The sequence below is a fragment of the Pan paniscus genome, chromosome 22 (genome assembly GCF_029289425.2).
Source record: "Pan paniscus chromosome 22, NHGRI_mPanPan1-v2.0_pri, whole genome shotgun sequence".
NCBI lineage: Eukaryota > Metazoa > Chordata > Mammalia > Primates > Hominidae > Pan > Pan paniscus.
The window spans coordinates 26,598,511-26,670,599 of NC_073271.2; the positions used below are offsets into that span (position 1 = coordinate 26,598,511).

The 72,089-nt window shown below is 35.8% G+C and overlaps 4 protein-coding genes across 4 annotated transcripts; all 4 read right to left on the minus strand.

Moving 5' to 3' along the window:
- Positions 1 to 26,063: 26,063 nt before the first annotated feature.
- Positions 26,064 to 28,188, minus strand: LOC103785199 (keratin-associated protein 19-1). The gene has a single exon (XM_034948022.4). It carries the CDS (start codon positions 26,677 to 26,679, stop codon positions 26,407 to 26,409), a length of 273 nt encoding a protein of 90 aa, XP_034803913.3. The 5' UTR covers positions 26,680 to 28,188; the 3' UTR covers positions 26,064 to 26,406.
- A 3,655-nt stretch (positions 28,189 to 31,843) lies between these two features.
- On the minus strand, positions 31,844 to 32,651 carry LOC100991027 (keratin-associated protein 19-3). Its single transcript, XM_003813206.5, has one exon. The coding sequence runs from the start codon at positions 32,336 to 32,338 to the stop codon at positions 32,093 to 32,095; it is 246 nt and encodes an 81-aa protein (XP_003813254.1). The 5' UTR covers positions 32,339 to 32,651; the 3' UTR covers positions 31,844 to 32,092.
- A 4,655-nt stretch (positions 32,652 to 37,306) lies between these two features.
- On the minus strand, positions 37,307 to 38,320 carry LOC106634213 (keratin-associated protein 19-4). The gene has a single exon (XM_014343136.4). It carries the CDS (start codon positions 37,496 to 37,498, stop codon positions 37,307 to 37,309), a length of 192 nt encoding a protein of 63 aa, XP_014198622.1. The 5' UTR covers positions 37,499 to 38,320.
- A 3,664-nt stretch (positions 38,321 to 41,984) lies between these two features.
- LOC100991714 (keratin-associated protein 19-5) lies at positions 41,985 to 44,135 on the minus strand. Its single transcript, XM_034947961.3, has one exon. It carries the CDS (start codon positions 42,433 to 42,435, stop codon positions 42,217 to 42,219), a length of 219 nt encoding a protein of 72 aa, XP_034803852.1. The 5' UTR covers positions 42,436 to 44,135; the 3' UTR covers positions 41,985 to 42,216.
- Between the last annotated feature and the right edge of the window lie 27,954 nt (positions 44,136 to 72,089).

Genomic DNA, 72,089 nt, shown 5'->3' on the forward strand with positions numbered 1-72,089 from the left:
TTAGAGTCTGCCCTAAAGGAGATTAATTGAAATTAGGAAAATACATTGATGCAAGTTTAAATCAATGTTTTAAAAAATAACACATCATATATCAACTTACATTTTGGGATCCAGAAAGAATATCAATCAAGTAGATATTCAAGTTTGAATTCTTCCTATGATCTTAACAAAGTTTAATCTTTATATAGTGCTTTACAGTCAATTTTTTAAAAAATTTATTTCATTTTTTTGACACAGTCTCACTCTATCACTCAAGTTTATGGCACAATTACAACTCACTGAGGCCTCAAACTCCTGGGCTCAACCAATCCTCCTACTTCAGCCTCCTGAGTAGCTGAGACAACAGTCATGTGCCACCACCCCCAGCTAGTATTTTTATTTTCAATTTAATTTTTTGTTGTTGTTGAGATGGAGTCTCACTATGTTGCCTAGTTGGTCTCAAACTTCTGGGCTCAAGTGATCCTCCTGCTTCAGACTCCCAAAGTGCTGGGATTAAAGATATCCATCACAGTTCTTTACAGTTTATATGGTTATTTCATTCGCACAAATTATCTTATGAATGCTATCTATTATGTCATAAAAATAGTTACTCTTTTTGCAAAGATATTGAATTATGACATTTTTCATATGTCATAATTAGGGAATTATGACATATATTCCCTACCAAGTAGGGAATTGGTAAGTTACTAATATTTAGAAGTGAAAAATGTCCCTAAGTGTACCAACGCATTGGATGAAAAGTTCCTTAAATATAGCAGTTGGTTCTAGATCCTTATGAATCAATACAGTAGCAAGATGATCAGCTTTTCCACACAGTGAGATGTCACAAACTAGATCATGACTCAAAGATGAAAATTCATGAGATTTTCTGCCCAGAGCATGAAATTTACCATTGCTGGAATTGTAAATCTGATGTAACTTCTGTGGCAAGAATGGGAGAGGGAGAAAAATCTTGGCTGGCTCTACTGGGACTGAACACAGCACTGGTAGACAGTGGCCTTGCAGAAAGAATTGTGGCAGTCATTGTGGAATTGGGAACTACCTCAAAAGGTACTAGGAAGAGAATAGAGGAAGTGGCTTGGACAGGAAGACTGAAGGAGAGATGCTGAGGCCAAGGAAGCCTCAAGGACTTAGATAAAGTTTCCAGAATAACAACCATCAGGCCAGGTATTGGAAAATATGGTTTTGGTGAATTCTCCTTTAGAAAGTGGTCTGGGGTCAGGTGAGGTGGCTCACGCCTGTAATCCCAGCACTTTGGGAGGCCGAAATGGGAGGATCACTTGAGGCCACGAGTTCAAGAAAAACCTAGGCCACATAGTGAGATCCTGTCTGTATAAAAAACATTAAAGATTAACTGGGAGTAGTGGTGCACACCTGTAGTTTCCGCTACTCAGGAGGCTGAGGTAGGAGGACTGCTTGAGCCTGGGAGGTTGAAGGCGCAGTGAGCCACGATTGCACAACTGCATTCCAACCTGGGTGACAGAGTGAGACCCCGTCCTCTCCCTCACCCCCAAAAGGAAAGAAAATGGTCTGAGACAAAATATATAACCCCATTCTTATCCTCTATGTCTTATAAGTGGATGTACATCTACACAAAATGATTTGAGTGAATCTATCACATTGACCAAATTACTGGCAGTGATATGTCACATGCATTAATATTTAGTTAACTTTTCCGGGAGTTGGTGATAAGGAATATCCACTTATATGTTATGAAACTTATACAATGTTTCATTTTTAGACAATAACTTTTATTTTATCAAAAGAATGACTCAACATAATTTTATTGATTAACTCCCAAAACATTGAAATAAAATATGTACCAGGGTTAAGCATCTTGTGCAACCAAAAGAAAATGTATGCCTAAAAAGTACTTCTTCAAAAATTCTCTGATATGATTTTATCACTATAAATTAATTGCCACTCACCTTTTCTGAAAATCTTTTAAAAATATTACGTGTTGTATTAGTCCATTTGCATTGCCATAAATACCTGAGACTGGGTAATTTACAAAGAAAAGAGGTTTACTTAGGCTCATCGTTCTGAAGGCTGCACAAGCATAACAGCAACATCTGCTCAGCTTCTGGTGAGGGAATCAGGGAGCTGACAATCATGGCAAAAGGCGAAGTGGGAGCAGGCATTGCACATGGCAGGAAAATGAGCATGAGAGAAGGGAGGAAGAAAGTGAGAAGAGGAAATACCAGACTACTTTAAACAACCTCACCTGAACTCATTACTATGGAAAGACAACAAACCATTCATAAGGGATCCTCCCCCATGACCTCAACACCTCCCACCAGGCCCCACCTCTAACCTTGGGAATCACATTTTAACATGAGATTTGGAGGGGACAAACATCCAAACCATATCATTCTGTCCCTAACCTCCCAAATTGCCTGTCCTCCTTACATTGCAAAACACAATCATCTGTTTCCAATAGTCCCCAAAGTCTCAACTCCTTCTAGCGTCAACTCAGCAAAAAGTCCAAAGTCTAAAGTCTTATCTGAGACTCAAATTTCTTCCACCTATAAGCCTGTAAGATCAAAAACAAGTTATTTACTTCCAAGATAAAATGGTGGTATAGGCAATGGGTGAACATTCCCATTCCAAAAGGGAGAAATCAGCCAAAAGAAAGAGACAACAGGCCCCATGCAAGTCTGTAACCCAGAAGGGCAGACATTAAATCTTAAAGTTCCAGAATAATCTTCTTTGGCTCCAGGTCCTGGGCACACTGGTGTGAGGAACAGACTCCCAAGGCCTTGGGCAGCTCTGTCTTCACGGCTTTGCAGGGTATGTAGCCAGCGTGGCTGCTGACAGGTTAGGGCTGAGTGCTTATGGCTTTTTCAGACATGGGATGCAAGATGCCCATGGATCTACAATTCTGGGGGCAGGAGGGCTGTGGTCCCTTCCCCTCTGTGTTATTTTGTCTGTTTTGCTATAAAGAAATACCTGAGGCTGGGTACTTGATAAAGAAAAGAGGTTTATTTTGGCTTATGGTTCTATAGGCTGTACGAGCATAACACCAGCATCTGACCAGCTTCTGGTGAGGGCAGCAGGGAGCTTACAATCATGGCAGAAGGTGAAGTGGGAGCAGGCATCACACATGGCAGGAGAGTGAGCATGAGAGAAAGGAGCAAGAGAGCAAGAGGAGGAAGTATTAGGCTCCAACAACCAGCTCTCAACTGAACTCATTACTATGAGGAAGGCACCAAGCCATTCATGAGGGATCATCCCCCATGACCCCAACATCTCCCACAAGGCCCCCTATCCAACACTGGGAATCACATTCAACATGAGATTTGGAGGGAACAAATATCCAAACCATATCACATGTATTCAAAGGTGCTGTAGGAAGTCCCAAGAATTAACAATCTACACTACTTTTCATTAAGACACTTAGAATCAAATTAAGGAAATAGTAGATGTGCACATAGAACAATACAGCAAATGTGTCAGAGAGAAATTCTATCTCAATCAATCAACGTGTCAATAACTTTGAGCAACCATCATGTGTCAGGCACATTCTGCATAGTGAAAAAAGACAGAAAAGTTTCCGGACCTCAGAGAACTTACCAGTGGCATTATCAGATCTAGTCACTAAAGTAATAATAATCTAATGTGTTCATGCCAGTGTTGGTTTTAGTACACAGAACTGCTGACTTGGATAACAGGTTTGCCCTGGTCAAACTCATGTTACATCTCTGTCCCCCCTTTTTGTTTTTTTGAGATGGAGTCTCACTCTGTTGCCCAGGCTGGAGAGCAGTGGCGTGATCTCGGCTCACTGCAACATCTGCCTCCTGAGTTTAAGCGATTCTCCTGCCTCAGCCTCCCAAGTATCTGGGATTACAGGTGCACACCATCACGCCCAGCTAATTTTTGTGTTTTCAGTAGAGACGGGGTTTCACCATGTTGGTCAGGCTCGTCTTGAATTCCTGATCTCGTGATCTGCCCGCCTCGGGCTCCCAAAGTGCTGGGATTACAGGCATGAGCCACCATGCCCGGCCATCTCTGTCCCCTTCTTATCTGTGGTATTTCATCCTGACCTTTCTCTTTGACTCTACTAAATTTTAACTAAAAACAAAATAGGCTCTTGTAAAAATTAATAGCATCATAATTTAAAGTGAGTCTGGGAAATTCTTTTCACTCACTATACAAAGATATAGCCCAACCCCCCAAACCACGTAGATAATCCAAGTGAAAACATAGAGAACATATACTTTACAAGGGTCTGCTTTGTCCCCTGCTTAATACTTAATGCCTCTACAGAGCATGATTCCAGTCTGTGCCCTAATCGTATTGGCTGAATGCATAAAGAAATGAAGAGTTGGCACACTTCAGAAACTTTCCCAAGTCATGTTTACATTAAGAATGACTTGTGCCAGGCTAGGCTCGGTGGCTCACGCCTGTAATCCCAGCACTTTGGGAGGCTGAGGCGGGTGGATCATGAGGTCAGGAGATCGAGACCATCCTGGCTAACACAGTGAAACCCCGTCTATTTTTGTATTTTTTTTGTAAAAAATACAAAAAAAGAAAAAATTAGCCGGGCGTGGTGGCGGGCACCAGTAGTCCCAGCTACTCGGGAGGCTGAGGCAGGAGAATGGCGTGAACCCAGGAGGCGGAGCTTGCAGTGAGCTGAGATGGCACCACTGCATTCCAGCCTGGGCGACAGAGCGAGACTCCATCTCAAAAAAAAAAAAAAAAAAAAGAATGACTTGTGCCAGACACTGTGCTAAACGTATGTAGTATCTAGTTAAATCATTACAATGTAATCAGGTAAGTAATATTAGAACGTTCATTTTCTTAAAATTCCATATTTTCTTTACAAATATGAATTATGACAGAAAGTGATGTTGTTTTGTTTTTGTTCTTAATAGTGCTAAGCATCTGACTTATTTCTTGAAACCTGTTTTGCAATATTTGGGTCTTATTATAACCTAAGTTGTCAGTCTCTTTAAAACAAGGATCATGTCTTAAAAGATTCATTTTCCCCCATAGCATCCAGCATGGTGCCTTATGCTTAGTGAAATTCTAATGATTACTTGGTGAGTTGAAATCAATCAAATAATCAGTCAGTCAAGAAAAACAAAGCCACAATGGTTGAATCATTCAAAATATTAATAAAGAGAATAAACGAATTATCACTGCAGTCATATCTGTACTCTTGGTAATATACAACCTCATTTGGGGTTGGGCTTATATAAACAATTAGGTGAGGGAGTGCATGCAATGTGTATAAAAAACCTGTAAGAAACCGCTATATTCAGAAATACCTAAAACCACAGTCAAATAAAGACTACAACATATATTATAGCCAAAAATCAAGGGCTATTTAAAGAAACTCACATTGTATTTTTCAACACTTTTTATAGATACTATTTCTGCAACTGATATTTTTTAAAGAACTATTCTAATTTAAACTCAATACATTTGCAAGTCACTTTCCTTCCCGCTGCACCTTTTCCCCATTTTCTAAGACAGAAGGACACAAAATTATTGATGTAACCAGGTCTCCATGTAAGGCTATAGCCACAGCTGTAGCCAGAATATCCTTTCTTTTCAATAAAATAATTTGGAGAGAAACAGCCATGAATGTTTAAAAAATTCAAGAATAATCACAATAAAACCTATTAACTTTTAACAAATTAAAACTGGTGTAAAATTAAATACATGTCTGCCATAGGAACACAGAAAGAATGAAAAAGAAAAAATAGCTGCTAAAATCTGCTTCAGCCCCTTCTCTGCCTCCATTCTAGTTATCTGTTCCATTCCCATTTTCCTCCTCAATGACTCTTCTAGTCATCTGCAAATAACCCCTGTGTCTGATGTTTACTGTTCTTCATTATCGGACACTATTGGCCATCACCACTTCCACTCTACTGAAGTGCTCGTTCAGACTTCACCAGTGCCACCCTCGTTATTAAACGTAATAGTTTTTTTCATCACTCTGAAATTTATCTTTCCTTTCTAAACTGTGTGCTATTGGACTATCTCTCTGCTCCCTACTTAAAACCCTTTTCCCTTGAACTTCTTGTGAAGTGTTTATTTGACCAGGTATCGTCCTGGATCTTTCCACATCCATCTCACTATAGGTTCTCTGTTTCTATTTCCTTCTATCCAGTCTTCAAATGTGGACATCTCTCAGAATGGAATAGCAGGCTTTCATTTACTTAAAGAATATTCCCTTCCAAGATGATTCCATCTACTTTCCTGTTTTTCACTATCAATTTGGCAGGCAATTAAAAAATTTGCATTTGAAATTTTAACTGTTCTTCCAAGAAAAGTCCTAAATGTCAGGTAATTAAGTCATAAGCATCCCTTCCCACATGCGTTAGCCATCAATATCTCAAATTTTATATCTCAGGCTTGTTAAAATTGAACTTATGGTTACATCTCCTTATTGGAATTAATATAAATGATTATTTCAGTTACTATGACTGAGTATCTTGGTATCAGTCTGATATTTATCTTTTTGTTAATTTTCGCTACCAATCAGAATCAGATTATTCTATACTACTCCTAAAATGTACCACATAGCCACCCTATCTTTTCATTTAAATTCTACTACTTTAAATAGGCCTGTGTGACCTCTAGCTAGGTAATGTTCCAGTAATTTCCCTGTTTCTAATTTCTTTCCACATCAGCTTAGTCTCTGCATTGAATCATAAAAGGGAGTTGGATGACAAAAGAGTTGACTTCTTTTTTTTTGAGACAGAGTCTCACTCTGTCGCCCAGGCTGGAGTGCGGTGGCACCATCTTGGCTCACTGCAAGCTCCACCTCCCAGGTTCACGCCATCCTCCTGCCTCAGCCTCCTGAGTAGCTGGGACTACAGGTGCCCACCACCATGCCTGGCTAATTTTTTTTTTTTTTTTTTGTATTTTTAGTAGACACGGGGTTTCACCATGTTAGCCAGGATGGTCTCCATCTCTCCTGACCTCGTGATCCTCCCATCTCAGCCTCCCAAAGTGCTGGGATTACAGGCGTGAGCCACTGCGCCCTGCCAAGGGTTGCCTTCTTAAAAAGTCAAGGTATCACCATTCTTCCCCTTAAAGACATTCATTGGGTTGCCAATAATAATAGTAACAATAGTAAATATTTCTTGACAACTTAGTATTTGTTAAGACACATGATACACACTTTACTTCAGAAACCAAAAACTGTGGGTCAAAGTGGGCCTGCACCATTCATCGATTCACTCATCACTCATTTGTTCAGAGTATTTATGAAGCATCTTTGCATGTTAGTCACTGTTCTGTGTTTCTTCAACTGACATATGTTGATTGCTTCAGTATTTTTAAAAATTTGAATAGGTTTCAACATTTTTAAATGGAGAGATTAAAAGATATTTTGCTTAAAAAAAAAAAAAAAAAAACCCCGTGAGGCACAGTATGACTCTTTCAGGACAGCAATCTATTTAATCTGTAGATATTTTCTTTCACCCTGAGATATTGTTTCCATTTTACTGCAGGTCATCACTTTCTTGTGAACTGAGCACTAATGACATTATAATTTTTCAGTATGCTTGTACTACTTTCTATTGTAAACATTCATATTTATTAAGCCATAGTCTCTAATAAAACTAATAATAACATTACTCAAAGGGCTCTATATTTTTTAAAAATATGAATGAGAGAACAATTCTTTGTGAAGGAAGAGGATTTCTACCTATTGAATATACTAACCAAATGTGTCGCTGTGGAAAATGAATGCAACTTAAGATGCCATTTGAAATTGACATACTGAGACTTTGGGTGTGGCTCCCTTTTACTCATTGGCTATTATTGTTTAAGCATGCGGTTTGGGATTTGCATGCTCTTTCTTAATTCTCACAACTCTTCATATTAGGTACCAGAAACCAGAAAAAAAAAAAAAAAAACACAAAACATGTCCAAGGACCCATACCTAATAATCTTCAAGCCAGCACTCACGCTTAGCTCTGTTGAAGCCAAAGCCTGTGCTTTTTCATTAGAGTTCTTTCATATGATAATCTATGATTTGCTTCCAAGCTACTTTTGCTGATTCATTTCTTCCCGCACTCCAAAATGTTCATTGCTTTCTCCTTATGTAGTACTTTTACATACTTTACTTTTGTTTGTACCGTTGTTCTCTTTTTAAATGTTGAAACGTTAGACTCTATCCAAGCCTGTTCTTACCTTCCTTCTCCCAGAAGTGGCCTGCTGTTCTGTGAGAGTGGTGCTTGCATTATGATAACCATTTTTCTCTTTGTACCATGGGAACTCATCTATGTTTCCTATGACTTGAGTACAAACTTCATTAAGTCAGAAAGTCAGCTTGTGGCAGATTTTGTTTTTAACGTAATATAGCATCCAGCCCAATTTTTTTTTTATTACTTAGTAGGTACTCCATTAATGTTTATTGCATTCTACTTAATATAATTAGAGAGGGTTACCTATAGAAACAATGTTTCAAGTAATGATTTCTACAATATTGCTCTCCTTTCTAACTTTATGGCCATTAACAAATATGGAATTACTTGTTACATGACACAATAATCATTGTATGTGTAACCTTCTATTTCTTTAAGAAATAGTGAATGGGTTTTAATGGGATTAGTGACTGACATTATATTTGGGGTACATGCTTAGTACATGTTCAATGAAATGTGAATTATTGCATCAATAAATAAATATTGAAACTTACAGGTAATCATAACTAGTTTAACATTGATGGTGGGGGTCAAAAAGTGTTTGTACTTTTTTGCCAATCCTTCATTATTTGACTAAAGGAATGAGCATATGGTATACTCAAAGTGATGACTTTCTGAGATGTTCTACAATTGGCTTTTCCTTATGAAAGCAGTGTTGCTAAGCAACACTTGTGCATTGGTATATTTTTTTCCCAAACTTTCTATCACAAGGACAGCCCAGGATTTTTTCAATTGTAATCACCGGACTCTCTTGAGAAGTAAACCACAACATAGCCACCAAGCTATGCTTCATAGTTTGCATTGAATTTGATGGAAGATGAACACTCCACTTGACCCCCAAATACACAGGTGATTGCCAGCAGGGAGAGTTCCAAAGTGCAAATGGAGTATGATTTATGACACACCTCAGAAATTACACCAGTTGCTGGTTTTCATTATGTTGCCTAACTCTGATCTGCATGAGGTACCTGCCTTACAAAGGGTATGCACTGGAAGGCTCATGAAAAATCATGTGTTCTGTTATTGAGACACAACTTCTGTTTCCTTCAAGTTTAAACGTCAAAAATCACCTGGCTGACAAATCTCTTTCTCTAGAATATTGATGCACTGTACACTAAGACTCTGGCATGCTTCCTCAAGGAAGAATAAGAAAAGATTTTCATATTAAATGTTTCCATTTTCCATGTGCCCTGACATTATACTATCCCCTTTTCTTTTAGTTGGCTAAGGTGAAAAGGCTGCAGTAGTTGCTTCTGTTAACCAGGAGTTAAATTATAGTAGTTTTACAAATTCTACACTGTTTAATAACTTTAAGAAAGAATTTTTGTTAGTGAATTATTTTTCTCAAACTATTAAACCGTATTCTTTTCCATGTGTTCTTTTTGTTCTTTTTTTTTTTTTTTTTTTTTTTGAGACGGAGTCTTGCTCATTCGCCAGGCTGGAGTGCAGTGGCGCGATCTCGCCTCACTGCAAGCTCCGCCTCCCGGGTTCACGCCATTCTCCTGCCTCAGCCTCCCGAGTAGCTGGGACTACAGGCGCCCTTCACCAAGCCCGGCTAATTTTGTTTTGTATTTTTAGTAGAGACGGAGTTTCACCATGTTAGCCAAGATGCTGCCGATCTCCTGACCTCGTGATCTGCCCGCCTCGGCCTCCCAAAGTGCTGGGATTACAGGCGTGAGCCACCGCACCCGGCCCTGTATGTTCTTAAATATTTCTAATCTGTCATTTATTTTAATGCGAATTGTTCTTAGTAAGGTCCAAAAGATTCTTAGCAAACTAGCAGTGTAGCATAACACACAAAGCACGTGAGTCTTGGAAAACTGGGTCGTGAACATCTTAATTTGCAAGAGTTTCTACTTCAGTAGAAATGTCAGGCTTCATAGAACAAAGATTTTAGGCTTAGAAATAATGAAAGTTTTCGAAGAGTTTTATTCCAATCATAAAATGGCTCTCAGTTGGTCTATAAGTGATACTTAAAGTAGAAACTCCCAGCCTACTTCAAGTGTTTGGGCTCCAGAATAATATGATGAGAAACCAGAAGCAGTCTTAGAACACAGCCAGGAGCTCAACTAGGTGATGAGGAAGACAGTGAGTGAATGGAAAGGTTCTGAAAATGAGTTTCCGAAGTGGTAAGAGATGCCCCCTGGTGTACGGAAGGAATCACTGCAGCCTTTTTTTGCTTTGGTCAGCAACAACAAAAAATGACAAAGATATGTCTATAATCACATCCATATTGGATATTTATAGGGCTTGTTACACGGTGAAAAAGTTATACAGATTCTGTCTACAACCATGATTTTTTCCCCTTCAAACGTTGTCTTCTTTATAACTGTTTAACAAACACCTCATTTATGTTACCTCTACTGGTGAAATCATCCGCCCTCTAGCAATGCTGAGCCACTTTTAGCACAGAGAAAGTGGACTTTATGCATCAGAAGATATTGTAAATTAGGAAAGCATGTTCTGTGAAGGGCAGCCAATTCTGTGAAAGCATGTTCTGTGAAGGGCATGTTCTGTGAAGGGCTGCTAATTCCCTTTTTCAGAGTTTACCCTCCTTTTGGATTATCCTTTAACATTTTATCCTTCCAAAGCCTAGCTCATCTCCCATGAAATGCCTTATTCTCCACAGCAGCAGGATTGTAAAATTTACCTTCCTTAGGGTTTGTGGCATTATACAGCTCATGATGAAAGAGATAAAGGTATGAGGAAGATGAGAGAAAAGTGGCTTCCTTACTTGACTGCTCCCTCTTCACCATATTCCACTACATTGGGTTCCATTATTTTAACCCTGGATCTTATGAATTTGCCTTCAATAAAGTGACTTTGTTGTTAATTATCTACTCAGATTATGGCCTTTGTTTAACAACCAAACACAAAGTATTATTGGTATCCATACCATCTAAAATTAGGTATACTGAAAACAAATGCTATAGATAACTTCACAATTGCCTTATACTAGAGGCTCCCTGCATGTTCTAGTAAAAAAAAACTGATGATTTCAATCAAGATCCATTTTCTCTCTCTTTAATTCAGGGTCTTAGAACTCTGTTGAGTTTTACCAAACTTATACTCAGTCAGTGAATTACTCTAATTAACCAGTGAAGACAACAAACTCAATCTACCATCTCTCTCAGCCGTAACTCATCCAGATATCACTCCTGATGCATGCTTTCTGGCAATAACAAGAAGTAGTAAGAAGAGCAAACATGGATTTTAGATCAAGATTCTAATCCTAATTTTACAACCTATTGGCTGTGAGGTCTTGGAAAAGTTACTTAGCCTCTCTGATTCAGTTTCTTTATTCTACAATGGGAATCATAATGTTTTCAGAGTTTATGTAAGGCATTTAAAGTATGTGCTTAAATTAAGTAATCAATGGTTGTCCTATTTTGGTACACAATGTTTCTATTATTATACTTGTCACTTCTAAGTTTCTTAGCATATTTAATGCTAGTTAATCTCATTTCTCTTTTCTCCATCTATATTTTTCTCTCTATTAATTGTTTTGAACGACTCAATACTTTATAAAGTCACCCATGGACGTTTCAGTACCTTTTACTCAAACAGAAAAAGCAAAGAAGCGGAGAAGTGCACCAAGTGAGAACTGACAGAGTTATATAACATTTTCCTTAGATCTAAAAATTTATACAAATTATCTAGCCCTAATCATGGTACTTTGCAGTTTGATAAAAACCCTACTCGTCTAAAGAGGAGTTTATTAAACTTAACAGAAGCTGATTTTTAAACACCAAATCAAAGACAAATGTTGTGATTAACTTTCAGTGAGCAATTAGGTAAATATGAGAAACTAGTAAACTCCTTGTTTCCTATCCATTGTATGACAAGGGTAAAAGCAATTTAACAAAATATTTCTTTTGTTTCCTTTGTACTTCTCAGTTTGATGACTGAAGATTCAATTCTCTTCCTTTAGAGACTCAAAGAAAATACACAGGAGGGGATACATTTGAAATTATACCTTCAAAATGTCAGTGACACTAACTGATGAACACTTAAGCAGAAACAATCAACTTTAATACTTTTCAACACATATAAAAATATATTCCTGTTTTATTTCTTTCTTGATTTTAGGTTAGATTCTTAAAATCCTTTCAGCCACATTATCTGCATTCAACAAGGAATATATTCCTTTTAATATTGATACAGATGAAGATTGACACAAATATGTTAAATGGCCTGCAGGGATAGCCTTCACATATAAGGAAGAAAGTTTAAAGTCAGATGTAAATACACATGTGCATTTGTTCAAACGTCAACACTTTACTTGATATTTACAAAACCGAGGAATATTTTTGACACATTGTTTCTGTCCAATTTGTTAAAATAATATTTTGTTGATTTTATGTATTCTTCTATTTTCCATTTCTTCTATTTTTTTTAACTTTAGAAATATACCATACTCTAGGAAGAATTTAGGACGGCAAACATGTTATAAAGAAATTTCTGTTTGTTTTGAAAGTGCTTAATGGAAATTTTAGAGAAAAAAATGAGAAATTTGAGTAAAAGAGATAAGATAGTCACCTAAACGATGTATAATGAAGAAAGAAATTAGACAAATAAAAGAAAGTTGGGGAGTCTAAGGGTAATCCTGACAACTAGTATCTCATGAAAAAAGAGACAAGAAACTCAAGGAGTTTCATGAAGTGGAAAGGTTTTTGTGCTTCTTCCATATACATTGTGTGTGTGTGTGTGCGTTTTCAGATACATATAAATATAATACAAATGGAATATTCAGTGTCGAATTGCATGTTTAAACGGTGGACTTTTTACTACATTCAAATAAATTTGTCCCAGGTGATTAGATTTGAGGCCCACTAGAATAACAAATTACTAAGCATTATAATTCAAGCTCATCGTAAAGCATATGTTCACTTGTTTTACAGTAAATATCAATTCATGAAAGGAAGAAAAGTCTTAAAAATAAAAATCAGTTAACCCAAGTTATTTCAAGTCATAAATTTAAATACCTACTAGATTCTTCAGTGAACGCTGAAGAGCAGTTATTTTTATGGTTTTGTACTTTATGTAAAGCTGGCGACATATATTTGACTTGAAACGTGTAGCACTTTTTAACAGATCTTATAAGCTACCTATTAGATAACCAGATGCATAATAAGACAGGCAAGCAGCATTATACACAATTCTCTTAAGACAAAATTAAAAATGCAAAAAAACCACATACATTATATAACAATAAGAATTATAAATAAGAATGTAATAAGTATGTAGTAAGTATGCTTAGCCCTTTTTCCTAAAACAAGAGGACTTACATTTTTAAAAGGTATTTGGCTTTATTTTCTAAGTGAAATTTGAATGTTCAAAAAGAAGTTCTGCTCAATAGTAATGGCAGAAATAAGATCATAGAATGTAACCTTGGGTGTAAAACTTGTGTAACACTTATATTTTACAGATGGGGAGAGCAAGCTTGATGACCTATAGAAACTTATACCTGCCACGAGCATCACCTGTAAATGATTACGATGTACTATACCACTCTTTGGAGTAAAAGTTGAAAAAAAATCATCCACTGATAAAGTCACTTATAAAGTCACCATAGATTATTGACCGGTGTTTCCAAAAGGAAAATGAGATCGGTTTTTGTTAGAAGATTATTGTATAAGCTACATCATTTAAATTCACTTTGAAAGATACCCAGCCATTATAATCAGGTGACTATGGGGATAGCATATATTATTACTAAAAGCAAGAAATCATTCTTCATTTAGAAGGCCCAATCAACACCAAAGAAGCATGATTCTCACAAATTATTGCCTTTTGAAACAATAATAAATAGATTCAAAGGAAACAATACAGAGGGAAAAATAATGCCTCACATGGTCATTATGAAAGTTACAAATTGAATACTGGAGTGAAGGTCAAGTAAATGTTAAAAAGTTAGTGCACAAACAATCACCATGTTAAGTGAGCTGCAGGTAAAACTGACTTTCTAATTTGGAGGATTAGTACAATCAAAAGGGTCAAATAAGTTGTACATGATGCCATAATCTTGCTGTTCATTGCTTAAATCTTTATTGAGATTAGGTTGTCATTTCTTTCAAGTCTTTTCTCATTAATGTGGATTTTTTTTTTTTGCCAAAGACTGAACCTTTTATAAAGCAAGAAAAGTATTAAAGAAAATTAATAAATAAATGAGTATTTCTCTACATCGTATAAAATCAATTTGTTTGATCATTTGCTTGGATTAATTTATTTTCAGTGATACAGACTTAGTTTTAAAATAGCATTCTATGCTGCTCCTGAGTATTAGTTACACATTTGCTTTACTTGTTTTAAATATTATGGTCTTTTAATATTTTCTACCACTAAGAATAAGAAAAAAAACTGTCCATACCAACAAAATACTCCCATAAAGAACCTGACTATGATATGCCCCTCAAATGAAAAAAATCCATCAGAAGAATAATGTCCTTTCAATAACTCTGTCACATCACATCTCACTCATTGAAAGCACCTTGTGAGTTTATTTCTTTCTTCCCATGGAAACCTCCTTTCACGTGGTATCTCTGAGGTCGAAATTCAGCAGCCTGGAAGACTCAATATGATGTGAAAGGTATCCAAGTTGAGATTTATTCTACAACAATTAAATACCAAACTAGTCATATTCCAAAATAGTTTGAGGAAAAAAATGTCATACTTTAAATATCCTGGCTCACAAATGATCAATACAGGTCCCAGGGATGGCACAAAGATGGTTCTAATTCAATGAATGCGGAATGTTAGTATCTTCTTAATGGATGTTGATCTGGTTACAGGGAATATGCACCTTACATGACCACAGAGAGGCCAGAATTTTATTTTTATCCTGTTTGCCAAGGTCTTTATCTCTACAGCCAAAATGAGAATGGTGATTTAAACAATTGAAGTCACAGTACTTACCCCAAAGCTTTTGCGGAAGCCTAGATTGTCAGTGACTGCAGCTATTAGGGAAATGAACTCAGCTGGGTAGAAAAAGCCACATGACTTGAGTTCAAATGTCACTCTCTGTTCTCTGTACAGTAAAATTGTAAACCCTCAGAAGTGGGGCTGGTAAAGCCTACAGGCTTTACATCTCAAATAGTACACGAGCCCCTCAAACCCTTTAATATTCCCTTGATTCCAGGAAGGGAGGGCCTCTTGAATATTAACATGTTTGAATTTAGTATTCCTTTAATCAACTTGTGCCTGTAAGAGGTAATGTTTCCATTCTCAAAGCCTTGGCTTTTATCTGACCCCAATTGAGATCCCCATAAATTTAGTCCATGACATGAGGTAATCCCTCAACTGTATTTCAAAAGATTATTTTGCTTCACTAATTATACATGATGGCTTCTGACATTCTCTGTAAGAAGGTATTTATTTAAACATCATGGTCTGTCCACCATTATTCAAAACCAACTTCTATTAAAGGGTTAACCACTTAAACTGAGTCCCTGGGATAGACACATCTCTTAACCTGGCAATAATAATCTTAAGAATAGTAAGTGTTTATGAATACTTATTATACGCCAGGAACTTTAGATGTTTTGATTCGCTTAACACGATCCCCTATGAGGTAAGTATTGTTATTACCCTCATTTTATAGATGGCCTAGAGAGCTGAAGTAATGGAATGCCCGACGTCATCATGGCTATTAAGTAAGTGTGCGTGTTGAATCTGAATTTAGGTAAGCTGACTTCAGAGGCTATGCTTTTCCACTTCACTGAATTGCTGATTTATAGAGCTCACCAGAAGGGGAAAAAGCAGACACCACTTGATGGTGTTTTCTATAACACACTTAGATCACCTAAAGGCTTGGGGCATAATTTTTGTAGACATGGTTTATCTTTGTTGACTTCTTATCCATGTCCCTTTGATCTCCACCCTTTGCCCCTGCCACATCCATCCTGAAGAGGTCAGTCACTACGTGGCCTCTCTTGGGGGCTAGGTTTTATTACTGAGTCACTCCATCCATGTGAATTTCTTCCCTTGACTCTGCATCTCTGGTTCCATGTGTGTTCCTCTGCTTTCTCCTTTTCCTCTCCCTTTTCCCTCCCAATATGTGGGTGGAAAGTATTCCAGAAGTAAATGGTAATAATGTACAGGATGGTTCTCTTCCCAAACCCTCAGGAAATGAATTTACAATTCTCACCATGACCACAAGTCTTAACCCTATGTGCTAGGCAAAGGTTTAATTCAGAGAATTTTAGTCACTTTAGAAAACTGGATAAATTGTTTGGGAGGTATAGTTAAAAAATAAATTAGATTTCAGTAGCACTCTTGTTACTTAACTAAGAGTGTGCTTATTTATATTCTGGGCTGAATCTGGTATGGAAGAAAATATAGACATTTGCTCTAACTTGGGCTCTGTGTCATTGACATTTATGACTTGTTTTTGTGAGGCTACTCAGTATCTAAGACTTGTTTCTGTTTAGGAGGAGACAGTACTGTGGCTCCCAATGCAGACCTTAAAGAGGACTAGATAATTCCTTTCATTGCTCCCAGTAGCGATGTCTTAGGCATTTGAATTAAGCTTGGCTAATCAACTGTCTCAACTGGTCTTGGATTTTTAGCAAAGTGACACAAAGACAAAAAACGGTATTCAGAATGTATCTAGAGCAGAGGTATCCAGAAGCAGAAAAAAATGGCAAGAGGAATGTCAGTAGTAGCAGTGCCCCACTCTAGTGGTGGCTAAAAAGAAAAATGGCAGTAATGACAAAAACAATATCCTAACAAGACTATTGCTGTGTCATTGATTTGGGTGCTATATTAGCTATATTGACAACCCTGGGTCGCATCCCACTTCTCAACCCAGTCTCCCAGATTTCCCACAGTTCGTCAAACTACCCATAGTCTCAGTAAAGTTTTTCCATGCTTATTAAATAGTCTGCCTGGTAGACAGGGCTTGTGTTTCAGTCTCTTCATACAGTACAGACTCTTGACATAAAAGTTCTAATAAATTACTGTACTTATATTTTCCATTTACTCTTTGCCTAGGAAGTAATCCAGGTGTTTCATATGAGCTGTTTAAATCTTTTGAGCAAACTATTTCCCTTATTATTTTAACATGAAAATAGAGCATATAAGGCATACAATTTAAAATGGGAACATATCAAGCTTAATAGCCATCTTGCATTGTAACCATGACTGACATAATAAAGTAATACATTTAGCTTTATGAATCTGTAATGATTTTCAATTCAAATGCATTAAAGTTGAGTAAATCTAGATTGCAAAGAAGAAGCTCATTATTGAGCAGGAGAGAAAGATAAGCAAACATCACATTATATGATAAAAGTGGTTGTGAGAAAAGAAAACATGTGAAAAGAATAGAGTTGAGGATAGGGTGTTTGTTCATTTTTCATGAACTATGATGTCAGAGTAGTTTTTACACATTAAGACTTGCAAGATGAAAAGGTATTATGATGGGATGAAATAGAGACACCAGGTATTATAAAAGAATAAGTGCATTATAGTAATAATAATCATTATTATTACGGATAATGTCTACCATTTATTCTGCCTGGCCATTCTTTTGTACTTTGCAAATAATAGATCGTTTAGTCCTCACCACATTACAGGGAAAACAGTGAGATTATTTTCAACTTGCGGATAACAAAAATGAGATTTAATGAGATAAAATAAATTTCCCAAGTTCAGAGAATTAATCCTCTGTCAAGTTAGTATTGGAATCCAAGGAGTTTGACTCGAACTTTGAGTTTCTAACTAGTAAGAATGGCACCTTAAGATGTAAGCAAAATAAAATTTGAGTTAGGAAAATCCTTAATAGAGACTACTGTGATAAGAGATGAAAAAACATAAAATAAGAAAGAAGAATTGGTGATGCAGACAGTGTGCCATCTTTGAGAAAAATATAAATGCCAAGGTTAAAGGGAATTAGTAGCCAATAAGTGAGGAGAGGGACATAAATGGATAATTATTTTCACAAAAGTTTAATTTTGCAGCAGTTGGTGGATCAAAATGCTGGAAAGGGGTTTGTAGAGAAGCAAAAAGGGTGCATGTGTGGGAAGAAGAATCTATTGGTTTGAATAAATTTAAGCTCAGCTGTCTATGGAGACATGCATTTGGAAACATTCTTCTGGTAGATAAATATCAGAAGAAAGATCGGTTTGGGAGAGATGCCATATATGGCAAATAAAAATACAGGGTGCCCAGTTAAACTTGAGTTCTGAATAAATAACATTTTGTTTAGCATAAGCACGCTCTATATAATATTTTAGACATACCAAAAATGTTTCTATTACTTATCTGAAATTCTAACTTCATAATTTGTTCATTATTGTGTCTGGCATTCCTATAGACTGGGAATGTAGATTCGAGCACCACAACTTGCAGAGAAGTTGTCAACTACTGCTTAGAGTAAAGAAGGTTAGCTTTAAATAAACAAAGGCTAGACAGTGGGTTCTCTGGTAGAATACAAAGCTTTATCTTTCCCCTCTCATCTACTCTCTTTGCATTATAACTTTGAAATGTTCTTTCACTCTGATTCCTGGCACAGTCATATAACACGGTGTTACCAGCCAAAAGGCAGAATTGATGATGTTCTGGTTCTGAGCATGAAAGTTCTTGCAAGAATCTAGTTTGCTCTCATACTCTTGCCATCTTCATGAGAACACAGTAAGTAGATCTAGCCTAATTTTAGAGTGAGAGATTGATGGAGCAAAGCCAATTCCCACTTCTACCCCAGTCAACAGTAAGTCAAACCCCAGTCATGTGAGCAAACAGCAAGGCTATCTTACTTCCCCCAGCCGTTGGATGGTTGAGCACGAACCATCTTATTATACAGCTTATCGTTGTGTGTAACACAGCAGTATGATGGCAATAGAAAATGGAAACAAAGTCAATTATAATAGTGTCAAAATAAAAGTAGCAATAACTAATATATATTGATTGCAGACTATATGACAAGCTATGCTTTGAGGTTTTGTATGTGTTACTCATTTAATCCTCACAAGGATCCTATGAAATTGTTGCTATTGTTACCCCAGTTTTACAGATGAGAACGCTGAAATCCAATGGGTTTAAGTAACTTTTCCAAGGTCACCTTGGGAAGTAACAGAGCTGACAGTCTGACTTAGGTGCATTTGCCTTCAGAAAGTTCATGCCTAACCACCTAGTGACACTGCATCTCAACAAAACTTTGAGGATGACACTGGATTTGACAATAAAGAAGTTGTTTGGAACATTTACTGCATTAGCTTCAACTAAGTGACAGACTATTGGAGGAGGATGGAAGACTGCACTAGAAATGAGGTACAGAGGAAGAGAGAGAATGCAGAGGGGGTGCAAGTATTCCTTTAGGTCATTCAGTGACATGAAGAAAAGGGGAAGAGATGACAGTCAACTTAAAGATAGACCAAGAGGACACTGAGGTTTTAACCTTGGTTTCTTTGGTTGTGTTTTTCATAGGACTTTGTGTATGTCTGAAGATAGTATATTGCACTCAGACTTCCTGGGTTGAAAACCCAGCTTTGCCTTATATAAACATCCAACTTTAGGAATTTTTTAGCCTCTCTGAGCTTTACTTTTTTAGCATACAAATACCTCAAAGAGTTTCTAAAAGACTGAAGCACAGTATCCCAGAATATAGATGGTGGTTCCAGGTAGGTCAATTTCAGTGTCTTCCTACAAGGGGAAACTGCAAATAGAAGGATAGGTAATAGTGAATAAAACAATAAGCCACAAGATAAGAAAGAGAAAAAAAGGAAAAATGAATGCCTCAAGTCTTATAGGGGAGAAGGAAAACTTCTTTCTCAGAGACAGTTGAGAACAAAAAATGGGTGAACATAAATCTGCAAAGTGAGAGAGGGAGATCAAGGTATATCTCTCCTGATAATACCATAGAAGAATTTTGACTGGCACCTCTACTTCTTAAATGTGACCAGTGACATCCTATGATTAAAACATTGGACCTTCTTTAGGGGCATTTGCCTCGCCTTCACTGCTCAGGTGCACAAACTTATGCTTAGAGTCAAAATACTTTTTAATTTATCACAGGTTATAATACCTCACAACTCACTATTGCATGGTGTGTGGAAGTTATTTAAATTTTCCAAAGTGCAATTTCCTCACCTATTGCACAGGAATAACAAAATCATATACCTTATAATGTGTGAAGTTTATGTGTGACATGTCATGAAAGGCAGAAAATAAATATGAACCATCTTTACTAGCAATGTTGCAGTTGCAGTTGGCTTACATTTATGCCTGTATACTTAACACAGCGTCCAGCACATTGCAGAAGTTAATGTCTACCTATGCAAAAGATAAATAAAACATGATATTAATTTAGCATAAAAGTAGAGCTTTTCTACATTTTCATCAATAAAATCATATTATTATAAGAAAAGGACACAGGATTCAATGAGGATACTGGCATATAAATTAATAACCAATGGTTTGGCACTATGATAGATTTATTTGGCACATATTTTATGAGATACTTTCTGTAAGCCAGGCATTATTCTAGGCCCTGTGGATGCACAGATGAGTAAAAGAGATTAAATTTCTGCCCATATGTAGCTTCCATTTCCTGGGGAGATACAAAATATGTGAGTCAACTAGCAAGTGTATAGCATCTCTTGGTGATAAGTGCTATGAAGAAAAGGCTATATAAACGACCACAGGCCAATAGCGTCTCAGGGAAGACCTCTATGCAAAAGTGACATTTATGCATGATGCTGTCAAGTGACTGCTGGAATCTGGAAGGCATCTCAAGAGAAGATACTTAAATTTTTTAAATTTGTATTTTACTTTAAGTTCTGAATACATGTGCAGAACGTGCAGGTTTGTTACATAGGTATACATGTGCCATGGTGGTTTGCTGCACCCATCAACACAACATCTCAGTTTCAAGCCCTGCATGCATTAGGTATTTGTCCTAATGCTCTCCCTCCCCTTGCTTCCCACCCCCGATAGGCCCCTGTGTGTGACGTTCCCTTCCCTGTGTCCATGTGTTCTCATTGTTCAGCTCCCAATTATGAGTGAGAACATGCTGTGTTTGGTTTTCTGTTTCTGTGTTAGTTTGCTGAGAATGATGGCTTCCAGCTTCATTCATGTCCCTTAAAAGGACATATCTCATTCTTTTTTATAGCTTTGTAGTATTCCATGGTGTATATGTGCCACATTTTCTTTATCCAGTCAATTCTTGATGGGCATTTGGGTTGGTTCCAAGTCTTTGCTATTGTAGCTAGTGTGGAAATAAACATACATGAGCATGTGTCTTTATAGTAGAATTATTTATAATCCTTTGGGTATATGGGAGAAAATGTTTGCAATTTACCCATCTGACAAAGGTCTAATATCAAGAATCTACAAGGAACCTAATCAAATTTACAAGAAAAAACCAAGCAACCCCATCAAAAAGCATGCAAATTATATGAACAGACACTTCTCAAAAGAAGACATTTATGCAGCCAACAAACATATGAAAAAAAAGCTCATCATCACTGGTCATCAGAGAAATGCAAATCAAAACCACAATGAGATATTATCTCACACCAGTCATAATGGTGATTATTAAAAAGTCAGGAAACAACAGATGCTGGCGAGGGTGTGGAGAAATAGGAATTTTACACTGTTGGTGGGAGTGTACATTAGTTCAACCATTGTGGAAGACAGTGTGGCGATTCCTCAAGGATCTAGAACCAGAAATACCATTTGACCCAGAAATCCCTTAAGTTAAATTTTGAAGGTGAGTAGGAACTCTTCATGAGAAGTGAAGAGCAGCTCATGCAAGGTAAGGGAGGAGCTAGTATAAAGGCAGATATTTAACAAGATTATGGATCATTTAGGTAAATACACATATTAATTCAGTCGGTGTTTGCTGAGTGTAATATCATACCTGATGAGCCAACTGCATGGTCCAGGCTCTTCTGTAACTTGCCTTTTAATGAAATTTCCTTCCATATCAGCATATTGAGCGCTTCATTGTTTTCATCATAATAGTAGCATTATGTGTCATTCCAGGGAGAGATATAAGGAGTCATTTTAAACAAATAACTTTTAACAAAGGGACTAAAGAAAGGTGGCAGGTTTTGAGTTTCGGAGATCAGATAGGAATAGATGAAAAGGTGCAGCCATAGTCCAAGTGGCAAATTATGACCATGAGCATTAGATAAAAGGTAAAATGAAATTGAATATATTTATAAAGAATTATATATTTTATGTATCTGTTAAGAAGATAGCACAAAATAGCTACCAATTGGCTATGGAGATGACAGAGGAGACATGTGAAGCTTCTCCATATTCTGACTTGAGTGGCTGTAGCAATCACAAATTGGTTGGCCTTGTCAACCAATTAAACAATAGAATCCACATGGTCTCTACAACCCATAGTAAGGTGCTTGGCAGAAACATAACTAAATATATAACAATATTAAGCCTCAGAATCTCCAAGTTAGTAGCTCAAACCATAGATGGATTCATAGCTGCAACCTAGTCCTCTAAACTTCAGAGGCCAGCAGTGATGTCTGTCAAACATATTTCCAATAAAAGGGAATACTTTTATTCAGATTACCAAATTGCTCAGGTATCCTGAATTTTTATTCTATACACATATCCAATACAATATTGATTCAATTGATCTTTCATAGTAATAGAGCATTTTTAATTGATTAAAGAGTTTTTATATTGATTTGCATTATTAGAGGTTTCTGTGACCAATCTGAGTGCAGTAGTAAGATGTGACCATGATTATTATGTCTGAAAAAACTTTTTCGGTGGAAGAAAGAAATTTTACTTTTTGTATCCATGTTTCAAGAAATTATTCATTCTCCAATTTTATCCTTTAACATTAATCTTGGATCCTAAATTATGCAATCACTATGCACAAGCATGACTAGGTACACATGACACTATTATACCTTCCTCAAAATTAGAATCTATAGTTTTCATCAGGAAATTCCCCCTCTACTTGCATTCATAAGAATTGTATGTTCCATAGTATATTTTAAATTTTGAAGGTGAGTTCTACAGTATATCTTACTGATATACTGTAATAGACATCAACAGAAATTCAGTTCTCCCAGCAGAACTACTTACTGACTGCAATTTAGAAATATCTTTCACGTTCCCAGCTTCCAATTCTTTAACGATCTAACCAAGAATAAAAACATCTTTTGCAATATACTTTTAAAAGCCATGACATTCAGGAGCATCACAAATTATATTTGGGAACAAATCAAATTTAACAGCACCTGGACAGTTCAGATCGGAAATCAAAAAGACCTTCAAGTAAGGCCAGCACTTAAACCTAATGAGGATGATGTTTGTTGTTTTTGCTTCCCTTGTTTGGTTTTCTAATTTGAAATAGAAAGTGTGGTGTAGTAAAAAGGTAACAGATTTTCTATCTACAAGGTCATCTTTAGTAGGATATAATGTCTGTCTGGAGAAAATTAGGTTGACTAGTCACATACTGTACATTCTAAATAATTGTTCTCTAAAAGCACCCACCATTTTTTATATGTTTATAAAGGGAAGCTTTATATATGCTTACAACCCTCATAGAGCAAATATAAATATGCAGACTAATTCACACATTGTTAAATTTTAGAGTTGACAAAGGACAATAAAAAAATCAAAGATCGAAATCATACAGAATAGTAACTACAGTTCCTATAATCTACAGGGACTACGGGCTATTCTCCTGTAGATTTTTTGTTGTTGTTGTTAGAATATAAAATAATTAGCTAAAGCTAAAAATTAGCTTAATTAAATAATTAATTAACTCTTCTATTTTGTCCAAGGAATTTAGAACATACTAAAACTTAGATTGCAAAACCTCACTAGCAAAATTAAGCATTTGCCAAGGGTATCTGCTGAAGGGTCTTTGAATCACGTCTTTCAGTTTAACAGCACTTGGACAGGTATTATATCTGGTTCTCATTTCAGCTTCACAAAAGATCAATTATCCATGCTCATTATCCTGATCTGATTACATTATATATATCAAAGTTTCACTCTGTGCCCCATAAATACATACCATTATTGTGTCAATTAAAAAATAAAATAAAATAAAACATGGAATGCATTCTAAATGTGATTGGGCCCTTAACCTATGAATTTTTCTCTCTCTTTCTTTTTTGACTTCTTTCTTGCTTCTTTCTTTTCTTCTCTCCATTTTTTTGCTTCCATTGTTTAGTTTCTTAATTTGAAATCAAAACTATAGTATAGACAAAAAGGTAACACTTTTTCTATGAGAAATTATTTATAAATAGTGTTCCTCTTTTAGATTTACAAAAGGATAAGAAGATTTTCTAAGATAAGTAGTAGGGGTCCAAATTTGAATTTAAGTGGATTCAGACATGCCTAGTCATGTCAGACAAACTGGTGAAACAGGCTTCTCTCGCTACTTTGAAAGTTGACTGAGAAACATCGCGGAGGACGGTTCTATCTGTGTTTACTGTTGGTGTTCCAAGATGCCTGGCCACGGGTGGTGAACTTGTAAAACAAGCCTGAAAGGAACGGAAGAATTTTTTGGGTGAGAATAAATTCCTAGAGAAAAGAGAGCCAGGCTCCTTGAACTTGACTGAGAAATGAAGCCAGAGTTGACAGCCAAGAAGGGCTCTTATCAGTAAAGCCTCCTGTATATTATTCTCATGTGACTTTGTGTCATCACCCATTCACGACAAGCCATATAGACTGTTAAGAGCCTCTAATACGGTGCAACAAAAAAATCAGAAAGCATCCCTCCAGCTTATCCCAATTTTTCTTTCTTTTAATTTTTTTTAATTTTTTTACTTTTGTGGGGACATAGTAGGTACATATATTTATGAGTTACATGAGATATTTTGGTAGAGGCTTTCAAAGTGTAATAATCACATCATGGGAAATGGGGTAGCCCTGTCCTCAAGCATTTATCCTTTGTGTTACAAACAATCCAATTTTACTCTCCAAGTTATTTTAAAATGTACAATTGAATTATTATTGACTATAGTCCCCTAGTTGTGTTATCAAATACTAAGTCATTATTTATTCTTTCTATTTTTTTGCACCTATTAACCAGCCCCAGTCCCCTCCCCAAATACCCTTCCCAGACTTTAGTAACTGTCCTTCTATTCTCTACCTCCATGAGTTCCATTGCTTTGATTTTTAGATCCCACAAATAAGTGAGAACATATGACATTTGTCCTCCTGTGCCTGGTTTATTTCACTTAACACAAGAAACTCCCAGGATGTTGGTCTGGGCAAAAATTTCTTGAGTAATACCCAGTAAGCACAGGCGGTCAAGGCAAAAATGGACAAATGGGATCACATAAAGTTAAAAAGCTTCTGCACAGCAAATGAAACAATCAACAAAGTGAAGAGACAACCCATGGAATTGGAGAATACATTTGCAAACTACCTCCAATTTTTTGTACAACATTGTGCCACTGGGTTTCAGTGCCGCATTTCAGTGGGAGTTGCCTCAGTCAAATATCGGACAATGGCCTTCAGGGAGATGCTAAACATAGAATGTAGTTCTGAGGAGGAAATGAGTGAAACTTCCCAATCTCCTTGCCGCAACCTCAACTGAAGGGTGAACAAAAAGCAAACACATGCCTGGCCAGAACAGGGGTACCAAGAAGACGTTCAGCTAACAGCAACCAACGTTGCACAGCAGAATATGAGAATGACACTGTCCTTAGTGATTCCAGGAACACTTGAGGGACACTTGAGAGGGGCTGACATCCTAAGTAAATAGACAGGCAAGTTATTTTTATCTCTTGTTAATATGATATCTTATTTGTTCTCAAACTTCCGTTAACACAGTAAACTAGAAACATTTTCATCATATTCCACCATGAAGCCACAGATCTCACTGCCTCATAAGTAAACTTTTTATAGTAGTTGCAAAATAAAACGTTAAATATGATAATGGAAACATTGACAAGAACTAAAATATTTATACTTTGCTTCATTTATTAGATAAAAGCAAAATACAAGTTTTTGCTAGGATCTTGATAGAAAGATAACATCACAGTAATGGTGGTAAGAAAAATAAAGCAAATTTAGAAGAACAAACTAGAGTAGTTATACATGAATATGATTTCAGGTGACGGATTCCGAAAGTAAAAAGACAACAAATATTCACAGAAGCAGCTTAAATCTATTTTAAAGATTTAACATAGCTAAATATCTCTCCATTGATGCTGAAGGCAATAGAATGGATTTTTGGAATGAAAGCACGGGACAGGACCAAACACATTTGGAGGTTTCTCCTCTGCTTCCAATTTCAGCAATTCATTTAATAAAAGCCAGAGATTCCGTATCCTCCATAGTACGATGGGCGGCAGCAGCCATATCCATAGCCTCCAAAGCCAGAGCCATATCCGTAGCCTCCAAAGCCAGAGCCATATCCGTAGCTTCCAAAGCCAGAGCCATATCCGTAGCCTCTATAGCCACAGCCAGAACCCCGTCTGCGGAAGCTGCCACATCCACAGCCATAGCCATAGCCCAGGCCACCGAAGCCTCCACAGCTGTAGCCCAGGCCTCCGTAGTAGGGGCCGTAGTGACTCATGGTGTCAGGAGTGGTGAGTTGGTTTGTTGTTCAGGCAAGATCCTGAGTGTGAATGCCAGCATGTGTAGGAGGTTTATATACCCTGGTCAGAGCATGTGACAAGCATGTGTCCCTCTTTTTGTGTCATTCCATGAATTATACTTGCCTGAGGCAGCTCGTTAATCTATTGTCCCCTGACAACACTCAGTAAGAATGCCTGAGCTTGTTTGGCTACCTAGTTAGGTTGTCCCTGAGCTTGCTGCTTTAATTTTATTAGAAGGGATTGCTGCTTCTTCAGTCTAAAACATACCAAACCTTAAATAGAATTCTTTATTACCAGTCACTTAACATCAGTCACATTAAAAATTCTTGAATTTCTATTCAAATATATTCTCATCACAAGCATTTTTGGACGTGGTTATAATTGATTCCACAAAATTTCAAGAAATAGCCAAGGTCAAGACTCTTACTTTCATCAGTTTCTTCATAAAGCACACATATTTTGTAGAGTGAGAAGCAAGAAAGATTTGATTCACCTGTGTATGTACCTGAAAGAAACAAATGTCACCTAATTTGTAGACTTTTAAAACTTTGATCATGCACAATTGTTATATTTATTTTGGGCTTTGCACAACAGCATGCAAAATATTTGTTTTGTTTTAAGAACACAGCACAATTGTAGTCATAAGTGGAGAGACTCTTACAGGGATCAAAAGCCCATCTCATCTGGTCTTTCCAGAGTTTTCTATTTATATCTCAAGTCCCTTCTCCATTATATGTTCTAACCTCACTGTTACCAAAAAATGAAGATTATAATCTGCCTTCATACAGAATTGTTTCTCTTTCTCTACATTTTGTCATTAATTCATCCCTCTTGCATCTTTTGCTGATCTCACTTCAAACTTCACCCAACTTCCTTTCCTCCACAATTCATTACTATAACCAGGTGAAAGTTTGAAGTAGGCAAAATGTTCTGGCTACAACCTATTTACTCAAATCAACATTCATTCTTTCCATTTAGATCTCCATAGTCAATATTTGCCCTTGTCTTTGCCTATTCTGTGCCCTTGTTTTTTGTTGTGCTTTGTTTTAACCGCTTTCTAGTTAGCTTTTCCTGAGAAATCAACTAGATCTTCTAAGATATTGATTGTGGTGTTTCTTGTTTAAAACATTTTTCAACTCTTCAAATTATCTGAAATTTAAAAAAATATTTGTGCAACTTAGATTAACATGAAATTCTCTAAATGTAAGGGACAATTGTGAAAAATATAGAAAAGAAGGGGTAGCTCTTTAGGGAGAGTTGACCAGAGAGTCCCTCAGCTCAGCCCATAGAGTTAGAAATGCCCAAGGCTTACCTCATACCTGATTAAGCCTCATCCAGATGTACCTATATCTTGAAACTTGGAACTCCAGAAAGGTATCAGTTTTATATGACTATAATCATACTACTAAGATTTTTTTGAGATTTATGAGTAACTGAATGACACATTTAAAAATTTTTATTTTATTTAAATTTTTTATTGATACATATTTTACATACTTTAGATACATGTGATATTTAATTGCATGCATAGAATGTATAATGTTCAAGGTAGAGTAACTGAAATATCCACCACTTTAAATATTTATCATTTCTTTATGTTGGGAATAAATCAAGCTCTCTCTTCCAGCTACTTTGAAATATACAGTATATTGTTGTTAACTATAGTCACTCTACAATAGAACTTATACCTTTCATCCAACTTTTATCTCTCCTGCACCTACACACCCATCCCAGCATCTGATATCTATCACTCTTTTCTCTACATTCATAAGATTAACTTTTTTATCTCCCACTTATGAGTGAGAACATGTGATACCTCTCTTTCTGTGCCTGTTTATTTCCCTAAACATAATGACTTTCTGTTCAAGTCACACTTTTTTTTTTTTAACAATGCGGTGTTTCTCTGACCTGCTGAGTGTCAAAACAAAGTCTCATATTTAGTTGGCATTCAAAAATATTATTTGAATGAAGCATATGACTTTGACATCAATGCAAGGGCCATGAATAGCATAACATGAGCAACTTACTGGCTATTCTGGGAGATGTTGTAAGGCTGAACGCAAGTTCCAACAAGATTCCTGCTGTCAGAGTAGCATTTAACCTAACACTAGCCTTCCTCTTTGATGTCTGTGTTACTGTAACCCAATTTCATTCCATTTTTATTCTCCATTTCAGAAAATCAGTCGTGATACAATTCATATATACATTTCTAATGAAACACTTAGAATTATGAATAAATTACATAGCATTAAGAATTTCACATTTTCTTGTGTAGCTCTGTCAGAGCATGTGACCATGATTAAAGGCTATTTTGTTTGTTTTTGATACATAAAACTGTCTCTATATGGAAATAATATGAGACACAAATGCGAAACTTCAATAGTACAATAAACACTAAATGTATTTTCAAAGAATAAAACATATGACTATGACACGCGTAGCTTATTTTGTCCACTAGCCATGTAAACTAGAAAAAAAATTTGAAGAATATGTAAAAAATCTGATTTATTTTCTGTATATGCAAGTGAAAAAAGTCTCAATGAAATTTCCTTTGAGGGGTTATTCTTTTTCTATCCATTTATTGGATCAAAAGTAGATTTGGATCATTATTGCTTTTTAAGAACTGTTAGCTCATGACCCTATTTTCTACTCATGTTGATAGGTGGAAGAGTGAAAAATGTTCTCACATTTTTCCTGGAAGTAAGGAAATTTTTGTTATAAATTTTCTATCATCTCAGAAATTATTCAATACAACCTTAAACAGCATGAAATTATAATATTGATTATAGTAATAACGATAGCAGTAATAATTATATTGATTACTGCTTTTCAGCCCCATGGAAACTATCCCTGGGTCATTATCCAAATGAGAAGAAAATGCTTCTAGTGAAATCCTATTCTACTGGGTCAGACAATATTGCTGACCTCCCATAGAGTTACTTAGCTGTATTTCCCCTGTTCAGCCCGTTGTTGTAGTACACAGAATGCCCTGAGAGCATTGACTCAAAGAAGAGGTCATGGCGCTTTGTTTTGTTTTTTAACTTAGTGTCTGATTTTAACATTGCTCATTGGTTAGTTACAATCAGAAGTAGATAAACTAAAATTTGATTGGTTTAATTCTCTGTATCAGAACAATAAAAATGAAACATCAATGTTAATGTAAGAAAAAGGGCCAACCTTCATAAAAGCAGTTGAGATAATTTAGCTTTTCTTACAACTATGACCAGAACTTTCAGAATGGTTATCTGACAACAATCAAGAAGAAAATGCATAAAAAGTGAGTCTGCAAAGTATAGTCTAAAACCTGGGACTCAGGATGGCATGATTCTGATCCTAGTCTTGGCACCAATTATGACAAAAATAACATATTCTGAATTTCTGTGCCTCCAAAATTGGAATACAGCGTTGCAGAATTGTAATGCCTCTTTCTGCTCCTTGTGTGATTTAATTTTTGTCCTCATTTTGTTACATTTGGCGAGCTTATACAAAACATCTGTAGGCACATATCATTGCCCGAAATTCTGTTTTAGAAAAACAATATTGTTTTGGCCATTTCTTGAAAGGATGAGGTTTCACTGAAATTTATCTTCATATGTATATATATATGTGTGTATAGATATATATATATATAGAGAGAGAGAGAGACAAATATGTATACATAATGATATTGATATAAGACATATAGAAATATATAAAATGATATTTATATAAATTATATACAATATATACTATATATGTATGTATTATATATTTTATATATAATATATAATAAATAAATTAATATTTCATTAATATTTAAACATATACTTCTATATATTAGTAAATATAAATAACAAATTATCAATAATCATATTGAAATATAAATAAAATAATATTTATTATTCATAATACATATAAATATAAAAATATTTATTGATATTTAATATATCAATTTATGTAATATTTAAATATATACTCCTATATATTTAAATGTAATATTTAAATATATATTCCTATATATTTAAATGTAATATAATATTATACTGAGGATTTGTAACACAGTGGGGACTATAAACACACAGAAACATTATTATGAGGCAAAATATTGTGTAGTTTCAACTGACTAAAAGTGTCATTTAACATATATATACATGCACATATATGATCATATAATGCTGTGAAAGATATGAACCAAAACAATCAAATACTTCTGCTTTTTTTCCTAATTAAAAAGTAGAACAATTATAGTATCTTTTGGATAGCGATTAACTTTGGAAACTGAGAAATGTTTATTTTTCAATTTTTTTCTCTTAACTCAGTGGACTAATGACTTGCACAATTATTTCTCTGTTATGCTATTTTGGGGATATTTTTCCAGGAAGATCATGAGTTAATTGTGAAACTCAGATCCTGTGTTGATGTGTGAAATAATGAAAATAAAGTTTTCTACTGGCCAAATGATAACTTTGCTATATCATGCCATGACTTTGCCATATCATACCATGAAGACCAAGTAAGATAATAGAAAATCTAGCTGAAAAAATTATCTAAATATTTTGAGTTAAATATGTCAATCCAATATGAAAAAAATTCTATACTAATTTAATAGTTACGTACATCAGTTGTTCAATGAAAATGTCGAATAAATTAATGGACAGAAGAGTATGATAGGGTGAGGTTATACCAAATACAATAATTCTTGGAAAGAAAATATACTTTCATAATTAACCTAGAAATATCGTTTGAACTGTCACCATTTGCTTGCTCTTACAATAAAAAGAAAGACATTTTGAATGGATAGAAGAATTCATTACACATTCAGAGTGAGTTGACAAATGTGATCTGAATTAAATAAAACATATATGCTTGATATATAAATATAAAGACATGTTAAGTAGGTATTCCTTTTTGTTGTTGACTTAAATCTGAATACTATCTAAATAAAAGCAAAATGTTGAAAAATATCAGATTACTAACCATTTTGCAGTTCTTTTCATTTCAATCTAGAATTATTCTTCTTTGGAGCTATCGATGTATTTATCTATCTGCATGCATGTTTATGAGGTATATGAAAAAACATAGATTCTCCACCAAGGAGATAGCTTCTCTCATTGACATCATCACTTACGTATAATTGAGTTTCATGAACAAAACAGAACCATATTGTGTTTGAAAATAGAATGTTTTATTGGAAGATAAACAGATAATTCAATCAGCTTTAAAAGCAAAAGTAGAGAATACTAGGATTATGAAAGAGATGTGGGTATACAGAGAAAAAAAATTGCCTGAAATTCTGAGATGTTAAATTCTTTTGTGCAAATAGCTCCAGCATGATCTTTGTTGTCCAATGATTGAAGTCAGCTCTGGGAAAGTCCTCTTATAACTTCACACATTGTGTTGCTGGGCAGTAGTTTAATAGAATCCAGAGAATCCATATCCTCCATAGTATGATGGGCGGTAGCAGCCATATCCATAGCCTCCGAAGCCAGAGCCATATCCATAGCCTCCGAAGCCAGAGCCATATCCGTAGCCTCCATAGCCACAGCCAGAACCCAGTCTGCGGAAGCTGCCACAACCACAGCCATAGCCATAGCCCAGGCCACCGAAGCCTCCACAGCCATAGCCCAGGCCTCCGTAGTAGCTGCCGTAGTAGCTCATAGTGTCAGGGGTAGTGAGTTTGGTTTGCTGCTCAAGGCAAGGTCCTGAGTGTGAATGCTGACATCTGTGCAGGCATGCTTATATACCCTGACACATCACGTAACAAAACACTTGCTGCCTATTTTAGTGTAGTTGTGTATGTTACACTTACCTGACCCAATCCTGACATCTGAAGAGGCCCTCAAACTCATTAAAGTGTTTGAGCTTGCATTGCTGTCTTCTCATGCTGTCCCTTTAACATATTGCATCACTTTTATGAGAAGAAATTGCTGTAGCTTCAAAGTCTGTGCATACCAGACCTTAAATAGACTTCTTCGTAGGCATATTGCATTACATAGTTGGTAATGCTATGTTTTGAAATTAAATATTGCTTCATCTCTGGCTTTCCTTGAATTGTTTTACTTCATTTATGATTAAATAACAGACTCTGGTTAAATCCAATGCTCTGAAATTTATTATATTCTTCCAGAGGTATCTATTACCTCAGGTGAGGTCCCTTTTTAAAGAGAAGCAAACATTTGAAAGACTGGAGCCATCTGCTCACCTGCTATGCCTAACAGTAAAGAACTTCATGGGGTTAAAAAAGTTAAAATAAAGCCATCATTCTTCTATTACTCTAGAACATTGGCCATCATAACCAATATTCTCTTTTTTTGGTTTTACTCGTTTAAAAAGTAAAAACCATTTTGATTTAACAACACAACAGTATATTGCTCAAACATTAAAGTCAAATCACAGTAATCAAAAATCTATTTCCTAAGCAGCTTTACAAACTGTTCAAAATTGTTTTCACATCCCGACTCCCTTACTGGCATATTAGACATCCAAGGTGCTACCAAAAATACAGATTGTATTGCCCTCCTCCCATTCATTCCTTTTTCCTGATCCACACAATTATCGTCTTTTCTTTTCTTTTCTTTTCTTTTTTTTTTCTGAGACAGAATCTCACTCTTTCGCCCAGGCTGGAGTGCAGTGGCGCTGTCTCGGCTCACTGCAAGCTCCACCACCCAGGTTCACGCCATTCTCTGGCCTCAGCCTCCGGATTAGCTGGGACTACAGGCACCCGCCACCACGCCCGGCTAATTTTTTTTGTATTTTTAGTAGAGACGGGGTTTCACCGAGTTAGCCCGGATGGTCTCGATCTCCTGACCTCGTGATCCACCCGTCTCGGCCTCCCACAGTGCTGGGATTACAGGCGTGAGCCACAGTGCCCGGCCTCCTCTTTTCAATATATTCTTTCAGTTCCCATTAGGGTCTGGGACTAGGTGAGATGGTGAAATATATGCAATTCTTTTTGCCTCCCATCCATTTTCATTTAATACTTACTTAAATTCATATATATATATAAATAAAATCTTCGATTTTTCAGATATTTTTGCCTTTATGTTACCTTTACCTATTGTTTCTTTTTTTTCCTAAAAGAAAATAGCTAACTAAGCTTTACTAAGATGTTAGGTATTTATTAAAGTGTTAGATGTTAATAGATGCCATCGCCAAAGACCCTGGGGAATTCAGTAAGAGACTGTTAGCATTGTGAATGTCTTAGGAATCCCCTAAAAATATGTATACTATAAAAAGACAGGATGAAGAAAATAATAATTAAAGACAAAGAGTACCTCAGCCGACTCTAAGAATTTAGTCACCTAGACCCAAGGCTGACCCCAAACCCCACCCACATATGCCCTTAACTTTAAGCTTAAATATATAATTTCTTGTTGAATTTTTATTACTTTGAATATACTGTTAAGCTTTTGATGAGTTTATAAGCAATTTTCAAATTGTGCATTTCTCCAGATAGATTTGCTGGCTGCAGTTCAATGACCAGCATGCAATAGAAACTCAATATATAAGTGTTGAATAGATGAATGAATTCTAAAGTTCTTACAGGTAAAAATCTTACATCTCATAGAAATGAACAATACTATGAATGTATCCAACAATAAGAATTTAAAAGAGAAATTAGCTCAAATAGCTTTCTTTCTTTAGAGGAACAAATAACCTATCATTTCATTTGCTTTTTGTTGCTGTTGTTTAAGGCATATTTAAAAATACTTAAATCTTAAGTATACAAGTTGGTGATATTTTTCTTATATTTATAGACCACCTATAACAAGCACACTCTAATTCCCGAAGTCTGGCGCTTGACTCTACCAGTCAATATTATTCCTTGTAGAGTAACAATTAACATCCTACATAAGGCTTTCTTGTTCTGTACTTCACTTAGGTGGTCTCATGTAGTATACTGAAACTTCCCATTTCCATCCCCAATTCTTCTGTGTGTCACTATTAGGTAGATCTCTGTCGTATGTAACGTGAATTTTGTTGTTTTAATTTCTGAAAAGTAGTCTACTACATGAATAGAGCACAATTGATTTATGATTCTGCTCTGGTAGGCCTATATTTGAGGAGTTTAGTGGTTTCAGTTTTGGTTTGGTTTGGTTTTTTATTGCTAGAGTGAATAAAGAAAGCTGATGGCCAGGCGCGGTGGCTCACGCCTGTAATCCCAGCACTTTTGGAGGCCGAGGCGGGCGGATTACGAGGTCAGGAGATCGAGACTATCCTGGCTAACACGGTGAAACCCCGTCTCTACTAAAAATACAAAACATTAGCCGGGAGTGGTGGAGGGTGCCTGCAGTCCCAGCTACTCGGGAGGCTGAAGCAGGAGAATCGCTTGAACCCGGGAGGTGGAGCTTGGAGTGAGCAGAAATCGCGCCATTGCACTCCAGCCTGGGAGACAGAGCAAGACTCCATCTCAAAAAAAAAAAAAAAAAAAAAAAAGAAAAGAAAAGAAAAGAAAGCTGTTTTGTACCTTTTTATAAAGATTCTTTTCTTCTTTCTTTCTTTCTTTTTTTTTTTTTTTGAGATGGAGTCTCACTCTATCATGCAGGCTGGAGTGCAGTGGCGCTATCTCGGCTCATTGCAACCTCTGTCTGCCAGGTTCAAGCGATCCTCCTGCCTCTGCCTCCTGAGTGGCTGGGACTTCAGGCGTGCATCACCATGCCCAAATACAAAATAATTTTGTATTTTTAGTAGAACAGGGCTTCACCACGTTGGCCAGGCTGGTCTCAAACTCCTTACCTCAAGTGATCCACCCACCTCAGCCTCCCAAAGTGCTGGGATTATAGGAGTGAGCCACCACACCCGGCTAAGATCCTTATTTTTAGACCTAGGCTTTCCTATACCTTTCTTATAGCTGGGATAGGAATTGCTAATTTATATCATATCTATACTTATTTTATACATTATATATCATAAATAACAGTTATATATTATATAATATATATTTAGCTTCCACAGATTCTACCAATCTCAAGATGCAGTTATTATTACATTTACCAGTTGTTAAATTTACTGTACCAACAGGGACGTATGAGAGTTCCAGTTGCTTCACATCCTTACTTACACTGATCACTTGCAAACTCTTTAAAAAATTGACTATTTTTGTGAATACATAATGATACCTGATTATTGTTTTAATATGGTTTTATTTGATTAATAATAATATTCAACATCTTTACATATGCTTATAGGCCATTTAGATTTTTTTGAAGTAACTGTTGAAGTATTTTGTTCACTTTTAATTGAGCTAGTAATATTTTATTATTGATTCTCAGGTGATCTTTACATATTTGGGCACAGGATTTTTTTCAGATTTATGTATTAAAAATATTTTCATTCACTATGTAGATTTTTTTCATCTTAAAATGGTGTCTATACATAAATAAAATGCAATAATATAGTAAACTCCCATTTTAAAATCTTTTTGTTTTATGTTTAATGTTTTTGGTCCTAATTTAAAAAATTTTGACTACCTCTCACATTGTTATTTAAAACTTTTGTCTGTTTTCTTTAAAACTTGTTCTATTTTTGTGATTTTTTTAAAGGCAGTTGATGATTTGAATATTACACTTTTGCTAACTCAGGCTAAAGCAACATAATCACAAATAAACAGGTTTCAGATACTGCCTATTTAAGTCTACCAAATATGCATCTGTTTTGGGGCTTATGGTATTGTTGTAATGTATTCTTCCTAAGAAAAGCAAAGCTATTCCCTGAAAGTAAAGATATTCTGGAATATTTATTTTAAATCCTTCAGCGATCCATAAAATCAATAAATTCAAGGTCTAATAATTTGATCATACCACAGTGTACTAGAAGTATCAAATGCTTTTTCTAAGTAGTTAAATTGATTATTATACTTGTTCCTAGCTACAGAAGGCCTTTACCTGTATTGTGAGAAAATGCCACTAACGATCAGGAAAATGGAAGAGCTATTATCATATTCTGTCAAACTAAGTAGTGTAGTCCTCAAATGGAATCAATTGACCCAGTCCATGGAGAGTGTTATGTACTCTGACTAGTCTCACTGAAAGTGTGGGTCTTACTAGCTGGCTGTATAAACCTATTCTTATGTTTAGTAAACAAGTCTGAGTCTAATGCTTCTTAATTTTTTATACCATTTGAATTTATCATTATTTACCAATAACTTTTATTTAGATCTAGATATGCTAGAAATTAAGAGGTTCAAGATTCATCAAAATCTTAAATAAAAAGAGGCATATACTGTGAAAAGTAGACTAATCTTCAAAACTCAGCTGTGATTGTTACACGTATATAAGACCAGAATTTTAAGATTATTGGGAAGCATCAAGAAAAGAAATATGCAATGGAATTGAGAGTCAGCATTTAAACAAATAGACAAATAAATAAACAGAAGCCATGTGTGCCATTTCAAATTGAGACAATTTATTGCAAAGGGAACTAAGCAATTACACAGTTAGGAAAGTATAGGTAGTGGATGCCAGTAGACACGATATAGGCAATTATAACATAATAAATATTCCTAACATCTTAGATGCTATTTCTTTTCATCTTGGATTGATCTAGTGTGCCCTCGTTTGACTCAATATTTGGTTAAATTGAATGATCTTCTTATGACCTCTGATATTGTGTCCTCAGGGTAGTATTTCAGTAGAATTGAGAGAATCCATATCCTCCATAGCATGATGGGCGGCAGCAGCCATATCCGTTGCCTCCAAAGCCACAGCCATAGCCCAGTCTGCGGAAGCTGCCACATCCACAGCCATAGCCATAGCCTAGGCCACCAAAGCCTCCACAGCCATAGCCCAGGCCTCTGTAATAGCTGCCATAGTAGCTCATGGCGTCAGGAGTGGTGAGTTGTTTGGCTGCTCAAGGCAAGATCCTAAGTGTGAATGGCAGCACGTGTAGAGGGAGGCTTATATACCCTGATAAGAGCATGTGATGAGTCACATGCGTACCTGTTTTTTTTGTTTGTTTGTTTGTTTGTTTGTTTGTTGTGTGTGTGTCTGTGTGTGTGTTTTAAATCAGTTACTTAACACAAGTCATTCATTTTTCCCTGGCACAAGGAGAGGCCCTCACAATTGTTAAATTGTTTGAGTTTGCTTTGTTGCTGAATTGGAGTGGCCCTTAAAAGTTATCACACCACTTAATGAGAAGAAATTGCTGTATCTCAAGTCTTGGCATACCAGATCCTAAATAGATTTCTTCATAGCTAGACATATTGCATATTACAAATGAAATAAAATGAAGGTTATATGTTCCTCTAAAGTCAGATGCTATTGGAGCTCATTTCTTTGTCTTCTTTATTTTGCCCAGACTGGTCTCAAGCTACTGGGCTCAAGTGACCCTCCTCCCTCAACCCCCAAAGTGCTGAGATTAGAGGCATGAGCCACCTCACCCAGCCTTCATTTCATCTTTAAATCCCTATTGTTCAGATGTAGCCAGAGAATTACTCATGCCTTTGAGAGGCATAGACTTTAGAATTTATTCATCCTTTCAGCATTTATGTATTGTGTTGTTACTACAAGGTAATTATTGCAAAGAGGCATGCAAATTCAGTTGTGAAAGCACAACATTTGGAAATTACTTATAAGACTAAAAATAACTGATCACTGTATTTGAGATCATATAAGGTTAAAAAGAACTTAAAAGCTCAAAGTTGAAATTAAGGACACAGCTGAATTAACAATATTTGGGGTCACCTGTGGCTGTATGTGACTAAATTCTTGGAGTCAACTGAGGACTTGCACCCTCAGTTATTTCTTCTGCCTGTTATCTTGTAATATTATACCTACATTTTGGAGATTCTGAAAACATTTCTAATGTTAATGGTATCTTATTGAATTTCAAAGAGCCCTTAGATTTAAATTATCTTTTTATATATCCTATACCTTAATAAACATTTAACAACTTAGTGGACTAGCATGGTATTTCCTGAGAAGAAAAAGGTGTGTGTGTGTGTGTGTGTGATGAATTTGATGAATTTTTGCATATGTGCATACACTACCTACACCAAGCACACTCTAATCTCCAAAATGTTTCCATTGTTCCATTATGGCAAATATCATTCCCTAGAGATAATCTTCTTTCCAGTTTTTAACACCAGCTTCAAAAGATCTTGTCAATAGTATTCTAAATTTACAGTCTCATCATCAATGTAGAAATGTATAGTCTCATGAGCAGTGTAAGAAAATACTAGTTGTTCCATATATTTGATAATGCTTGTCATGTTTAGACTGTTTAATTTTGACTATTCTTGTGGGCATTTAGTAATATCCAAGTATTGATTTAATTTAGTTTTTGCCTGATGAGTTATGATACTGACCACCATTTTATATGTGTATTGGCCATTTAGATATTCTCTTTTTAAAAGTACCTGCTCATGTATTTCATCCATTTTTAAGTGGGTTTGTTATATTCTAGCACTGATTTGTGGGAGCTTTTTACATACTTGGATACAGGTATTTTGTAAAAGTTTGGTTTTGAAAATATTTTCTCCCAACATGTGGTTTGTTTTTTCACTTTCAATTAATGTTTATATGTAAATAGATTATCTTAATATCAGATAAAATTTGTTAATATTTGTATTTTATGTTTAATGCTTTTTGTCCTAATTGAGAAACTTTTGATTACCTCACATCTTATTCTTAATTTCTTTGTCTTATCTTTTCAGAACCTGTTCCATTTTTATGGAGCATCCTAAATCAAAAGACAGTGGCTAACTTGAATATTAAATTCTCATTATTTCAGTTGGAAGCTATAAAATCACAAATAAACAGGTTTAATGTTATCACGCTGCCTATTTTGCTCTGTCAGATCTTTGCTCAGTTGCGGGGCTAATGATCCTATGATGCATTTTCTCTAGACCAGGTGACAGCTTTTCCTTGGAAGGAAATGTATTCTGAAGGTATTCTTTTAATTTCAACACAAATCAATACAATCTAACAACTAGAGATGTAATAATATGATAAAATTGCATTAAACTCAAAGTGGTACTTTCTCTAAATGGTTATATTAATTGTTCTTTTGACATAGACAGCCTTTCTTCAGACTGTGATGCCATTGACCACTTAGGGAGTAAAAAGTTTTCATGTGAAATTCTGTCATACTCAGTAAAACTAAATAGTACAGCCCTGCAATGGAGACACTAAGATATTTTTACCGAGATCTATTTATGGCAAAACTGCAACTTCTCACTTGAATTGAATGAAAGAATTGGTCATAGCATCTAGCTAAGCAAATCCATCCATAAGTTCAGTAAACAAGCCAGAGTTTTTCAAATGCGTTATGATTTCTTTTAAATATTAAAATATTGGATTTGCACTATTAGTAAGTTGTTTTTACACAGATAAAGCTACATTAGAAATTGCAAAGTTCAAGATTCTACAATAGAGTGTTTACAAATGAAATTAAATAGAGGTGGTCCTTTGGCCATGATAATTAAACTCTTCAGACACACGTGAACAGAGCCTTCAAGATGCTTCATGTGACAACACACAAGAAGAGAAGTAAAAAATGAATGGAACAGTGAGCATGGGGAAGTAGAATGCCTCATACTCAGTAAAACTGGGTTCTGGTCTGGGCTCTCCTTGTCATGCCATTTTTGATCCTTAGTAAATGATTTCACTTTTTGGAGATCTTTTCCCATTCAAGATGGTATTAGGGTAAGCACTGGGAAAACTTTATAGTAGTTCCCTGCATGCTCCACAGTTCTTTTATATTATTTTCCTGGCATTTTTGAATTTGCTTGACTCAAACTAAAGACATTCGCTTTTATTTCAGTATTGAAATATATTATTCTTGAAACATAATAATATGTTATTGCATATTTTTCATGGGCAAGATACTTATCTGAAATACCAACACGAAAAGGCCCCACATTTGCTTGTTAAAGGTTAAAAGAGACTTGGCTAGAGTGTATAAAGCTTCAGGTCAGTCACAGCCTTAATATGAATTACTTCACAAGTGATGGCAATGATTTCTATATTTCCTAGGTGTGTTGCAAAATATAAATGTGCTGATAATATGAAAGTACAACTGCGTGTCACACCACGATGGACCAGGAATAAAACATGATAGAAAGTCACAAAAGGGCTGGGCGTGGTGGCTCACGCCTATCAACCCAGCACTTTGGGAGGTTGAGGCGGGCGGTTCACCAGGTCAGGTGATCGAGACCATCCTGGCTAACACGGTGAAACCCCTTCTCTACTAAAAATACAAAAAATTGGCCAGGCGTGGTGGCGGGTGCCTGTAATCCCAGCTACTTGGGAGGCTGAGGCAGGAGAATGGCGTGAACCTGGGAGGTGGAGCTTGCAGTGAGCCGAGATTGCACCACTGCACTCCAGCCTGGGTGACAGAGCAAGACTCCATCTCAAAACAAAAAAAAAAAGTCACAAAAAGAAGTTCTTTTTCAGTGTATATTCTGATATATACTTTGTTTTATCAGCACTTTTCTTACCATTAAAGGGGCCATATAAACATACATTTTGAACAAACTATAGAAACACATACTCTTCATGTTGGTCTCCATTTAAATGTAAAAGTTTATGAAGTTGGTATTTCAGGGCTGAATTTAAACACTAACATGATCTCACTGAAAGCATTGAAATGAAAAAGATATGGTCAATATGGCGCAGTGTTCCAAAGAAAAAGCCTTCTTTTTAATTGAGTGTTACGGTTTTCATTTGTGCATGTACAGTTTACCTTTGGACAACATGGGCTTGGACTGAGTGAATCCACTCATACTGAGATTTTGTTCTACCTCTGCCACTCCTGAGATACAAGACCATCGTCCCCGTTCCTCCTCCTCCTCAGCCTATTCAATGTGAAGACAATGAGGATAAAGACCTTTATGATGAGTCGCTTCCACTTAACAAACAGTAAATATAAATTCTCTTCCTTATGATTTTCATAACATTTTCTTTTCTCTTATTTACTTTATTGTAAGAATACAGTATATAATGCATATAAAATACAAAGTATGTGTTAATCAGTGAGGCTTCCAGTCAACAATCGGCTACCAGTAGTTAGGTTTCTGGAGAGTCAAAAGTTATATGTGGATTTTCAGCTGCATGGGGGAATCAGTAATGCTAACCCCTACATTATTCAAGGGTCAACTGTGACCTTTGAATGTGAATATATACATGCACACACATACATACAGCTATATAGATAGGTGCATGTATATACAAAATTATTTTGTTATATATAATATACTTCTATATGTATAGTAGTTTGTTCTTTTTTCACTGGATATAATTACAAATAACCACTTTGCCATTTTGAGTCAAGCAAAAAACAAAAGTCATGTATTTGCTTTCAGTTAGCATAATTTATTCTAAAAGGAACAGAGAAACCCCACAGTTATAAAGGTACAAGTAAGACACATCCAGAGACATAAAGCAAAGAATTATGGAATGATAGGTATTCTTAAACCTCTTAGATGCTAACTGCTCTTGATCTTGGCTTGATCCAGGGTGACCTCGTTTGTTTGTTATTGCAGTCAGGTTTGGGTGATCTTCTTATGTCCTCTCATGTTAGGTTGTCAGGGAAGGATTTCAATAAAATCCAGAGAATCCATATCCTCCATAGCATGATGGGCGGCAGCTGCGGTATCCATAGCCTCCGAAGCCAGAGCCGTATCCGTAGCCTCCGTAGCCACCGCCATAGCCCAGTCTGCGGAAGCTGCCACATCCACAGCCATAGCCATAGCCCAGGTCATCGAAGCCTCCGTAGCCGTAGCCCAGGCCTCCATAGTAGTTGCCGTAGTAGTTCATGGTGTCAGGAGTGGTGAGTTGGTATGCTGCTCAAGGCAAGATCCTGAGTGTGAACACCAGCATGTGTAGGAGGCTTATATACCCTGGTCAGAGCGTGTGATGAGTCATCTGTATACCCTCCTTTGCTATAGTTATTTGTATTACGTTTGATGTTACAACTCATTTATCTATTGTCTTCTGATGTAGGGAGAGGCCCTCATTCTCATTAAAATATTTCAGCTTACTTAATGTCTTATTCAGGACACGATTGAACTTACTGCTTTGCTTTTATGAAAAGAAATGGCTTACTGTTCAAAATATGCACATTCCAAATGCTCAACAGAATTGCCTATTACCAGGTGTATTACATCATCTACACTTTATGGTATTCGTTTTATAATGAATAATTTCCTTTGTCCGTCATCTTCCAAACTGATAACTTCATATTCAACTAAATTTACAGCTGTTTTTTCAATTTACAGATGTTAAATCTGTAGTTTTAAAAAGCAAACTGATTTATCAAGGTGAGGTCTTCAGAAAGTGCCTATATGCACAATACAGGAAAACATTTGAAATCAAAATGATTTTAATGCCCCGCTGTGTACAATCGCCAAAGGACTCAAAAAAAGAGAGTGTATGCTGATTTTTAGCATTTTATTCACAATAACTTTTATACTATTTTTGACTTTGCATACCAGCTTCAGAACCTTTTGGTTGCAAAATACATAAGAACTAATTTCAGAAACTGAGGGCACAAAATCCATCTCCTACGCAGACTTATCAGAGTGTCACTTTAGTTTTCCATTCAAGTCCTAAAACTCTCCTTTATAATTGGTTTTATTCAAAGTCCTGGTAAAATTGCAGATTGCATCTGCCTCTGTTTTGCACATTCCAGTCAATTACTTTCTTTCTTTATCCTTTTTCAGTAGTGTATATATGACCACCTCTATTTCCTTTCTCATTTCAGCTTTTATTCTTCTTCCCATATTCTCAATGTCTATAGAAACAGCCAGGTAGAAGTTTATTGCATACATTCCGTCTGTCTTCCATCGACTTATCTCAACACTTTTTTTTTTTCTATCTCCTCTTTGTATTCACTGTAACATCTTTCCTGATTTTTTTGTTTGTTTGTTTTTTGAGACGGAGTCTCGCTCTGTCGCCCAGTCTGGAGTGCAGTGGCACCATCTCGGCTTACTACAAGCTCCGCCTCCCGGGTTCACGCCATTCTCCTGCCTCAACCTCCCCAGTAGCTGGGACTACAGGCGCCCACCACCACGGCTGGCTATTTATTTTTTGGATTTTTAGTACAGACGGGGTTTCACCATGTTAGCCAGAATGGTCTTGATCTCCTGATCTCGTGATCTGCCCGCCTCGGCCCCAAAAAGTGCTAGGATTACAGGCGTGATCCTGATGTTCTTCTATGTCTATCCTGTACTCGTTTATTCTGAGGTAATTTCTAACCACTGCCTACTGATCTGTTAATAGTTCATTAAAATATCATTTTTAAAGCTTTCTATTTTTTGTACTTACTAAACATCCTCAACTCCCCACCCCAGCAAAAATACTTAGAAATAATGAATAAGACCTACTATTTGATAGCACAATAGGGTGACTATAGTCAATAACAACTTAATTGTACATTTTAAAATGTCTTGAGTAAAATTAGACTGTTTGTAACTCAACAGATAAATACTTGAGGGGATGGGTTTTTAAAAATGTACTCCAACTCCTATGGCTTTCTGAAATTTAAAAGGTATCCTAAAATTGAAATTGTCTTCAAAGTTTTCAAAATAAAGGCACCATGGTGAAATGGCACAGAATAGAGAAACATATGTAAAGAAATTTGCCCTGGGCTTCATAGAGTTCCTCAGCTGACTTTGGTGAGTTAGTGAAACAGATACAACATTGAGCCTACTCTTGATTAATCTCCATGCAGCACCTGTCTCTTGGCTTCAACAACTAAAAATTCATTTAATTTACATGACTTTGAACATGCTGGTGAGTTTTTGTGAGATTTATAAGTATTTTATCAAACATAAATTTCCTAAAAGGAATGCTTCAGTTCTTCTAAGCAACAGACTAGGGAATTAAAAATTGTTTACTGAAGAAATTCTAAGTAAATTGACAGTAACTACCACAGCAACCACAATCTGTGCACAACCCTGACTACGCCTTAGTGAGCTACCTTTTTAAGACAGAAAAATAGCTCAATAAGTCTTTCCATTTATAGAGTATGATTTAATCCAATATTTGCTACATTTCTTTTATCCAAATATTGGTTCATTCTTATTTCTCATCTGTACTTGAAACAGTCAATAAGCTGAGTTCTCAGTGAGTCTTTTTGAAGCCATAAAATCACAAATAACTCAAAATCACAAATAACTATATTAAGGATATCACAGTTTGTCCATATAAATCAGCCTGATAATGTAAGAGTGTTTAATAGCTAATTTTTGTTTGGGATGCATAAACAATGCATACATCTGAGATATAAAACCAAACAAGATATAAATGGAAAACCTCAATAGCCAAATAAGAATTAGAATGTTTTAAAGAAATAGACTGTGATAATTTTCCACAAGACCAATTAATGATCGTAAGCAGTAAATGATTAATACTAAAATAAAAATATAAATCTACATATTTTATATATAAAATATATAGAACAAATATTTTGTCCTTTTTTCGAAGTGAACAAATAGTAAAATGAAAGCATCCATTGTAAAATGAAGACATATACTCATTTGTAGTGATATTGGTTTTATGCTGAAAGAGATTGTTAGACTCAAAGTTGATTAAACCCAAAGTTGATAGAACAATGATGTTTTATATTTTCTCCTTCTTTTCACTTTTAGGAAGTTTACTTTGGAATATATGCTTAATAACTTTATGATAATGGATAAGGAAGAAGAAAATATGTTCTTACTTGGGATAAGTAGTAACTTTTACCTGGAAAGAAAGAAAGCTTGTGTTATAAATCCCAAAGACTTCGTTTAACTCAGACACAAACCAATAATATATAAAAATGTAAGTTACAAAAATATGTTAATATTGAATTATACCAGCAATGCCACAAGTGCTTTTTCTCATTATAATTATATTGATCTTTCTTTTAATTGCAATTTTTAATACTTTTACTCAGGCTGGGAGGATATTTACCTGTATGAGAATAGAGCAGTTTCATCTGAAATTCAGTTATAGGGTCAAAATTCCTTTAATGAAATTACCAAACTTTATCTACCTTGCCCTCCCCTGTGAAGGTACAGCATCTACAGAGAGAAATAACAAGATTTGTCTGAGTTGTTTGTTCATATTTCATCTTTACATTGCATAAACAAACCCAAGTATTTCTCATAAAAATAAATAATCTTGAGAATTGAGCTTACTTGTTCTGTTTTTGCCTTCAAGTAAAGCTAAGTTAGCAATTCAGAAATGTATTATATATAACAAAATAAAAGTTAACAAGAAAAATTTTAAAAACAACAGCAACAAAACATAGTTAATCTAAGAGATGAAATTAGTCTCCATATACTCTGCTCTAAAATTGAAACCATCCACAGTATTATTACAAGAACTTTCCAGATGGCATTCAGATTTGGAAGTATGCAGTGAAAGAGACTCAGAATGATGGACTAGAGCATTAGGTTCAGGTGAACTGCTTTCTGGTCTTGATTCTGACACTTAGATTTTAACTCTAGGCATCACTTAACTGTTCGGCATTTCCTCACCTGTACTATAGGGGGCAGCACGGTACAATGTGTAATAATCTAACGTTTGGTCCAGCTCTCACTTCTTTTGTCCTTATATTATTGAATTTCCCCAGGAAGGGGTCCAGTTTCAGTTTCTGCAAATGGCTAGCCAGTTTTCCAAGCATCATTTATTAAATAGGGAATCCTTTCCCCATTGCTTGTTTTTGTCAGGTTTGTTGAAGATCAGATGGTTGTAGATGTGTGGCGTTATTTCTGAGGTCTGGGTTTTGTTCCATTGGTGTGTATATCTGTTTTGGTACCAGTACCATGCTATTTTGGTTGCTGTAGCCTTGTAGTATAGTTTAAAGTCAGGTAGCGTGATGTCTCCAGCTTTGTTCTTTTTGCTTAGGATTGTCTTGGCTATGCAGGCTCATTTCTGGTTCCATATGAAGTTTAAAGTAGTTTTTTTCCAATTCTGCTGAGAAAGTCAATGGTAGCTTGATGGGAATAGCATTGAATCTATAAGTTACTTTGGGCAGTATGGCTATTTTCATGATATTGATACTTCCTATCATGAGCATGGAATGTTTTTCCATTTCTTTGTGTCCTCTCTTGTTTCCTTGAGTACTGGTTTGTAGTTTTCCTTGAAGAGGTCCTTCACGTCCCTTGTAAGTTGTATTCCTAGCTATTTTCTTCATTTTGTAGCAGTTGTGAATGGGATTTCATTTACGATTTGGCTCTCTGCTTGTCTGTTGTTGGTGTATAGGAATGCTTGTGATTTTTGCACAATGATTTTCGATCTTGAGACTTTGCTAAAGTTGCTTATCAGCTTAAGGAGTTTTGGGGCTGAGACGATGGGGTTTTCTAAATACAGAATCATGTCATTTGCAAAGAGAGACAATTTGACTTCCTCTATTCCTATTTAAGTAGCCTTTATTTCTTTATCTTGCCTGATTGCCCTGGCCAGAACTTCCAATACTATGTCAAATAGGAGCAGTGAGAGAGGGCATCCTTGTTTTGTGCTGGTTTTCAAAGGGAATTCTTCCAGCTTTTGTCCGTTCAGTATGATATTGGCTATGGGTATCTCACAAATAGCTCTTATTATTTTGAGATATGTTCCATCAATACCTAGTTTGTTAAGAGTTTTTAACATGAAGGGATGTTGAATTTTATCGAAGGCTTTTTCTGCATCTATTGAGATAATCATGTTGTTTTTGTCATTGGTTCTGTTTATGTGACATATTACGTTTATTGATTTGCATATGGTGAACCAGCCTTGCATCCCATGGATGAAGCCGACTTGATCATGGTGGATAAGCTTTTTGATGTGCTGCTAGATTCAGTTTGCCAGTATTTTATTGAGGATTTTTGCATCGATGTTCATCAGGGATATTGGCCTGAAATTTTTTTTTGTTATGTCTCTGCCAGGTTTGGTATCGGGATGCTGCTGGCCTCATAAAATGAGTTATGGAGGAGTCTTTCTTTTTCTATTGTTTGGAATAATTTCAGAAGGAATGGAACCAGCCCCTCTCTGTACCTCTTGTAGAATTTGGCTGTGAATCCATCTGGTTTTGGGCTTTTTTTGGTTGGTAGACTATTAATTACTGCCGCAATTTCAGAAGTTGTTATTGGTCTTTTCAGGGATCTAACTTCTTCCTGGTTAAGTTTTGAGAGCGTGTGTGTGTATAGGAATATATCCATTTCTTCTAGATTTTTTAGTTTATTTGTGTAGAGGTTTTTATTGTATTCTCTGATTGCAGTTTGTATTTATGTGGGATCAGTGGTGATATCCCCTTTATCATTTTTTATTGTGTCGATTTGATTCTTCTCTCTTTTCTTCTTTATTAGTATAGCTAGTGGAATATCTAATTTGTTAATTTTTTTTCCAGAAAACCAGCTCCTGGATTCATTGATTTTTTTCGTGGGATTTTTGTGTCTCTATCTCCTTCAGTTCTGCTCTGATCTTAGTTATTTCTTGTCTTCTGGTAGCTTTTGAATTGGTTTGCTCTTGCTTCTAAGTTATTTGCCTAGCAGGAAACCTAGGCAATACCATTCAGGACAGAGGCATGGGCAAAAACTTCATGACTAAAACACTAAGAGCAATTGCAACCAAAGCCAAACTTGACAAACGGGGTATAGTTAAACTAAAGAGTTTCCTCACAGCAAAAGAAACTAGAATCAGAGTGAACAGGCAATGGGAGAAATTTTTTGCAATCTACCTATCTGACAAATGGCTAATATCCATAATCTACAAGTAACTTAAACAAATTTACGAGAAAAAAACAAACAACCCCATCAAAAAGTGGGCAAAGGATATGAACAGACAATTCTCCAAAGAAGACATTTATGCGGCCAACAAACATATGAAAAAAAGCTCATCATCACTTATCATTAGGGAAATGCGTATAAAAATCATTATGAGATACCACCTCACACCTGTCAAAATGGAGATTATTAACAAATCAGGAAACAATAGATGCTGGTGAGAGTGTGGAGAAATAGGAACACTTTTACACTGTTGGTGGGAGTGTAAATTATTTCAACCATTGTGGAGAACAGTGTGGTGATTCCTGAAGGATCTAGAACCAGTAATACCATTTGATCCAGCAACCCCATTACTGGGTATATACCCAAAGGATTATAAATCATTCTACTATAAAGACACATGCACATGTATGTTTATTGCAGCACTATTTAATAGCAAAGACTTGGAACCAATCCAAATGCCCATCAATGATAGACTGGATGAAGAAAATGTGGTACATATAAACCATGGAATACTATGCAGCCATAAAAAATAATGAGATCATGTCCTTTCCAGCGACATGGATGAAGCCAAAAGCCATTATTCTCAGCAAACTAACACAGGAGCAGAAAACCAAACACTGCATTGTTCTCACTCACAAGTGGGGGTTGAACAATGAGAACACATGGACACAGGGAGGGAAGCAACACACACGGGGGCCTGTCAGGGGGTGGGAGGAAAGGGGAGGGATAGCATTAGGACAAATACCTAATGCATGTGGGATTTAAGACCTAGATGACAGGTTGATAGGTGCCACAAACCACTATGGCGTATGTATACCTATGTTATAATCCTGCACATTCTGCACATATATCCTGGAACTTAAAGTAAAATTTTTAAAAAAAGAAAGAATTGCTTTCTGGTGAATGGTAATTGATTTAAAATCTACTTTACCAAAACAAAACAAAACAAAACAATAAGTCTTTTGGATGAATGATGACTGTCATCAATTAAAGCTGCAAAGTGCAGAGGGACCCATTTCTTGATTATATCCAGCCGTTTATTTTCCATTTGCAATTGTAAAAAGCTTTAGTGTCATGAGGATGATGATGATTGTAAAAAGAAAGCATATCATTGAATGCCACAGAGGAACTGTGACATAAAAAAACTAATTAAAACAATTATTTTTAATACTACATATATTTTAATCACCTAATTTGAAAAACTTTTAGTAACTTTATAACACAACCATTTTCATGATAATTCTAAGTTAAATGACAGGCAATGGAGAATAGATCAAAGAAGATTATATAGAATCAAGAAAGCCATGAAACATATATTTTCTTTCCTGGAAGCCTAGAGAAATATTTTGTTCTATCACTCTTCCTTTCTTACCACAAAAGGGCTGAATAAGCAACACATTTTGAAAGAAGAAATGGATTACTTATATATTTGGACTGCATTGATAAATATAATTGTATAGAATTAAAACCATGTAAATCCCTTTTATTTATTACCATAAACATATAGTTCCAAAATGTTGGAGTTGAATTTTTTATTGTTGTGGAGTTTAAATCTAAAAATTATCTAATTAAAAGCTACAAAATAAAAATCACTTATATTTGGCCAGGCATGGTGGCTCACACCTTTAATCCCAGCACTTTTGGAGGCCGAAGTGGGCGGATCAGTTGAGGCCAGGAGTTCAAGACCAGCCTGGCTAACATGGTGAAACCCCATCTCTACAGCAAAAATACAAAAATTAGCCAACTGTGGTGGCACATGCCTGTAGTCCCAGCTACTAGGAAGGCTGAGGCATGAGAATTGTTTGAACTTTGAAGGCGGAGGCTGCAGTGAGCTGAGATCGCACCACTGCACTCTATAGCCTGGGCAACAGAGTGACACTCTCCAAAAGAATTACATATATTCAAGGACTCATCATTCAACTCAGTCTAAAGTTACTGTCCTTTTCATATGTCTATCAATGTGTGAAATAAATATTTAATACACAGTGTTTCAGTTTTCACATTGAAAGTTGAGTAGTATTTATACTTAGTAACATATATAATTGAGCCAAATGAATTAAACAAAAGCTATATTTGCTGTGTCTCGAGAGACTTCATTAAAGAAATCCAGGAGAAAAGATGGAGACAAACTTGTACAATTATAAATGTACTGAAAGTCTTAGGTGCTAATTAATTTAAACAAATAGACTTGGCATAATTTTGAAAGGTAGGTCCAATGATTGAAATCAGGCTTATCAAGTTCCCTCAGGGAATCAGATATTAGATTGATAAGGAAGAATTTTAATAGAAGCTAAAGAATCCATGTCTTCCCTAACAGGATGAGTGGCTGCAGCCGTATCTATAGCCTCCATTGCCACAGCTATACCCTGGTTTACAGTGCTACCACATCTACAGCCATAGCCACATCCCAGACCACCAAAGCCTCCACAGCCTTAGCCCAGACCTCTGTAATAGTTACCTTAGTAATTCACGAGGTTAGGAGTTAAAGGCTTGGTTTGCTATTGATGGTGTGCTTTCTAAGTATGAATCTCCACACCTCTGCAGAGGTTTTATATCCTATGTTATGGATGTGGTAAATTATTCAGATTTACCTCATTTTCATTACTCAGGAGAAATTACATGAAACACATATTACTGGCTCTCTGTTTTGTTTAGCATGCATGGAATTACTTTCCATTGCAATATAACTTTTAAATTAATTTCTAGTTCAATTATGATTTCCCTGATTAAATTGTGTCTATAATGAGAAATGTTATTTGCAATTTCAAAGACTATTCTTACATCAGGACACACATAATCTCCACCTAATGTAGGCTTCCGAGCATCTCTATAATCCAGTTGAGCAGCTGTATGACATCGTCATCAAGGTGATACTTCTTTCCTGCATATGCTTTCTGTAATTTCTCATGTTCATGACTACACCTTATCATATGAGATAAGCAGGGCCCTAATTTTACCTTAAATCCATGCCTCTTTCAAAACTGTAATCACTTAAATGTCAGGTAGTTATAATATTAATATACAAACAAATTTTACTTGACTTCTGTGCAGTTTGAGTCCACATGGAAGCCATCTTGTTAAAAGTGTCTCTCATGTTTTTTATACCAGATTAAATATATATTTTTCTTTGTTAAGGGTTTACACATGATACCAATGGGCATTTGATATTCCACAGCCTGGTATCCACATTTCATTTTTGAGAACATACTGTATAATAACTTGGGATGTATTTGAAGTTTTCCCGGGAAGAGATCACCACGCAGCATTGAGATAATTAGGGTGATATAAAAAGTCACAAAACATTTCATGTTCTGACTTTATTCTATTATCTCAATTTTGGATTCTATTGAGATATATCAAAATTCTAGTTACAAGCACAATTCCAAGTCAACCAAAACATTAGTGCTGGCCCTACCCCAGGCAAGACTAATACAACAGAATATAAACTAGCCTGATTTTCTAAAGTCTTTACTAATGCCAAATAAGATAGGAATTAAATGTTTTCTACTGCTTTCTGCAGCAAAATACACTCAAACTGCATGGAAGGAGTCAACAAATTCCTCAAAATAAAAGTTAACTAAAACTAACATAAGTAGAAATAAAGAATTGTAAAGTACTACATCTCTTTAAAAAATTAAATTTATGTAAAAACAAGAAAGGCCGGCCAGGTATGGTGGCTCGCCTCTGTAATCACAGCACTTTGGGAGGCCAAGGCAGGTGGATCACTTGAGGTCCAGAGTTTGAGACCAGCCTGACCAACATGGTGAAACCTGTCTCTACTAAAACATACAAAAATTAGCTGAGTGTGGTGGCACACATATGTAAACCCAGCTATGCGGGAGGCTGAGGTAGAAGAATGGGAAATAATGCCCCTGGGAGGCAGAGGTTTCAGTGAGCCATGATCAGGCTACTGAGCTCCAGCCTGGGTGACAGAGCGAGTGAGATACCATCTCAAAAAATAAAAATAAAAAAAAAAAGAAAGGCAGACTTCTAACAAAGAAAACTGCAGGTCAACATGGTGAATTCTAGCAACTGTTTTAAAAGAAATAATAGTATTTTACACAGTTTTTTCCTCAATCTACAAATTCAAGATGCAATAATAAATGAAAAATTGGAAAATAAAATGCAAAAATATTAGCAATAGTTTCAGACAACATAAAATACAGGTAAAAGTAACAAAGACATATTCCTTGATAATTACAAATTAATGCTTGAAGAAATTCATAAGAACTGTTAAAATGAGGGTATATTATGTCTACGTATTGACAACAGACTAAATATTCCCAAATTATATATTTAGCAAAATCATAATCGAACTGCCTGTATATTTACAAAATATTCTAAAACGTATAAAGAAATCCAAAGGACATAGAATACACAATGCAACCTTTAAAAAATAACAAAGTTTGACAACTTATATTAACTGATGTCAAGACTGATTATACTAGAATTATCAAGAGAGTGCAGTATTGATGTGAGGATACACAAATAGATCGATGGGAAAAATTAGAGTCTAGAAATAGACTTTTTTTCTACAAAGACTCTAAAGCAAAAAAAAAGACTTCATCAAATGGTGCTGAAACAATGAAATATTAACATGGAACAAGGAAATAAATAGCCTTAATAACTACTTAATACTATACACAGAAATTAATTTAAAATGTTTTATAGATCTAAGCATGATAGCTAAACTACTAAAGCTTCTAGAATTTTATAGGACAGTGAAGGCACTGGCTATGAAATAAAACATAGTGAAATTAATTTTATTAACAGTAAACAGATTAGGAGAATCAAAAACTAAGAATATATACATTGATATAGATATAGATACAAATATCACCTGTAAAGATCAGCTACAACCTAAATGTCAATAGAAAAGCATCCCAATGATTTGGGCTCATTGAAAGCAAGATGTGCAAATATCCAATAAATAAAAAGTGTTAACATCATTAGGTATCAGAATTATCAGGAAAATGTGAATTAAAACCACATTTTTAATTCCAAGCACGGTGGCTCACGCCTGTGATCCCAGTGATTTGGGAGGCCAAGGTGGGAAGGTCAGATGGTCAGGAGTTCAAGACCAGCTTGGCCAACGTGGTAAAACCCTGTCTCTACCAAAAAAAAAAAAAAAAAAAATTAGCCAGGCATGGTGGCGTGCACCTGTAATCCCAGCTACTTGGGAGGCAGGAGAATTGGTTGAACCCGGGACGCGGAGGTTGCAGTGAGCTGAGAACGCAACAGTGCACTCCAGCCTGGGCAACAGTGTAAGACTCTGTCACACACACACAATAACAAAAAAAGAACCACAGTTGGATAACACTACTCACCCATTAGAAGTGCTAAAATGAAAAACAAGGTATATTTTTTCTAATTAATAAGCTATGATTTAGATTAATCGTGATTTATATAAAATTTCCCAACAGGTTAATTTCAAAATGTTTCTAACATGCATTAGTGCAATTATCAACTCATTTACCATGGTAATGCCTGAATTGAAATTATGACTTTCTGTTAGATTTCCAAAAGAGTAAATCCAAGGTTTTGATACATAGCATAGTACTTCAATACATTCTGTTAACATGCTTCATTTAAAGCAATAAAACAGTGAAAAATAACAAGAGTCCATGGAAAAGGAAAGCAGTCCCCAAAAGTGCTGGCTAATGAGCAGATTACATTATCCTCACCCTACGAATGACTCACAAGGCAGCTAGTCAAAACAGAATCAATAGTAGGGAATGTGTGATAGGGTTAGTAGACTCTGGTTTTGTGATATAATATGAAGCTTCACATAGCTCCTTGATATAAATTTCCCTTAAGTCATTCAGAATAATGGATGTAACCAGAGGCCAAGTGACCAAATAAAGTTGTGATCAAGACTATTTATTATTCCAATCCAGGGACTTTAGCACCTAAATATTATTGCCATAAATTAGAGTTCACACCAACATAAATTTTGATTAAGAACTCAAAGTCATTTAAGTCATATTTATTGTCAAATAAGTACCTTCAGTGAAGATTGATAAGCCTCCTTGGGACTGGAAATCCGGGAGAAGGAGACTAGCAACTGGGAGAGACCAGTTATGTCTCTCCTTCAAACTCAATCTGTGATATTTGTTTTTTGTTCATTTAACAATAGGAATAAATGGTATCCTCGAGAAGAAAAACAGTTGCCTTCATTTCAAATATCATAAAATAGGAGAAACTTATTAAGACTATATTGCAATGTCACATTAAACACATCTATTGTAAAATGATTATAGAGGCATTTCCCAATATAAAATACACCACAGAAAATCCAGATGAAAAATTAGTACCTTTGAGAATGAAAGGAGAAATAACTGTTGTAGGAAAATATCCAGTATTTATAGAGTAAATACAAATTGCTATTGAACAGCTGGATATACACAGACAGCTCTTGAATCTTATGCGAACAAGCTTGTAAAGCCAGTAATTCATCTTCCCTGCCTGCTATGAGCGGGGGATATATTTGAAATGACACAACATTTGAAGAGTTGTATTTTGTTATTGGATCATTTTCCCAAGAATCTTAGGTACCAACTCTGAGTAGAAAGCAGAGGCCCAGTATCTTCCATAACAATCTGGGTGGCAGCATTGTATCCATAACCATCATACCCAGAGTCATATCCATATCCTGCTCTGCAGAATCTGCCACATCCACAGACATTGCAATAGCACTGGGCATCAAAGTCACCAAAGCCAGACCCCAGCCTCCAACATCGATGCCAGAATAGCCCATTGTTTAGAGTTGAAGTCTGATATTAAAAGATACTTAAACATCTTTAGTGATAGTGTGACAAGTCTTAGATACTCTCTATATAACATTTTTACCAAAGAGTACACATGAAACAATCTCAGTGATTTGTTTCTCCTTATGTAAGGAGGGGGCCTCATGTCTATTAAACCCTTGGCTTGCTTTGGCAGAACAATTAATACTTCCCAAGTAGTGCTCTTAAATTTTATTACTATTTATAACATACTCATTGTGAGTTCAGATGTTGTATTTTTCATGTCTTTGAGGGGCGCATGATACCATGCTTTAAAATGTTATTTTGAAATTTTTTCTCTGATGGAATATCTTAAGCATGTATGAAAAAGCAGATGGCTAGAATAGCAAGCTGTGGTAACTCTGAATTTACGTACTGGTATATTTTGTGCTCACAGCACAAATGGTATTGTGATTTTACTTTTAGAAAAAAATTCCTTAGTGTCAATTTAACATCCATTTCAAACTCATTCGTCTTCTCTACCTTTCTTCATTGATTATATCATGTTTTGTTGTGGGTATTTGAGACATGTCAGCATCTACTACTTCTCTCTAAACACCAGATAAGTAGATCTAGTAGAGTGTGTATTGGATTTCTCATTTATGCACAGACTGCCTACAACCTAAAGTATGTATTCGATATGTCTTTCTGAGTGAATGAATGTGATTTATTTGATTTGATTATATAGAGAATTCCCCTCCCTCTTATCCACAGGGTATATGTTCCAAGATCCCCAGTGGATGCCTGAAATCACAGATAATACTGAAATCTATATACCCTATGTTTCTTTTCCTATACATGCAAACTTATGATAAAGTTTAATTGATAAATTAGGCATAGTGAGAGATTAACAACAATAACTAATAATAAAATAGAACAATTGTAGCAATATGCCAGCATCAGGATTCTTGCACTTTGGGGATATTATGAAGTAAAGTAAGAGTCACTTGAATGCAAGCACTGTGATACGCCCACAGTTGGTCTCTTCATTGAAAGAGCTCTTGAGTAACTAACAGGCAGGGAGTGTCTACAGCCTGGATCCCCTGGACAGAGGATTCTTGTCCTAGGCTGGATGGAGCAGGACTGCACAAGATTTCATCATGCTACTTAGATTGGCAGGCAATTTAAAACTTATGAATTGTTTATTTCTGTGATTTCCCATTTAATATTTTCAGCTATAGTTGATGTCAAGTAACTGAAACCAAAGAAGGCAAAACTGCAGATAAAGAGGGACACCTGTTCACAATTCTACATCACCATGACAATGTATTTGGCACTCTGAGAGGTAGGGTGTATTAATTGGTTTTCATGCTGCCAATAAACACATACCCAAGGCTGGGCAATTTACAAAAGAAAGAGGTTTAATGGACTTAACAGTTCTACATGGCTGGGGAGGTCTCAAAAACATGGCAGAAGGTAAAAGGCACATCTCACATGGCAGCAGATCAGAAAAGAAAGCTTGTGCAGGGAAATTCCCCTTTTTAAAATGTTCAGATCTCCTGAGACTTATTCACTAACACAAGAACAGCTCAGGAAAGACCTGCCCCCATGATTCAATTGCCTCCCACCAGGTCCCTCCCACAACACATGGGATTTCAAGATGAGATTTGGGTGGGGACACAGCCAAATCATATCACAGGGGTTTCTGCTTTTCATCTAGAAGTTCACTAATGCTCTGCTTTGGAAAAGTCAAACTTTCTTTCTCTGACGTTTTGATATGGTTTGGCTGTGTCTCCACCCAAATCTTATTTTGAATTGTAGCTCCCATAATTCCCATGTTTCCTGGCAGAGACCAAGTAGGAGGTAATTGAATCATGGGGGTGGGCCTTTCCCATGCTGTTCACGTGGTAGTGAATAAGTCTCACGAGATCTGATGGTTTTATGAAAGGAAGTTCCCCTGCACAAGCTCTCTTGCCTGCCGCCATGTAAGACATCCGTTTGCTCTTCCTTCATCTTCCGCCATGATTTTGAGGTCTCCCCAGCCATGTGGAACTGTGAATCCATTAAACCTCTTTCCTTCGTAAATTACACAGTCTTGGGTATGTCTTTATTGACAGCATGAGAATGGACTAATACACATTGCTAGATTAGTAAGCCTTCATCCAAATGCAAGAGCTTATGTCTTCTTTCCTACTCTTTAAGCTTCTAACTTCCTAAGGAAGAACGTTTTCTTTAACAAAGTTTCTCTAACTCTGCTAAGAATGCACCAAAACTGGAATTCTTTTAGTGCCACAATTTTTCTATTTACCCTCATTTAACACTGAAAAGAAGGATCACCTGAAACCTGAAGTGTATTTGTAAGAGTCAATATTAATATTACTTGTATTCCAAACACATGAAATGTTTAGCACTCTTAATCTATAACTCTTTTGAAAAATTAAGTTCTATCAAATAAGCAAAGTCCAAATATTCTTTGGAATATCTTGCCTCAATCACTTGAAAGAGTGATGTCCAAGGAAGTAACTCTGGGGGAAAAAAAAATCCCACTCCAAATGGGAAATTTAATTTTCTAATTGGGAATGTTCTTTATTTTTAATCAGTGGGGAGAGGGGTGAACTTATGATTTCATTAAAAGCTTTAATGAAACATCACTACAGAGATGGAATCAATAACTACATATTAGTAATTTAAGGGTTCTGAGATAAATATGAGTTTTGACTATAGGATCCACAATCATGCTGTTCACTCTGTTGCGACTGCAGCTGTTGCCACTCCTAGTTCTTGTGGAATTTTCCAATTAGGGTTATGTAGGCTTTTACAGAATCCAAGAAGAACTTACTAGAAAACCCCTTAGATTAAAGGATCTAGAAATTGAGCTTTCTGTTTCTAGGGTCAAGAAACATGAACAAATTTTTCAGTAGAAGTCAAATCCACATCTCCTGAAGCCAGAACAATAGCCAAGACCTCCTTAGCTAGAGCCTAAGCATCAGATGCTCCCACACTACAGCAAGTACCGGAGTCCAGGCCTTTCTTGCCTAAGCCCAGGCCTCCAAAGAAAGTAGTCCATAGTGTCACAAGATCTGTGAGTGTGGTTGAAGGTTGTCTAAGTTCCTCTGCATGTGAACTAACACCTGCAGAGTTGCTTTGATAGTCCCTCATTGGTAGATGTGGCAAACCACACTAATTTACTTCAAATTTATTCAAGACTGTTGTAATATAGAAATCCAATTAGACTATTTTCTTAATTAGAAGAGACTCAAATAAGGAAGCTTAAATTTTTAATTTAATTTTCCTACTGAGCTTGCTTTCCACCAAACCTATTATGCCCATAATGAGTAAAGTTGATGGACTTTGCAAAGTCAACCATGACTTAATTCTCCAGGAAATTCCACGTGAGTCTTCAGGGCATCAGGTAGCCCTCTAATTACATCACCTGAGGTGCGGCTCCCAATTCAGTTTATTTCCTTGACCACTTATTTTTCTCTAGATCAAATGAAGTGCATTATTTCTCTCTTTTCAATTTCTAAGACACATCTGAGGTCTATTATTCCTTAAAGTTGCAATGCTATATAATGTGCTTCATTGATATGGCATTTAATGTAACAAGTTTTCTATTGTTCAAATTTTGTAAAACAGCTCATGTTGCATTTTAACATTATGTCCTGAATCTTGTTTTAATCTTTGGGTAAAAGTATTTTACGGGTGGGAATTTTGAGCTTCAAATTCTAGTAGGCAAGCAATAAGACTAGTATTTATTTAATATTTATGACTTTTGTTCAGGTAAAATCAAGAAATAGCACATTTTCATATTCTTCTGTCAATGATACTTCCATTTCTTATATTAAAAAGTAGTAAAAAAGTAAATTGTTTCTTCCAAAATATTCTTTAGATTTACAAGTTTAAAACACTTTTATAATTTTGTTATGTTTTATTTGGTTATTGAAGCAAAATATACTTTATTATTTCATTTATAGTTTATTTACTAAAAGATATTTTCTTCCTCCCTTTTTCTATTCTCCCTTCTTTCTTCCATCCTTTCTCTCAACTTTGTTCTAATGCCATTTACATACACATGTACATACATATACACACATACATATGTATATATATACAATAAAAGGTGAATCATACCTGGTTCTTCTGTTACAGAGTTTACTATTATTAAAATCAGTAGGAAATAAAGTATGTGTGTTATAATTCAATATTGTCAAAGTTGTGGTAGAATCTAAAAATCTAAATATTTAAGAGAGCTGAAGGTGGAGCAGCTAGGGTGCCCAGCCATCCTGGTTTTGCTGGGACTGTGCCAGTTTGAGCACCGGCTATATCAAGTGCTGGAAAGATTTTCAGCCCAAGTAAACTGGGATGATTAGTCACCCAAGAAGTAACTCATACATGAGACAGTCAACCCAGAAAACTTTCTATGAACCCAATTATGAATGCATTAGATCTTTCAGGAAGAATGAATAAGAATGTAACAGGTTGGGGGTAAAAAAGGAAAAATGACCTTTCATAATAAGAGAAAAAGTAAGTGTCATACTGTGGAGCCATGAAAGTATGTAGAATAGAGTTAAATAATGACAGAATACAGAGTGTGTGAGAAATTAGCATAAGATGAGGCAAAAAAGGTCACATTTTTAAAAATTTGTATGTCCATTAATTTTTTCTAATTTTATCATCTAGGTTTGAAGTCAGCAAACTATAGCCAGAGAGTCAAATCCTGCCAGTCCCTATAATTATGAATACAGTTTTATTGAAACACAGGCATGCTTTTTATTTGTACATCATCTACGACTGCTTTCTTACTACAACAATAGAATTGAATAGTTTTGCTGGAGAATATTTGGCCAGAAATTCTAAAACATTTACTGCCTGGCCCTTTACAGAAAAAGTTTGCCAGACTCTTACTCCAGGTAATCAGAAAGCCCTCAGAGGTATCCTAGGAGAAGTACATAATCAATCTTACCAAGTCTTCTTTATTTCAGTAAAGAAACTTCTAATATCCCAGCAGGTCATCTACTCAATATGTAATTAATCAGAATATGAATTACTTGACTTTTTATCCTTTAAGTGAGATTCATCCTTGAAATAACTTATTGTCTTCAATGTTTCCACTTTGTAACTCTTTTCATACCTCCGTAAAATGCTTAAAAGAGAGATCAGAGTTGGTAGGTAATGGGAAAAATAAGTAGCCTCGATATATTAAAAGAGATTTGGCAATATTTGTTTGTTTGTATAGGCCTAGGGGAAATAGAGGTAATGTAATAATATACCCAAGTCTGTAATATGGAACCAACATGAATGAGAACTCATGTGAACAAGGAAATTTTAGGAAAAAAGCATCTCAATAGTTTTTCAAAATTAACTGTTGTGGAAAAAAGCCTCTGAGTATCCAAACCCAGTGTGAGTTCTATTTTATTCCCCAAAGGAGCAACTGAGTCCATCTGTATAAAATGACCCACTATGAGTTTCTGTGCTTTTGGGGGCATGGCTTAAGAAGGAGCTCATTTTGAAGACAGAATTTGGAAACAAATTTTTAGCAAACAGGAAAGATGAAGAATTTAACGTGTATCAGATATTTTCACTTGACATTTATCAGGAAAATCTCCTTACTTTAACTCACAGTGAACACAAAAATGAGAGGAACAACGAATTATTCCTTGTGACATGGAAATCTTCCTTTGAATCAGTTAAGAATAGCAGTGAAGGGCCGGGCGCGGTGGCTCACGCCTGTAATCCCAGCACTTTGGGAGGCCGAGGCTGGCGGATCACGAGGTCAGGAGATCGAGGCCATCCTGGCTAACATGGTGAAACCCTGTCTCTACTAAAAAATACAAAAAATCAGCCAGGTGTGGCGGCGGGCGCCTGTAGTCCCAGCTACTCGGGAGGCTGAGGCAGGAGAATGGCATGAACCCGGGAGGCAGAGCTTGCAGTGAGCCGAGATCGCACCACTGCATTTCAGCCTGGGCGACACGGAGAGAATCCAACTCAAAAAAAAAAAAAAAAAAAAAAAAGAATAACAGTGAAATTAAAGACCATCTGATTTTCTAATCATCTCCAGTATAAACATTGAGATTGGTATGGGCATAGTCTATGAAACCATCTGAATTGAATTTTTCAGAGAAGCCTAAATTATAAATATTATGTATACCTCATTTGAGGCCTGATTAAAGAATAATATAGCCACATGAATGACTCTCTAAAGAAAATTCTATAGATAGCACAGGATGCAAAAGAAAAAACTCCCTTTCTTCCAGTTGATTATAATTTAGTAAGGGAGTTACATGAGTATAACCTCATCTAATGAAGGAAAACTGTAATAAGTGTTCTTGAAAAAGCAGTGGATTCAAACAGAAGGGAATAATTAATTCAATCAACAAATGGCTACAGGAGGACTCATGAAATAGCTAGGACTTGAAACTCCCCTCATTTGCAAAGTTTCTAAGGTCAACGTTCCACCTATTAAGGGAGATTATCTCACATTTCACAAACAGATTCTTTTGTTACATCTATATTCCATCCTGAGATTCTCATAACTTCCTAAACATTTGTGAATGTTTTTGTAAGTGGTATTTTTTCCTCTTAATTTCAAATGTCAATTGTTTATTGAGGTTAATGGCAAATATATATGCACACATTTGTATGAAAGCAATTGACTTTAATATATGGGACTTGTATCCTGTAATTTTTCTCTGCTCACTTACTACTCTCAAGAGTTTCTTCTGTAGATTATTTTGGGTTAGATATACTAGACAATCAGATCATCTATAAGTAAAGACAGTTTTATATCTTCCTTTCTGATCTGTATATCTTACTGCAGTAGCTAAAACCACCAATATGATGTTGAATTGGAATGATAAGAAAGGACATACTTGCTTTGTTCACATCTTAGAGATGAAGTATGTAGTTTCTCCTAATTGATTAGCTGTAGTTTTTTAACTTTATCAAGTTGAAGAAGTTATCCTTAATTCTCAGTTTGAGAAAAGTTTTTGACATAATAGGGAATCATATCTTTAAATAACTTTTCTGCATCTGCTGATATAATCTAATTTTTTCCCTTTTAGCTTGTTAATATGGTGGGTCACATTTTCAAATGTTGAATCAGCCTTGCATACATAAGTGAATCCTATCTGGTCATAAGATTATTTTTAAAGATTGTTAAATTAGAGTTGCCATTATTTGATTGGGATTTTTACAACAAATATCAGAGACAATGTTCAATGTTCTGTAATTTTCTTTTCTGCTAACGTCTTTGATTTTGATAATGGAACAATATTGTCCTAATAGAATAAATTTGTAGGTGTTCTCTTTGCTTCTATTTTCTGGAAGTCTGGAAGTCATTATGAAGAATTGGTATTTTGTTGTTGTTGTTGTATGTTTTGTAGAATTCCCAGTGAAATCAGGGAGGTACTGGACCAAGTGCTTATTTTCAGAAGGTTTTCAATTATTGGTTGAGTTACACACACACATATATATATATATATAATCTATTCCTTTCATGTGAGTTTTGGTAGTTTGTGGCTTAAAGGAATTCATCCATTTTATTTAAGTTATTAAATTTGTGAGCATAGATTAAAAAGAAAAGATTACATCTTTTGCAAGAACATGGATGGAGTGGAGGCCATTATCCTTAGCAAACTAACGCAGGAACAGAAAATCAAATACCACATGTTCTCACTAATAAGTGGGAGCTAACTGATGAAAACTCATAAACACAAAGAAGGGAACAACAGACACTGGTGCCTCTTTGAAGGTGAAGAATGGGAGGAGGGAGAGGAGTAGAAAAAAACTGGTTACCTGGTTTAGTACCTTGGTGACAAAATAATCTGTACAACAAACCTCCGTGATATGAGTTTACCTGTGTAACAAACCTGCACTGTACCCCTGAATCTAAAATAAAAGGTAAAAATTAATAAATTTGTGGGTATAGAATTGTTTTTAAGTTTCTTATTGTTCTTTTAATGTCTATAGGATTAGTGGTAATGACACCTGTTTCATTTCTAATATTAGTCATTTTTTTCTTAATGTTTTTTCTTGTCTGGCCTGACCAGAGGCCTAGCAATTATTGATCTTTTCCAAGTAACAGCTTTTGGATTTGTTGATTTTTTCCTATTGTTATTCTGCTTACAAGTTTAGTGATATCTGCTTTAGGGTTAAATTGTTCTTTTTCTAGTTTAGTAAGGTAGACTGAAGTTATTGATTGTAAGGTTTATTTTATTCTTTTTTGATAAATATATATAATGCTTTACATTTCTAAGTACTACTTTTGCTACATCCACATTTTAACAAGTTCCACTGTCTTTTTTCATTTGTTTCAATGTATCTTTTTTCACGCACACTTGAGACTTTAAAAAATTTGTGTGCTATTTATAAATGTGCTGCTTTACTTTTCAAACATATGGGAATGTATCTTTCCAGTATTGATTTCTAGTTTATTTATTCTGTGATCTAAGAACATACTTTGTGTGTTTTCTATTCTTTTAAAATTGTTAAGACATATTTTATGGCCCACAATGTTACCTATCTTGATGAATGTTCTGAGTAAGCTTGAGAAAAAATGTATTCTGCTTTTGTTTGATGGAATGCTTTAAAAATGTGGATTATAGCAAATTGATTATGTGTACTCTTCACACCATCTGTATTAGTCTGTTCTCATGCCACTAATAAGGACATACCTGAGACCGGGTAATTTATAAAGGAAAGAAGTTCAATAGACTCACTGTTCCCCAGGGCTGGGGAGGCCCTAGGAAACATACAGTCATGGCAGAAGGGGAAGCAAACATGTCCTTCTTCACATGGTGGCAGTAAGGAGAAGTGCAGAGCAAAGGCAGGGAAAAGCCCCTTATAAAACCGTCAGATGTGATGAGAACTCACTCATTATCATGTGAACATGATGCAGGTAGCCACCCCCAGGATTCAATTACCTCTCACTGGGTCCCTCCTACAACACATGAGGATTATGGGAACTACAGGTCAAGGTGAGATTTGGGTGGGGACACAGCCAAACAATATCACCATCTGTATCTTTACTGACTTCCTGCTATCTCAATCTATCAATTATTGACAGAAGGGTACTGAAGTCTCCAATTACAATATTGAATTTGCCGATTTCTCCTTTCACTTTAATCAATTTTTGCCTTATATGTTTTTACACTCTTACGTTAAGTATATACAGTTTAAAATTGTTATACTTTTTTAAAGAATTGATCCTTCAACCTTTATTTAATGCTTTTTTTTCTCTTGATAACCTTCCTTGTTCTGAAGTTTCTTTACTTGAAATTAATATAGGAACCTCAGCTTTTTTTTTTTTTGATTAATGTTTTCATGGAATTTTTTTTTAATACTTTTACCGCAACCTGAATCTTGGTAGTCAAAGTGTGTTTTTCTTTTATAGTCACCATGTAGTTGGGTCCTGAGTGTATGAAGTTTTTTTTTTTTTTTTTAACCCATGCTGGCAAGCTTAGTTTTATAATTGCTTTATTTATATCATTTACATTTAAGGTGATTATTAATATAGTTAGATTGATATCTGTTATGTTTGTGACTATTTTCTACTCATAGCATTAGGTCTTTATTTCTATTTTTCTATGTTTTCTTCCTTTTATGGTATTAAATGCATAATTTATATGATTGAATTTTATCTGCCCTCTTGAAAGGTATATCAATTATACTTATTTCTATTTTTATTTTTAGTGTTTTCCCTGGAGTTTACAATATATGTTCTTAACTAATATAAGTTCACCTTCAAATAATAGCATAGCAATTCACATTTACTACATGTACCTACTAATAGAATATCCCAAATTTCTTTCACCTCTCTTTATAATGTTTCACTTATCTATATTCTCTTTTAACCAATACCTTGTGACTATTTTTGCCTTAACTGAACAGTTATGTTAAAGCAATTAAGGATAGAAAAATTAAACAATTTACCTTCTTTCATTTCTTCTCCGTTCATTTCTTCTGTTGCTCCTCGTTTGTTTACATAGATCCAAGGTTTTTAACCATCTTCCTATGACTGAAAATCTTCTTCTTAACATTTCTTGCAGGGAAGGCTACTGATACTTCATTTCATTGTTTATTATTGTTGTTGTTGTTGTTGCTGTTTGTCTGAGAAAGCATTTATTCCCTTTCCACATTTATTCCCTAGCCATCCAGAACAGCCTAGGATTTGTTACTGATTCCCTAGACACAAGAGTTCCTTCCATGCTTTATTCCCATGATTAATGTGACCCTGGGGTATAAAACTCAGAGTGGGCTGCTTTGGGGGGATCCCTAAGCTGTAGTACAAGTGGGGTGCATACAGTGAAGACTCCATCTTCTCCAGGCAGCTTTTCTGAGACTTGGGGGATGAACTTACAATGAACACTAGGCTTCCATTGTCCCTTGCTCCCTATCTGTAAGTAACAGGTCTGTTTTATGTAACTTATTGCATATATAATATTCTGTCTCACCAGGAAAGGATGCAGAAGTTATCTTTCACTTGCACAACTAAGCAAACAAATGACTATGGGAGAAATGCAAAATCCACATGGAAAACATCAAAACATCACCCTCTTCTTATATAATGAAGATTTTTAGGAACTCAATGTTGTACCTAATTCAGAATAAATGTCATCAGTCGTGACAAAAAAAAAAAGGCTCTCTGAAAAAAGTCTAATTTGTAGCATTTGCTGATCTCTGTAGTATAAATACTCCCATCACGTTCTCTTTCAACTTAGCAATGTGACGCCTCTAAACACAGAGCTGGAAAGAGATGCTCAAAATTGCCTTTTGTGAGCTGGTATGAAATGGCCCCAGCAAACCAATGAAAAAAAAATGTACATGAAGGGAAATGCCAAACTTACTGGAACTTGAAATGTCTAAATTATTTAGTTTCCATGAATATCATAATAATGGAAGTCTGCTCTTAGCAACAAACCACATTAACTAAACAATGTGTCCTCTTAAAACTTTGATCACCTTCAAAGATAAGGAATAATAGGTATAAAGTACATATTTTCATAGGGAAAATTTTTTAAATGAGAGGATTTTTTAAAATGTAAAACTCAAATGCATTGGAATGAATTAAAAAATGATGTCAGGCTTTATAGGCTTATGAAGAAAATTTACTAGAAAGTGTCTCCAGAAATATCACATAAGAATGAAGTCAGTGGCATTTTATTATTGTAGCAGAGAAGACAATACCTAGCTTGAGTGACGAAATTCTAAGTCAGAAAAGTAGGTCCACACTGAAACAAATGTGCCTTTTGCATGGTGAGATCTTCATTAAGAAAAGCCCTCAGAAAATATCACTGGTGATACTGAAGGGCATAAAACCTTCTATCAGGGAAAGAATCCTAAAATTTTGAGTTCTAATGTGATGATCAATTTTTTTTCTTTTCAGTAGAATCCAGAGGACCAATAACTTCTATGGAAAGAGGAGCATGGTTTTAGATTCCCATAAGCAAAGTTTATTAGGGAATATGTCCAGAAATATCATCAAAGGGATAAAGAAGAAAAGCTTCATGCTAATAACACAGTGGGAATGTGGATACCTCGACTAGACTGGTGCTAAGATTCCAGCTAAGGGAAACAAATCCCTGCAGATTTGGAGAATTGGTCTCCATTATGATGTCTTCAGGGGCTCATGACTGGCTCTGAAATATGTCACTGATAACAGTGAAGAAAACAAAAGAACGAAGATGAAAATAATATAAAAGCTCTGAATTTATTTGCAATAGACTATATTTTCAAAAAGAGTGAAGATTACCAATACCCTTCATAGAAAGAGGGATAAGAATGGTCACAGCCATAACCACCATCAAGCCCATAGCTAGACCCATAGCCATAGTCCAGACTACCAAAACCACCAAGGCCATAGCCAAGTCCACTGTAGTCCTTGCTGTACTAGTAGCTCATTATGTTGGGGGTTGAAGATTGGTTTGATGTTGAAGTTGAATTTCCTAAGAATAAATATCACCACCCACGCCTAGACTTTTATATTCTCTCGGGGGTGGGGGGGCACTACATAGATATTTCTCATTTTTGTTTCTTTCACTAATGTGCAAAACAGCCCAAGTATATTCTTGCTTTGTGATTTGAGAAGTTTTTTTTGTTTTGTTTTGTTTTTTGAGATACAGTCTCACTCTGTCACGCAGGCTGGAGTGCAGCAGCGCGATCTCGGCTCACTGCAATCTCCGCCTCCCGGGTTCACACCATTCTCCTGCCTCAGCCTCCCGAGTAGCTGGGACTACAGGTACCCGCCACCACGCCCAGCTAATTTTTTGTATTTTTAGTAGAGACAGAGTTTCACCGTATTAGCCGGGATGGTCTCGATCTCCTGACCTCGTGATCCGCTCCCAAAGTGATTACAGGTGTGAGCCATCGCGCCCGGCCAATTTGTGAAGTTTTAATGCTACTCATGTATAATTATATTTACTTATTTGCTTTCTCTGGACTTCTTAGTGTCAGCTCTTACAATAAAATGTAATGACTGCCAATTCTTCAAAGCTTATGACTGTGCTTAACATAGCCTAACTGGATTACTTGATGCAATCTGACCTCTTGCATCATATCTAATTTTGTTAGTCCTTGTCTCTCATTCTCTCCTTTTATCAAGAACCACCGCTCTGGTCCTAATCCAGAAATTACAGTTTCCTACTTATTAATTGGCATGAGTTTGAAGGTGTTAGAGCACATTGGTTGAGAGCCCAGTATATGCAGCAATGCCTGTTGTTATTTCAAAGTCCTGTTTCTACCCACTTGAGTGAGATTCTCAATCTTTTAAAATATCTATTTTCATATATGTGCAAAGACAATAATAATTTACATCTCTGTTTTCGACATTTGCTGCAAAGCCCCCTAAGCATAGAGCAACAAACCCTTCATAACTTACCTCTCTGTCAGCTCATAAATGTAATTATATGAAAGAAAAATATATTACACTGTGAAAGCTTACCTCCTTATATAGCTTTGAGGGTCCTTAAATGTGAGCAAATTGAAAGAAGAAATGTAAATAAAGGGACAATGGCCTTTTCATTATTGGGAAAATCTGTGCTTAATTCTAAAGTTTTTGAAGTACAATAAGGGAGTATCACTCTAAGAAGGAAAGACGTTAAGTCTTTTATAAGTAAGCATTAATAAGAAATATAATTCAAAAGGAAAATATATTGTTAATTGCAAAAATATTGGCAAAACTTAAATGAAAAATGTCTATTGAGGTGAATAAATAAAATTTAAATTATGTTTGCTATATCAATAAAGCAATTTTATTGGAAACATGTACAGATATTTTTTTCCACGGAATAAGGAAGTTAGCACAATGTTACTAATGTAGCAATGATGAAAATTTTTTTGACTAGATTAATGAAATTCTAAATCAGAGAAACAGAACCTCTAGTTTTAGCTTGGCCCTGAGTATGCAGTCTGCAGTATGATTGCTTCATTAGGGGTTCATGCTAGGCTATCAGAAAAGGAGTTGTTATTAAAGAGGCCAAGACTGTGCATGGTTTTGATGACACTGAAGGAACAAAAAAAGCACACAATCAACAAAATAATGAAGGTGTGAAGGATTACAAGACCAACAAATATTTGAGTGGAATGTAAGGAACCAATTTCTTCCATAGAAAGAAAGTAGTTGGTGGCCATGAAGTCCACCAGATCCTAGTTCTGACCATCAAATCATCAGGACCCATCATAGCCCCATTTGCTGCAGTTGTTACCATCGAGGCTTACAGGGGCTAGAGATTAGTTTTGATGGTGAAGGTGCCTTCTCAGTCCAAAGGACACCAACCACAGAAGTATATCTATAATTCATTTTTGAGAAGAGTGGCCAACATTACCAAGATTTATTGTAAATTTCCAGAGAAAAATGCACAAAACAAGTTTTCGGCTGCTTTATTATTTTAAGCTGTGATTTAATTTTATTACAGTTTATTTCATTTAATGTTTTTCATAGTCAGAATTCTCAATCTCAGCTTCTTTCAAACTCTGCTGCTGCTGTATCCTTACTATTTGACCTTTAAAAAGTACTTAAACTATTTCTGTATTCTTGTCTCTATTATGATGATAATTTTTAATGAAATATTGAATAGTTAAGGATTTAATTATATAAAATGCACCCTTAATAACTGGAAGCTAAGGAAACACACACACTTATTCTCTAGTTGTGTACAGCCGCAGTGAATTTACTTGATAGCAATTATTCCCAACAGAATCTTCAAAATTATGGCAGGATGATGAGGGCGGAGCCCTTGATAGATTGATAGATGAGTGAAAAGTCCTTGTAAGTCAGAGACCACAAGAACATTTTACAGTTGATCCTTGAACAACATGAGGGTTAGGAGCATTAACCCTGCACAGTCAAAAATCCACCTATAACTGCTGACACTCTACGAACTTAACTACTTACATAAGCTACTGTTGACCACATTTTTTATGTTACATGTATTACATGCTATATTCTTACAATAAAGTAAGCTAGAGAAGAAAAAATGTTATTTAAAAAATTATAAAGAACAGAAAACTCAACGCCTGTAATCCCAGCACTTCGGGAGGCCCAGGCGGGTGGATCACGAGGTCAGGAGATGGAGACCATCCAGGTTAACACGGTGAAACCCCGTCTCTACTAAAAAATACAAAAAAAAAATTAGCCAGGCGCCCTGGCGGGCGCCTATAGTCCCAGCTACTCTGGAGGCTGAGGCAGGAGAATGGCGGGAACCCAGGAGGTGGAGCTTGCAGTGAGCCGAGATCGCGCCGCTGCACTCCAGCCTGGGCGAAAGAGCGAGACTCCGTCTCAAAAAAAAAAAAAAAAAAAAAAAAAACAGAAAACATATTTACTATTCATTTAGTGGAAGTCGATCATAATAAAGTTCTTCATCTTTGTCTTCACATTCAGTAGATTGGGGAAGAGAAGGAAAAGATGTTGGTCTTGCTGTCACAGGGGTGACAGGGGTGACAGACAAAATTATTTGTGCAAGTAGATCCACACAGTTCAAACCCATATTGTTCAAGGTCAACTGTACATAATGGCACTTGTTACACATTAATCCCAAAGTTCACAGTTCTGTGTTACTTAGAGCAAGAAAGTAGAAATTGTGAAGACCTAAGACTTGTGAATGTAAATTGCGAAAAAATGGCTAAATTCAAGTTAGTCAAGCCTCACACCTAAAATTAGAGTATTTGTCAAGGGTGAGAAAAAGTTTAATAGTCCTAAAAGCACTTCAAAAAATGTCTTAGCAAAATTATTATGAAAATAATATCCAAAGACTTGGCCTAGGTAAAACAATCCTGAAGGAAAATAATTGTTTGATACAAAAATATATTGCTTAGATATTGCAAAACTTATATAAAACAGGTTCATCTTAATGCATGGACAAGAAATCAAATTTGCAATGGCAATAAAATGTTTATTAGAAGTATGAATAGAATTATTACCTTAAAGTAAGGAAAGTAGCACCATTTTAATAAGCCTCAATAATGAGAAAAATCAGCCCTTAGTATTGAACCTTGTGCCAGGATGAATAGCTTTGGTGGGTTTTTGATTTTTGTAGACAAAGCTGGGCTGTAAATAAAGTAGTTGAGATTAATAAGTCTAAATAGAAAATTACATTGATAACATTAAGGAAACCAGTAGAATGCTTAGACTTTATTAATATAAAAGATCTGAGGTTCATAAAACATCAGAAATTTATTTTAGTAGAATAAAAGGTACAGGTACGTTTCATGAAACAGGTACAGTAGAAACCACAGCCATATGTACTGTTACCATTAATCCATACTTAGGATCAGAGACAGAGACAGAACCCAGGCGACCACAGTAGATTCAAAGAAGCTCATGATGTCACCACCTACGTGAGTTTTTTGTTTGTTTGTTTGCTTGCTTGTGATTTTTTGGGGTTTTTTTTTTTTTGAGACGGACTCTCGCTCTGTTGCCCAGGCTGGAGTGCAGTGGCGCGCGATCTCGGCTCACTGCAAGCTCCGCCTCCCGGGGTCGCGCCATTCTCCTGCCTCAGCCTCCGGAGTAGCTGGGACTACAGCGCCCGCCATCACGCCCAGCTAAATTGTTTTTGTATTTTTAGTAGAGACGGGGTTTCACTGCGTTAGCCAGAGTGGTCTTGATCTCCTGACCTCGTGATCCATCCGACTCGGCCTCCCAAAGGTGGGTCTTTTAATATTCTCTCATGGAGGGAAGAGGCCAATCATGTCCATAAATTATTATTTATGGTCTAGGTCTCAATGTTTATAAAAGCTCCCCAGAGGGAGTGGAAAGGTGGAATTATTTTTGCGTGATGAAGGAGTAGTGAAAACGTTATTGTGGCTATATTTTAGTTAATGAAAAAGACAATATTGGGAGATAAAGTTAGGAAGGGGTTAGATTATGCAGGAGCTCCAGGGCCTTGATGATAATTCTTTAATGAAATTTCAGGTGTAATAGAAAGACATTAAAGATTTCCAGTTAAGGAAGTGATCTGATTGACAGCTTGCTACTGTGTGGTTCATGAATTGTAAGAGTTCTAGAATAGAAGCCTAGAGTGTAAGATTATTATAGTAATTCAGGCAAGAGATGGTGGTAGACCCTATATGGGGCTTGTTGGTGGATAGGACACAGATGAGGGGGATAAGAAAACGAGAAATGCAGAGTAACACCTTAGTTTTGCGCTTAAGAAATTTGTTGAATGTTTTAGATATTATATTTAACAGGAAGCTTGGGTACAGGCAGATTGTAAAAACATCAAGAGTTCCTTTTCTAAAATATCGAATTGACAGAGATTACATATCTTCAGGGTATTCAGTGTGATGGTTTGGTATATTTAATTTGGTATAAGCACACTTTGTGTAATGATTACCACAATCAAATTAATAAACACATCCATTTACTCGTGCTGTCAGTTTGGTCCCCAGAACTTATTCATCGTATAACTGAAAGTTTGTTCACTTTAACCAACACTACCCCTTTCCTCTGTGCTTACCCCGCACGCTTTGCAACCACCATTCTTTCTACTCATTGGATCTA

Coding starts and splice junctions, on each gene's coding strand:
- LOC103785199 (XM_034948022.4), bottom strand. CDS start 26,679: ATGAGTCACTACGGCCCCTACTACGGAGGCCTGGGCTACAGCTGTGGA.
- LOC100991027 (XM_003813206.5), bottom strand. CDS start 32,338: ATGAGCTACTACGGCAGCTACTACGGAGGCCTGGGCTATGGCTGTGGA.
- LOC106634213 (XM_014343136.4), bottom strand. CDS start 37,498: ATGAGCTACTATGGCAGCTATTACAGAGGCCTGGGCTATGGCTGTGGA.
- LOC100991714 (XM_034947961.3), bottom strand. CDS start 42,435: ATGAACTACTACGGCAACTACTATGGAGGCCTGGGCTACGGCTACGGA.